General features: G+C 40.9%; 1 protein-coding gene and 2 long non-coding RNA genes across 5 annotated transcripts in view; 1 reads left to right on the top strand and 2 right to left on the bottom strand.

Annotated features, from left to right (window-relative positions):
• The window catches only part of ARNT2 (aryl hydrocarbon receptor nuclear translocator 2), a 97,492-nt gene extending 91,390 nt beyond the window's left edge, over window positions 1-6,102 (bottom strand). For all 3 annotated transcript variants that reach the window (XM_017805159.1, XM_017805160.1, XM_017805162.1), the window contains exon 1: window positions 5,986-6,102. In XM_017805159.1, the coding sequence (XP_017660648.1) occupies window positions 5,986-6,016 (31 nt within the window). In that variant the 5' untranslated portion in view covers window positions 6,017-6,102. The remainder of the gene's footprint in view (window positions 1-5,985) is intronic.
• A 9,488-nt stretch (window positions 6,103-15,590) lies between these two features.
• LOC108492538 lies at window positions 15,591-18,969 on the bottom strand. The gene is made up of 3 exons (XR_001873139.1): window positions 18,860-18,969; window positions 17,154-17,243; window positions 15,591-15,694 (listed from the first exon to the last, which is right to left on the bottom strand). It is a non-coding gene; the product is annotated as an uncharacterized LOC108492538 (long non-coding RNA).
• A 15,217-nt stretch (window positions 18,970-34,186) lies between these two features.
• On the top strand, window positions 34,187-69,168 carry LOC108492515. Its single transcript, XR_001873130.1, has 3 exons — window positions 34,187-34,673; window positions 61,068-61,243; window positions 65,742-69,168. It is a non-coding gene; the product is annotated as an uncharacterized LOC108492515 (long non-coding RNA).
• The last annotated feature ends 2,921 nt before the right edge of the window (window positions 69,169-72,089 follow it).

Genomic DNA, 72,089 nt, shown 5'->3' with positions numbered 1-72,089 from the left:
TCTTGAAAACAGCTTCTAATTCACTGCTGATCGCATGACTACAGACATTAATCCATGTAAACAATAAAACCGAGATCCATTTGAAATTCTGACTACCCAAACTAAAGTTTGAACCAGCCCTCATTAAAAAATTCTGTTTCTCCTTGCAGTTTCAAACCACGTAATTTCTGCACTTTAAAGGCCAGATTTTGCTGGAGTCCTGTAACATTTTGTGACAAAGTAGTTCTTTCTGGAGCAGCCAAAAAGTGGATATTTGGTCCACGTGGCTTTATTCAATCCATTAATTTTCACATGTATTTTTTTTTAAACAATGGAAGGCAAAGAATTTTTTTTAAGTTTTTGCTTTGCTAACAATGTGCATCTATCTTATTCGGATTATAATCAGAAGGTAACTTAAATGTACAAAGGCAGCTTCACAAAATTTTTCTTTTCCTCACTTGACAGAATGATTGATACACATGGGGTGACAGGAAATGCTTTACAGCTGAACAAAGAAAATACTGTTAGCAAGAAGTAAACTGTACCAATGGTTTGTACAGCAGGTGCCCACCCACAATTTCTGGAATGTCAAATTTTTTGCCTGTATCGTCCAGCAAATCTAAGTTTTTGCACAGATTATGTTGCAGAATAGTAAAGTAGCACCTCTGTCTTTGGAGATTTCTTTCCCACACAACCTCTACCGAGAACACTCTCACAGTCAGAAAAGACTGTAGCTTGTGTTGGTGGGTGCACACTTCTGCATCCAAGGCAGCATCTCCGCACTCCACAGAGCTGGCCAGACAGAACAGCTCATCCTGAGCTGATTCATCCATCTCTAGACACTGCTGGCCAGCCAAAGACACTTTGCTATAGATAGACTGGAAAATCTGCCACAGATCTACAAGACCCAAGAACTAAATTCCCATTTCTTAAACTCAAAGACCTCTCTTTCCCTTTTCTACTGCATATTTTAATAACATTGTGATTTCTGCAGGTAGCACTGAATTAACGCATTTTCCATTCTTGCTTGTCAGTTATGAAGCAGTAAGCCCCCCAAAATTACTCTAAACGACACACGTATCTGATCTTCACAACCATTTAAGCATAATCTCTGAATACATCTTCATAATGACAGCCCCATTTCTGTCCTCTTAATAACAATAATCACTACATCAACAGAGTTATTTTGCCTGCTTTGAAAAGCCTATTTTTTTTCCCTTTGCTACCTAATCTCTGTTGCAATTTTCCTTACTGGTAAGAAAAATCAGCAACACCATATGGTATTACAGAAATCAGCAATCTCTCTTTTATTTTGTGTTTTTATTAGAGGCATGGGGAAACATTATTCTACTTGGAAAAAACATTTGGAACTAACCACAAGCTACTTATGCAAATTTTAAATAACTATTCTGTGATAGAAGAGATATCCCATAATGAAATCTTTTGTTATACCTATATATTAGAATTATTAAAAAAAAAAAAGAGATTTCATCAGTGCCAGTTTATATTCAGTACACAGTCCTAAAGGATAAAACATTATCACAGAACAAATCAAGAGGCACTAGCACCTCATAGTTTGACTGAATTATGGACCAACTCTGCAGGAAAAAAACCTATGAAAACAAGAGAACAAAAAGATCTGCAATGTAAACCTCCCATTAGCTAATGAGTGTTCTATTTTTGAGACCTTTTTTTTCAGCTTTATCTTAGAATGAAGACTACTTTTTTGCATTCCAGAAACATTAGAACTCATTAAAACCTCCATCACTAGAACACTCCATTTACTTCCCAGGATGCTGTGAGATTGATTTCTGGTTTACTGGATCGGCTGCATTGGAATGAAGGGCAGAACTGCAACAATAAAACACAACAACTTTTGGGCTATGAGTTGAACAGACAATTCAAAATCTAATACACTGAAGTAGATCCTTTTTTTTTTAATGATCACTTTCAAAGCTGTGTGAAAGCTGGAGAATGGCCAGATTGTCAGCTTTAGAAAGCCAGTTCCTTATGGGAATATGGAATGGGCAGCATCAAGAAAATTCATCCACAGCACTTAATATCTCAGTAACTTGAGTGCAAATGTAAAACTGGGTAACAAATTATTTGGTTCTCAGAATGTCTGGCTGAAACAGGAGAATGATTTATCTCCACTAAACTCCCAAGTTGAACAAACAAAAACAAACCAAAACCAACTCCCAGAACCCAGTGCACTTGCCTAGAACAAGAGCTCAGATGCAGGGCTGAGTTACAAGCTTTCACTGATATGACATAAAATTACAAACTGGAAGCAAAGAGAGCTTATTTAATCATCTTTCTTCAAGTTACAACCCCAATTTTTTCACATCTTGAATTAGCCATTGGCTAAAGTACCCCTCGTGAGCTGCTGTGGTTGTAATGATTATACTTAAGCCCCAGCAACTCTTTTTTCTCATGTCCCACCACCTCAAGACAATCTCAAGTAGACGCCCTTTTGAGGACATGCTGTTCTCCATACCCTTTGGATTTTGGGCTCTCTGCTTAAAAAGAAAATGTTAAAAGGAGCTTTAGGGATTACATGAACAACCCAGGCTTGGGATTTCTTTTCAATTAAATATAAGGATATACCCCTAAGGATTCACAAAATCTTAAAACACAGCCAAAAATGCATCCTAAGGGATCTTCCCTCTAAGGTAACTATAGATCAACTCAAAAATCTCATGATTTCTCCTAACTTGACTTTTAAATTTGTGGCATTCTGGCAATCCATAGGGATACCTCACCAGGAGGAACTGAAAGGATACAAACAGTTCATTTCACATCACCTGACCACAGCAGAAAGCTGCTGCTCACACACTGGACTGAGCCAGACTGGAACTCATTACCCAAGACCAAGCAATGTCTCAGGGAAAAAAAAAATCCTACATTCATTAAGAGTTTTATGTTTTCAATCCAACTTAGCTAATACACAAACCACCACATCACGTACTGCACACAAGTTAACCAAAGTTTGACCTCAAAGTAGCAACAGTTATGGACAAAGTTTGCATTCCAAAAATACACACATTTAAAACAGACATGGCACTAAGTTACTTTGCTGCAAGCAATAATTTATGAAATGCTTGTTACACCTCCACAATTTTTTTGTTCTTAAATCCCATTTAATATGCCAATCTTATTTCAGGAGGAAATAAATTAACTCTGATGCTTTGTGCCAATGCAGATGAGCTTCCCACACACCTGTATTGTGTTTCACACTCCAGTTAGTCATCCAGATTACGACAAACGAACAAAGTACTTCTAACCAGATCTGTTCCCAAAGCTAAGCATGCAGGAAGAGGAAGAAGCCTGTCTCGCAGAGCCCCCACTTTTGTCAGTGCAATGTCCAGCTGCAGCTATGGACAAACACCTTCACCAAAAAGAACTATAAGTTTAGATCTAACACAGCCCAGGAAGCCCAGAGAGGTGGTGTGACCTCCACCACACTTCAGTCCCTGACACTGCAGTTCCCATGAGCCCCAGCCTGGAGAGGCTGCCAACTGCCCCCACTCCCATGAACTTCTCCAACTCAAACTCACCATTGAAAAAAGAACAGGGGGAAAATGGATAAATCTGCATCTAATGCAAGAGAGAAGATGCTACTGCAGAGCAGTGCATGGTTCTGAACCAAGAGATCCCACACTGAAAGACGTTCCAGAGCTACAGAACACCCAGCTTTTCTGTCTTGCCTAATCCCCATTCCACTGCCTAGAATATGACTAAAATCACATGTATTTGTATTGTGGTAGCTGCAAGTTAATGTCCTGCCTAAATTATCAACTGTTATTAGAACCCCAGACAATTGCTTAATAAAAATTTAATCATATTGTAATTTCTAATCATCATTAAAGATGCTTAACAAGTTAATCTCTCTATTGTGCTCCCCTAACACTGCGGATCAGAAAGTCAACTGGCACAAGGCAGCACAGCTTCGCTACCACTAACAGGGCTACCTTCATGGTCCTTCAGCTGAGGATCTGTCCCCAAGAGAAAACAGCAGGATTAAAATAATTTTGCTACAGATTTTGACTGTTTCTCTGCACCACTTCACAGTTAAGGCAAAAAAAAGCGGAAGCAACAAATTATGGACTTTAAAAAACCACAGCACAAATCAAGGTATTTCACACAGCTCTGTCTTCTGCTGTCCGTGGTAGAGCAAATGCAGCACTATGCTACAGATCAAAGGTCTCCTCTCCTCACAGCCCAAAAACCCCTCATTTTGACTTTGTCCATGCACAGCTGCCTCTGACAGTGCTTATGCACAGAAAAGGTGGGAGGATCATTAACAGCCAGCGAGTTTGTCTTTCAGCTCAGATCTATTCCAACTGCACAGACGAGGAGTGAAATGATGCTCTGTAACCTCAGCCTTGCAGAAGATGTTGGTTCACTTCAGGAAACCAACACATTTCCTCAACCTTCCGGCAGACCATCAATCTGTGCTTCAGAGAGTTTGAGGACCACACTGCAAGTCAACTTTCACCATATCAGATACACAGAAATGCACACAGACAACACACTTGGCTCTTCTTTCCCTCTTTTTTTTTTTTAGGTTTCTTCCATAATCCCATAACGCTCTCTCATTTCCCAAAGTGGTCACAGGGGAACAATGGTAAAGCCCTACTCCGAGGCTAAGCAATCCATGCACACTGTACCTCCTGCAACCACATCTTTCTGTGGCTTCAGCTGCAGGCATGTAGAAACAGAGGAAAGGGCTGGTGCAAAAGGGGCACCAGGCTCTGCTGTAATTCAGCAGTTTCAGCACTGACCTCTAAGCAGTCAGGGCTGTTCCTTCAGTGTGCAGCTCGGAGGAGCAGATGGGAGAATGGCAAACCAAACCCATGTCAGAAAAGGCTATTTGTATCCTCCTCTGTCTGCAACACCACTCACTGAATTGTAGCTGTGAGTGCACACTGTGAAACTCTCCGTTATCATGTGCAACATGGTATCCTGGAAACTAAATAATATTAATTTAATAACCTTCCATTAAATATTGATTTTTATTTAATATGTAGAATTCTGACATTAAAACTTAATCTGATTGACAAATATCAGTTCCTGCTTAATTTATTGGCACTTACTGAACCAAATTAATTGTTTATATCACAATATTTACTTTCAGCATGACAGCTACACTACCAACTACAGAAGGATTTAATCTAATGAACAGGCTTTACACATTAGTTGGCATTTACTCAAGCAAGCCCTTAATTGTCAGAACTGAACCTGGCTCTCCAAAAAGTGACACAATGCAAGCACATACTAAAAAAAGTAAACCAGGAATCGACCTTTGATAACAACACTTTTCATTAGTATTGAGCTCAGTGCAAGATCCCTTGTCTCACTTATTTTTAGTGTCAGACACCTGTTGATTCACACTAAGTTGACCCAAGTACATCTCCAAAATATGTCGTTTCATCCAAATATGTCATTTCATCCAAACTCACTTTATTTCATCAAGTACCCAACAAAATTGATGTTGCGTCTCACAGACACATAACGAAACGTCGGGGAATGTCTTCCCTCACGCAAAAATTCAACGGGAAAATTTTTTGCAAGTTTCTTCTCTTAGTAACTGTAGCACTAACACAAAATATTTACTGCATCCTTTGGGAAACAAATAAACACATGGCACACGCCGAGGTGCCCTTGGTCAGTTTCAACACCCTCTTTTGGCTTCGCACGCCCGACAATAAACCTGCCCCTCGTACCGGGGCACGCACAGGTCTGCGCGGTGCCCCGCTGCCCGACCCCGCTCCTCTCCTGCCCTGTGCCCGCGATGCTTATGCGAAACTGTTCGTTCCCGAGGAACCCGCCCAGGGCTCCCGGCTCTGGGGGGCTCCTGGCCCGGCTCTCCCGCGGCGGGGGCGGCGGGAGGAGCGGCGGGGACCGCCCGGCCCGAGGGCTGCGGGGCCGCGCCGAGCCGGGCGGGTGCGAGCCTGCGGCGGGGGCGTGTTGTGCCACTTGGGGGGCGAGGCGGCAGCTACTCACCGGGAGGGTTTACCGCCGCCGGCGTTGCCATCTTGTCTCTGAGAAGAATTAACACAAATGCAAGAGGGGCGGAGGGATGCTCTGAGCAGCCCGGGGGGGAGGCGCGGGAGGGGGGAGGCGGCGGGGCGGGCGGGCCGGGCGGCGCGGGGGCGGCGGCTGCTCCTCCCGCCCCGGGTCCCGCTCCGCGCTCCGAGCGGGGCGGCCCAAGATGTCCGATGGCCCCGCGCCGCCTCTGCTCATGCGCCGCGCTCAGTGAGCATGTGCCGGGCGGCCGCACATGTGCGCTGGGCCCGCGGGCCGCGGGTGCCCGCCCGGGACCCCCCGCAAGAACCGGCCAGAGCGCCCCGCGACACGGCCCCGCAACGGCCCCGGCTCCGGCGGGGCTCGAACCCGCGACCCCCGGGGCGCGAACTCCCCCGAGGGAGGGGCCGCCCGTGGCGGCGGTGAGGGCGCGGGGCGGGGGGAACTGCCCACCACCCAAAATTAGGGGAAGGGCGGGGGGCTGCGCAACACCCCCGAAACCAGGGGCAGCTGTGGAGCGCTGTCTGTCACCTCTGAAACCGAGGGGAAAGGTTGGTGTGCTCTCCATCACCTCCGAAACTCAGGGTGAAAGTCGGGGTACTGCCCACAACCCCTAAAACCAAGGAGGGTGCTTGGAGTGCTGTCCATCACCTCTGACACTGAAGGGGAAGGCTGGGGTGCTGCCCACCACCCCGAAACCAAGGCAAGCTGTGGGTACTGTCCATTACCATGTAAGTGGAGGTGGAAGGTTGGGGTCCTGCCCGCTGCACCCAAAACCAAGGGGAAGTGTTTGAGGGGCTGTCCATCACCTCCAAAACTGAGGGGAAATGTTGAGGTGCTGCCTGCTGCCCTCAAAACCAAGGCAAGCTGTGAGGTGCTGTCCATCACCCTCTAAACGAGTGGAAGGTAGGGGTGCTGTCCACCGCCCCCCAAAGCAAGGGGGAATCTTGGGCCGCGCCTGCTGTCCCCAAAACTGAGGGGTAGTGATTGTGGTAGAGCTTACCCACTTAAGTGGTGAAAAAGGGAAGCTGTTGGACAATGTCCCTGCCGCCCCTGTTGTCCCCAGACAATGACATCCCTTCACCCCTGAGGTGGCGAAGTCCTCTGGGAGGTGGAAGGGGAACAGAGCCCTGTGAGTCCAAACACCTCCAACACTTTCTCCACTTGGGTTTCAGGAGAACCATTTCTGTGGTTCCTCAGGATCACACGTGCTGACATGGTGTGCAGCTTGGTCAAGCGCTAGATAAAGATCTTTTGGGGGAAAAGAGTAGCTGTGGTGTTATCTGCATGTTACAGTACCTCTGACTTTGAGGTGGAGGACTTGGTGCTTCAAATGGACAGTGTTGTACAGAAACATCTTAGTTCTTTGTTAATAATACTAATTTCCTGGAATTACAGAGGAAAGTGTAATAACTCTTGGAGTTCTTTAAAAAAATATCCAGGAGTTCAGAGACCTTCTATGCCCCTCCAGGTGGAGCATATGAATTGTATCATATTCCTCTAAAAACCTTATTTTGCCTCACACTGCACTCACATTCACGCTAAGTAGCACAACTGAACAACTGAGCCTTTGTAACTCAGCTCACATTTCAAGCCTTTCCATTGCAAACACAAGGACAAAAAATACACTTTCAATGGAATTGGAGATTTTTCTCATAATCTCATAACTCAGGTCTTTAAGGGAAAAAAAAATCAGTATCACAGATTTAAACCACAAGATTTCTGAAAAGCCACTGGTGTAATAACTGTAGCAGTCATGTGCAGCATGTGTGTAATACTGGAAAAAAATTAATGAATTTTGATGGCTTTGTCATCTCTCCAGAATGCCACAAAGGCCTGTTAATCTTTAAATGCCTGCCCATGGCTGTGCTCAGTTGCCCTGAACAGCCCTGCAGTAGTTGATGGGAGCACTCAAAATGAAAAGTTGCAAATCAATCCCTTGCTTTGCTGAATGAGTAACCTGAACCAGTTTATCCATTAAGATGCAAATTGGCAGAAAAATGGGGAAAGCATGGAGGCTGTGTTTACTGATTTCCTATAGAGGAGTTTAATCAGAACAGCCTTAAACGCTCCTGGTTATCTAGAAAGTTTAGTTTATCTTTGATTTATTGTGCTTTTGTCTATCAGATGTGGAGCTGTTTTTCTGAGCAACTTACTGCTTTAGTGCCTCCCGATGCTGTAGAGTTTTGGATGCTCAGCAGGCAATCTTAATTCTTATCTTGAGGCATTTACCGTGCTAATACTGGAAGACTGTGTTAATATCAGCAATTTTGTAAATACAGCTATTTCCATTCAGATAAAACGTTGTGATTTGAACAAAGCAACATTTGGAGTGACTTACCCTGGTGCAGGGTCAGAGCTCAATTCCTTTAGGTTCCTATCAAATCTGGTGTTCAGATTGCATGGCTAGTGCTGCTCATGAAAGCTTTTCAATGAGCCTCCATTATGTCAAGTTACATACATGCATAAAGGTTAAAGGATCAAACCCCTAACACTATAATGATAGTAAAAGGCCTTATAAAACCATAACTTAGAGCATTAGGCAGTTCTGAAGTGTCCTCTGAAGGCATTTACAAGTATTTAGGGGTTAAACCTTATCTCTCTCTTGCCAGAAAAGCACTAATATTTCTTATTTCATTTCTATTTTAGAGATAAGGAAGCCACCCCGCCCCCAAAAAAACCCCCAGATCTGACAGTGTGCTATCATAGCTTTCAACAAACATATGGCATAAGTCCTACAATGACTGAATATAAACCAACAAAACCATTCAACTGCCTGTGCTGTCCCCATGCGTGATATCCCATGAGATATTAGATTAGCCCAGAAAGAGCACATTACAGCCAGGGTATTTGATGTTGTGCTCCGCCTAAACAAGACCTTAGGGCTTAGCATGGAACAGGTTCTGTCAAATCTACTGTGGTTCAGACATAATTATGCAAAAATAAAGCTTCTTTTCTTTTTTGTTTGCTGTGAGCTTTGTTGACTCTCTCTGTTCAGTTTCACTCGCAATTCTTTGTTCACTTAAATAGATTAAGAAGCAAATTGATTTTTTTCTCCTCCCCATCTTCTCTATCTTAATGGGCAGTATTAGCAGAGTCTTTCAGAATCCCTGAAACAATCCATAAATGTAATGGAATTATTCTCTGTTTATCTGTAATAAACTACTTCCTTGTTATCTCGTCCTGAGCCTTTCCATACCTCTGGTAAGATCTGTAACGTTGGTCACTGGAGAGAGAAACCATCACTGCTCTTAAAATCATGTTCTAGTCATGGTGGAAATGCATGCTCTGTGTTTTACTTTCACTGTAATGCAAAGAACATGTACAGAGTAAAGCAAGAAATCAATTTAGTTGATGAATTCATGTTTCTCCAAGTTCATGCCAAGCTATGTACGTTGAAAGCCTAATTCCTGTGGAATGGGGCTCCTCACAACAAAAGCAGGGACAGTGCTGGACTTTACCTTTGCGCTTGCAGAGAGATTGAACAGTGTTGTATCAATACCAAGCACAAAATAGGATGGATATGCAAGACAGCAATATGCAAACTTTACACTGTTCCTGCCTCACAACAGGGGGTGCGTCACCATTTTAATATAATTACAAACAAGTGTTGACATGATGTGTAGCAACAGGAAAGTAAACGAATTAAGAAAAGTGATTTTTACCTCAATCTTGTTATTATGTACCGGAGAATGTCTGTTAGATGTCTTTACAATGATTGTTTCCAATTTAGAGGGCTATTACCACTGATAGCAGTGCTCAGCATACATGTGTATTCTGCGTGTTGGCTTCAGAAGCAGAAATAGATCAGCTGAGCACTGCAGCTCACTGAAAATGCTCTCCATTAACACCTTTCCTTTGAAAGCTCAGCACTGCCCTGCCAGTTGGAATACTTAGACGTGGTACTTTTCCATGCCATGAACGAATAATTTCTAATATTTTTAAACAGAGGATGTGTAGAAAAGGGGTTATTACTTCCTTTGAAAAACTGAAGTCTTTCCAAGATGGATGTGAATGAGTAAAGTCCAGAAACAAAAATCACAAAAGAAAAAGGCAATAAATTGAAGCAAATGAGATCATATCTTCAGTGTCAAAAATGGTTTAAAAAAGATCTTTAGTGGTTTTTACCAGTACAAGTCCTGTCTAATAGCAACATTGAAAAACAAGGTCTGAAACCTTGAACCTACAGTTCCCTAGTGGAATTTTCTTTTCTGGGGACATGAAATGAAATTTCAGACAATTTAATACAGTATAATCAAAACCAGTGACATTTTAATAAAGTCTCATACTTTAATAAGACCTCCCAGCTACATTCTTTGATCTGTGTTTCCATTGTAATTGAGTTAATATATTGCATTCAATTCATCCAAAAGTCTTTGATATTTTGGAAGAGTATGATATATGTATATTAAGCAACCCCATCCACCCAAGTACTTGGAACTGGAACATTATGTGCCCTTTTTAATTTGTTTCGTCACATATGGGTGACCACACTTGCCTAAATAAGCTATAGAGAAAATGATAAAATTTAAAATGTGAACTATCATAGGAAGGTCTTAAAAGCATTTGTTAAGGAAATTACAACCTTGTTCTTTAAACTATCCCATATAATGTGAGAGAAAATTGTATTCTTCCTATAAAATGCAATAAAAGACCTTGATAGGAATGTGTAAGTTATATTAATGTCTATTCAGTCCTGGAGGTATAGAAATGTAATTTCTATGATGTTCTCTATAGCTATTGCTGTTAAATTCTGTAGTGGTTTTCCTGTAGGGAAAATGACATTGAGTATTACAGAAACCCTTCTAAAGGTGAAATGTCTGTGGCAGATGTCTGTTACCTAAAAAATGTAACCGAGATCAGACAAGTGTTCCTATGCTAGTAGAAGTCTGGACTGGGAGCCCGATACCTTTTATCTCTTAACTTCAGCTCTAACATTTCAAGCTGCTTCAAAGTTTGTATAAGTTTAACCACGTATTAACAACCAAAATTTAAACACTGAAACTTGATTATAAAGCCTAAGAGAGGAATAGCTGGTGCAAGCACATAGACACATAACCTGTTTTCTTCACAATGTTTACTAAGCAGATTTTATTTTATTTCCTGATACTAACCTCGCTCTCTGACAGAAGTACTGCCAACAATAGACATCATTAAGCTGATAGAGGCTGTTGGTGGTTACCTCAGGTAGAACTGACCACAGGGCATCTGGGAATATAGTTTCCACAGTGCATACCTAATTATATCCCTGAAATCATTCTGTGAAGCAAATGGGTAAAAACCCAAAACCATATAAACAATACTGGTCTACTTACATAAACCCAAGACATGAACAAAAAGACAGATCCCAGAAATAGCACTTGGGCCTGAATCAGCAAACTGACACCAAGAACTATGCAAGTCAAGTATTTTTTTCCAAAATGCAATATATCTTATATTGAACCAAGAGCTTTTTCTTTTGAAGGGATGTGTTTGTGATCTATTTTGGTTGGGATATTATTATTTAAAGCATGAAGCAAATGAGACCTGTTGGGTTGAAGAAATAGGAATGGAGTTCCAAGTCAGTAGAGAGTCCTGAACATATTTATCCCTTTCCACTTTCAGAAATAAGGTCCTGAGCTAAATTCTGCTGAAACAAACATGCACATCACAAGTAGCTCCAGGAAGGTGAAGACTTTTTGTTAAAATCTTGCCACTGTGTGGCATCCCCCCAACTCACTAGTCCTATAATAGTAGCTGGAGTAAAAGATTAGTCAGTTTAGTAAAAATGAGCAGTAAAACCAGAGCTGGTCTTTTGCAGGGAAAAGGGCCTTTTTCACTCACTGCTCAGCGTGAGACCAAATGCCTATTTCCCAGATTCCTGCTGCCCCATCTGCTCTATTACAAAGTCTATGAATGTAATAAAATATAAAGATTCAAGTAATACAACCTCCACACCACACATCTTGACAAAAGTATTTAATTTCTCGGTTCATGATTTCTAGTTTTACAATATTTCTAGAATTGATCTATTCGTAATCAACAAAAGATTGATGTGCTTGGGCGTACAATAAAACATACAATAGGACCAGGACACGTTTACATTTATGGCAACGCAGTTTGAAAAGCATACTTTAAGAACATGGCATATTATAAAAATACTGCTGCCAACTTGAGGGAGGCCTTTGCCTTGTTTGCAGTGAGAATTTACGAAGGGTACTTTGATAAGTTTCATAAACAACATTCTATCCCCTTTACAGAGTTTTCTTTATCTCATCAGAGAGATTTACTGGTATCATAAGCTACAGAGACTAAAATGGCAGAAAATCTCTCACAGTTAATTGCAACAAAACCATCTGAATCCCATGAGACATAGGAGGCAATCTGTGTCCTAAGGAAAATAAGAAATTATGAGGAATTTGAAATATGCTGTGCTATTTCAGTTGAGCATGAGCACAGGACAGCTAGAAAAAACAAATATGTGAAGGAAGTGACTGTCTGATATTTGCCCTCTGTTCTAATGCTAATTCTATTCTAATTCTTCTCTGCTTTCTTTAGCCTCTCTTTCTCCAGCTATGCAAGATAACAATTTCCAAGAACCATAAAAGAGAACAGAAACACATGCATTTAATTGTCTTATAAATTGAATTATGATTTATGACACATTTTACGTTTCATGAGTAAGATTTTATGCAAATTCTCAGCAGACCCTTTTATTTAAAGAGCTTGCACAAAATATTCCTACTTGATTTTATTTCTGAAATAGACAAACTGAACACATGTACCCATGTCTCAAAGACCAGGCAGTACATGCTTAATTATGTTCAGAAATCTAATCCCTGAATTATGGAATGCATCATAATTTATTTCTACATTAGCAAAAGTGTGCTTTAAAAGTGATGGACCATCCCTTACCATATGCTTTATGGTTCTCACATTTGTATTAACAAAGAAGGAACAACCATCTTGAACAGATGAATATACAGCCATAGATAATTTTTCTTTCTTATCCATTCTTCCAGATCACCTCAAATATAATAAAATTCTTTTACCATATCTGCTAACATATAACAAAGTGTAGTAGTATACCTATATTAAAAACAGTTGCCAACACATAACAACTAATCAGTCCAAAGATCCACCTCTGGCTGAGCATTTTGTGTCTGACAATGTCCACTAACTCTGCAATGATTGAGGAAGGAAGGTAAAGACAAGGCAAATGCTGAGTTATACTTCCCTCTGGTGTACTCTTGCAGCTTCCAGCAAACTGCTGCTGGGGGAATTCATGCGGTAGAACGTTTCATCTGCATCATTAAAACCACTCTTAGCATTAGCCCAGTGTTGTGAATTAATTGTAAAATGTCACATCAATTAATTTCTATCCATCCAGGCCAGATCATGTATTGATCCCCTCAAACAGAAGGCTGAGTGTCAGGATTTTAAACAGTGGAGTGATGGAGTTGGCACCCAGATTCCTGTTTGGTGGTTGCATCTTTTGGGGTAGGAGATAATGGTACAGTGGAAATAGCACTGCAAGGCAGCTGAGATGAATGCTTATAAAGAAAAGACTGTGGAATAGCAATGCCTACGGTGTATGGTAGTATGAAAACATTGTGTCAATATTTTTTCCATGAAAAATACTGCGAGAAAAGATGCATTTTGCGGCTGCTACTTTTTGGGACACATTCCTACTATTCACTCACCTGTGCTTAGGGGTAAGGCAGCAAGAAGCAAAACAAATACCTTCTTTGGACTGGACAAAATCATGAAGAAATTTGTCACAAAATATCCTGGATATCCAGAGACTGAAATGCATTTTTACTCTGCTCATCTTATCTCAATTCACTGTGTCTGAGTGTTTTACACGCACAGAGTTTTGTTGAAGATAAGACTCCCAGGCAATATTAGGCAAATGAATTGTGGGGGTTTGGAAGCTGGAAAACCACCATCTTCCTTTTCCCGCTCATCTTTGTCTAAGAAAACATGAACAAAAAGTAGTTAGCTGTTTCACCTTTGTCACCATATTGCAAAATGGAATGTGATGAGGGCTGGGATGATATGTTGGGCTTCTCCTGTTTGTCTTGTGCACCAGTTCACACCTCTGGAAGAGCCACTTACTGGCTGCCACTCCAGAGCATCGTTTCTTCCTGAGTCCATGGAATTCACTACAGGACAACATGCTCACAGCTAACTTGGAAAGGAAATACCTTAAAAGATTTGTTGGTGGGGTGTAAGCAGGACTCTGTCTTTTCATACTGCCTCCTTCGTGCTGTATTTTATTCTGTCCGTTGGTGTGAGGCAGAAAGACAGACAAAGCCAGAGAGACCAAAAGGAGAAATGTGGGTTGGTAACTGATTCTTCAGAGCCTGAGTTACCTTTTTGTAATGTGATGTTTACAGGTTTTGTCAGGTATTTCCCATTCTGAGCACGTTGTGCTTCACCTCAAAGTTACCATCTATCAATTAGAGTATTGAACGGTGATGGAAGGCAAAATCTGAGAACAGGATTTTCGAGAAATGCCCTTGGTGCACTGAAGCTATAGAGGACCACAGAGATTATGCTGATTCCCAACCCCAAGGAGGGAGGATGTCAAGGCTGTGCAGTTGTATCTGTCTGGACAAGGCTACACGTTTTCCCCCATGTTACAATTACGTCCCAACTGTCTATGGAAATGACTGTGCATGATGGAGACAGACCAGAGCACTGAGCAAGTGCAAGCAGGAGCTGCATGAAATGTGGTTAAGTCAGAGCATAAGTAACAATATGGGATCACAGGAAAGTACTTCCAGCAGCGCTTCCTGCAGTGGTGCTGGACACAGCTGATCCTTGTCTAAATTTGCCTTTAATCATGCTCAGCATCAGTCTAATGTTTCCTCTGCTGCTCCTGTTGCCTGAAACAGATGATTTCCATAGAGAACAGCAAGTTTTCCTCGTCATGATCCAGCTGCCTGAAAGCTGGATCATGTGGGTGGAGTCACCTCTGGAACGGTCACGGTCTGGAAATGAGAAATGTGTACACAGTTTTGACACTGTCCAGTGCCAAAATGTGGATTGGGTAAGTTCTGCATCCCCCTATTTACCCTCAGCCACCCCACTAAATTTAGGATCTTTAAAAGGCCTGAGCAAACCAGGCCTTTGAGAATCTCATCTTGAAAGGACGAATAGTCATGAAAAATAGGATTGAGTATTCTGTACTTTCCCAAGTTAGAACAGTTTATTATTCTTATTCCCATTGAACACATTCTTTAGTATGTGTTTGAGGAATTTGTTTTGCTTCTTGCTGCCTTACCCCTAAGCACAGGTGAGTGAATAGTAGGAATGTGTCCCAAAGAGTAGCAGCTGCAAAATGCATCTTTTCTCGCAGTATTTTTCGTGGAAAAAATATTGACACAATGTTTTCATACTACCATGACTAATATCAAGTGCTGTTCTTGGACATTATTCGAATAGTATAAAATAAAAAAACATATAAAAAAAGGTGAATTCTATTAATACCATATGGAGTCAGATTAGCCCCTGCTGCTCAAGTATTCACAAAGAAGGCAAATCCTTCTATCTTCTCCTACCCAAAGCAATAGCAAAATAGACATAAGCTGTGTGATTACCAGTCTGAGGGTGATGGAATTCAAGGTCATGTTGAATTACTAATCATCTAACCATCACTTGGAACACACAGCCACACATGCCAGGCCAACTCTGCTGAATTGTGCTATGACAGCATAGTGGTAATAGGGAAGAAAAAGAATTTCTTAAAATACCAATGATTTTTCTGGTGCTCATGCTATATTTACCCCATATTTTTATGTACAGATTAACTCTAAATTTTCTGCTTTTCTGTATTGTATCTTCAAAACCAAAACTCTGCCGCAGTCAAATGGAGGTTTAAGTACCCACAGTTAAATGGTGTGATTCAGTGTTTTTAAATTCTCAAGTGTGATGCTGCGGGGCAAGTCTCAGGATTTAAATAGAGGAGAAGAACTCAGCCGTAACTGCTCATTTATTCCTGTCTTCACTGCCAGGAAGAAGAAATTATACTCAATAAATTCATGTCTTTGCCTCATCACGGGATCACATGGGGCTGGAGATTCACTCCCAGATCACCTGACATCCATTGCATAGCTCATCAGCATCATCATTTTTGTTCAGAGGAGCACAGGAACATGTCCTCTACCCACCTGGGCTTTCTGCTAATGCTCAGGGCTGTTAAAGTCTAAGATAAATGAACTCTGACTTTCTGTTCTACCAGGATTTGGACATTAGACATGAGCCTCTTGCTAATGAGGTGTAACAATTTATAGCAACGGTTTTAAGGGATTCCTGTAGCATCCAGTCCTGCTTAGAGCTGCCCTGGGTTCATCACTTTTCATGCTCACAAAAAAGAGTAAGAATTTGAGTTCCAATTAACAGCTAATATCAAGTACTTGGCCTGATGCCACAGACTTCCTACAGTGTTACAATTCTAATGTTTTCCAAAATGAAGTTCCCTTTTAAAAATGTATCGCTTGTCCTTCTTGATTGCAAGTGTTAGCTTTGTGTGCATTAAATTGCCTGAATGAGCCCCAAGACAGAGGTTGATGATGTTTCTTGAACGAAACAACTTTTTCCAGAATCTGCAGTTTCATCAGAGTTTGGAACGTGGGGTTTGGGGGGGTTTTTTTGTTTGTTTGTTTTTGTTTTCTTTTTCCCAAAAAAAGATTTTACTTACAAATTTTCTTTCGGGCATATCAAAATCACTAATTTCAACCAGAAAAAAAAATTGAGTTTTGTCAACCATCCTCATGTATCTGTTATTATAATAACACTTTAGTACAGAAATCAAAATAGGATCAATTGCAAAAGTCAGAATCAAATACTTCTGTCCTATTAAATGAAGCAAGTAATCACAGCTTTCTGGGCTTGAATGCATTGTTGCCACACCAGCCCTCCACCTAAAAGTTAGGGGTTTTAAACTCATACTGAAGAAAGTCCTAGAGATACTAGAATTCCCTAAGAAGCTGCAAATTTATTTTATGACCAGCTTTTTAAAAATAATATTTTTGCTGTATTTCCAAATACCCATACTTTTCATTGAAAATGCTATTGAATTGTTGACAATATTGACATTTTTAATTAGTGTCACTAGGTTTCAGAGTAAACAATAAAATTGCTGATATTTTCAACAAGTCTACCTGGCTGCTCTGCTTATCCAATGGTCCCAAGTGCCTCCAAACTCTGTCAAATTGCAGAAAAACAACAGCCAAAGGGTGTGCTGTGAAAACCTGCAAGATAATGAAATACTGAGATTGTGACTACAGCATTAAAAGATTAAAAAAGCAAAATGAAAGTAAATACAAGTGCAGTATTTACATATTACATCATTCATCTGCATTCAGAGAGATTGTCAGTTTTAAATATATATTAAGCTGCTGCACAATTTCCTTTTTACCAGACCAGATTGTGAAAGAACATCTAAATTCTTCCACAAAAATTTATGTTTCATTCTGCTGCAGAGCACAAAGTGCTTTAATGCAGAGCACACAAATTGTCATGTTCTTGTCTGGGGAACAGTCTTGAAATCATTAGTCAGTTTGCCAGCATAAGGAACATAACACAGAATCTGTGAGATGCATATGGTAACAACTTAGAGTCTTATGACCAATCTGTTTTTTGTAACAGTTTGTGAATATCTTTAAAATAAATTAGATCTATTAATCTATCTGATTTTGAAAGGGGTTTTTGTCTCATGTCAATTGTTTCTTTGCAGATTTGGATGTTTTCCATTTTAAACGTATGTGCTGTGATTAGAATACCAGAGTGATAGGGATCATTAAAATAACATTTTTCATCTTAAACTGTTATTGTTGGGTTTGGAACGTATCTGGTTATTTTAATGTGTCCTCCTTAAAGAGAAATAAATTACTTCATTTTCCTGGGAAAGTCCAGTCGGTTTTTGAGAAAGCCTTGTTTTAAGGCTGCCTATACTGTCTGCTTGGTTCTCATAATGCTTTTCATTCTTGTGTTTTGGTCTGACAATGTCCAACTCCAGGAAGCCAATTTTGCCTGTGGAAGAAAACTGATGTGTGGCACAGTGCAGGGAAATGTGCACCTTGTCAGAAAGGCTGAGTCCCGCAAGAAAAATTGTTTGTTTAAAAGTGTGTGGCCAGCTTTCCTTTGCTCTAATTAAAGCATAAATGTCATTGTTCTAAGGTTCTTTAAATTAGGTTTATTAAGGTCTATGCCACATTTTTGAATGCAATTAATGTGTGCCTAAGCTTTCCATTCCCTTTAATGTCACAGGAGATGTACTTGATATAATGTTGTTTAATATTTTAACAGAAGCTACAGAAACTGAGATTAGGCAAGTTTGTTATAAATTAAAAGCTAAATAGAACTCAGTGAATCAATCTCTTTTCTGGCAAGAGTAATTTCTTCTGCATTTTATATTCCTTCTGAATATAACTCACATTTCAGAATCCTACTCCCTGGCATCAAGGATTTATACACAGTTCACCCAGTTTATGGGCAAGATAATTTTTGTCAGTAATTACATGAACACTAGCATTCACACAAGGGTCGTGGGAGGTTATTTAAATTATACAGATGTCACACAGATGTAGATGAATGCCCAGATTCTGCTTTCATGGTGTGGGTTGGACTGTCAGCCGAGCACTGGACTCAAGGTATTACTCTGAATACGAGGTGTAAGTGCTGAAGTAGAAGAAATGGAATGCAGAAAATTGCTTAGACTTCATAGACCAGTTTTAAAGCAGGTTAATGCAAGTGCTTGCAGGATCACATGCCCTGAAATATTTTAATTAAAAATAAAATGTAAGGACGAAATGCCAAGCTGCAGCATGACAGGCTGGGATATGGCTCTTCCAAAGTTCACACTCACCTGTGGACAGCAGCAGGATGGAAATGGAGTTCCTAGAAGCACTAGCCTCCAAGTCCCTCAGTCATGTGAACAAGTAGGTCTGCAGGATCAGTTGCTTTGGACCTCCAGGAGTTCTGAGAGAACCAAATTGTCCCACAGATACCTATGACATCAGTTTTTCACTGTCAACATGGTGCTTGAGTACTTGCAAAGCTTTAAGTCAAGAGGAAGCAATGAACAGGCATGATATGGAACTGATGCACCATGTAAAAAACCTTGCCATTTAAGATTACTTTTATTAAAAAAGTTTTACAACTATGAGGATCTCACATTGCACATCTTAAAGCATCTTCTCTACCTCATGTTAGTATTGAATGGAATTCTGCAGTTCTTGCATAATGAGCAAGTGCTCATTAGTGCGAGAGGTGTAAAGAAGTGTGCAGATGTGAGACCTTCTCATTGCAAGGAATGAGTATTAATGAGCAGTAAAATGAGAGGTACTGAATATCATTTAAATCACCAAGAAAGCAACTATAGATAGTGCACAAGACTTGTGCTGAATGAGCCCCAGAAAAAGCACCAAAACTGAAAAAAAAACCCCAAACATTTAAAAAAGTATAATGTAACTTAACTATTAAGCTTATTTGCTTCAATAATTTTGCATCTCTGTTCCAACACCATTAACACCCACAGTATATTTGGCTGCTAAATGTGCTGTATTGAAGTATTCTGCCTATCAAGACTTGCATTTTGCATTCTTCATTTCCATTAAAGACACTGCTTGCAGCTAGGAAGACATTTGGGCTTCAAAGTCTGACTGATACAAGTAACCTTTAGCTTCACAGAGTCCAGGCCACAGAGGCAGAGCAGCAGAGGGGGATGGAGTTGCCCCTCTTACCTCTGAGTTAATGAAGGAAGACCGTGTCTGTCACCGTAGTTGCAGAGCTTAGGACAATGTAATTAATTTTCCTCGGAGTCTGCTCCATTTATGAGTATGTAAGAAATAAGATCTCGATTAGTTTATTGTCAATAATAATTTTTCAGTAGCTGCAGTCCATGAATCCAGTTTCCCTGCAGAGAAAGAATTATTTAATACCATCTAGACAAATAAGAATCTTAACTTTGGATATACAGAACATCTCAAAACCAATTCATATGAGGGAAACCATCATTTGGATGGAAATAGGAAATCTGAGAAGTAGATGAACCCCCTAAGATGCAAAGGTAAATACAGTAATAAAGATTTCTGACTAATCACCGATCATATTTGTAATGAAAAAGAGTTTAAGATCCACAAAAGTGAATCCTGGCAATGGTTATCTCACCTCTGATATGTTTCTTAGAGACAACTAATAGCATGTTAGTAAGAGCTTGCTGAACCAGTGATCCCTAAATATGAGGAATGCAGAGACAGTGGTATTGTTGTATCACTGTCTTATCTGGCAAAAGTAAGAAATAATATCTACCCAGACATGAATTTGGCTGTGACACAGAACAGCACAAAGTCAAAAAATATTTTCTTTAGTTCAGTGGAATTACATTTGACCAGAATTACATTTGACCAGAAATGCCTTCTAAAAATCCCCTAATAAACTCAGTGGGTTATGAAGTAATGTTGAATAGCAGACACAGAACAGTGAGAGGTAATAACATACATTGTTGGATTTATTTATTTATGACACAAGATTACTGGAATACGTGCTGGAAGAAGAAAATGCAAGGACAGAGACAGAGACACTGCATTTGTATCCTATGGATCACATTAGAACAATTTGGGGATAAAACAGGGAGCCAGATTGTCAAAATGGTTTAAGTGGATGAAAATTATTTCTTTCTATGAGTACCTTCTTTGAGAATGGCTGTCAGAAGACAGAGCCAATACAATTTTACCCTGATGTTCAGTGAGTGTGAGTGGTATTGGATAGCTGTGTAAAAAGATATTTTAGAATTTTATTGGAGCTAGGACAACCTTCCCTCTATCCCGCAGTAAAATTATAGATCAAAATGAAGACATTTTTGTTTCATACATATCAAGGTGCTATGTTCAGTGAGGTACTGTGAAAGAAACACCCCGATCCTACTCAGGTACTGTCTCCTGGTAATAGACAATATTGTTCCTCTTGTCAAAATTTGAAATTACATTTACAAGTGGATTGAGAGTCTTAAATACTTTCAGCAAGCTGTTATGAAGTTCCTGATAACTCATCCTACCTATTTAAGCATATTAATATTGATTTATCTATTTAGATATTTATTTAACCCTTATCTCTGTCTCCCATGTTCTATGTCACTTTTAAACAAGGGACAGATTTAAAAAAAAAATGTGTATTTAACCATTATGCATAACTTCCTGTCCTTTATCCAGCTATAACTGATATCAGTGTCAATGGGAAGACTCCAAATGACATCAGTCAGAGATGCTGAGGACTTTTGATAATTAAAAATGTTTCTTTCTTTATTTGTAATCCCTTTTTTCCAAGGGAGAAGGTGGTGAGTTCAAACAATTTGTTACATTTGAAAACCAAGCACAATGCTTGCTCCTGTTATGCTGTATAAGAGTAGAAAAAAAGCAAGAGAATTCATGGGAAACGGTTAAGAGCTGTAGATGGAGACAAAGCAAAATTGCAACAGAAAACCTGAAAATAACTATTCATAGAACACAGTGAACTTCCCTGAAACCAGACATGCTGATCCCAGTTCTCACACCCCTGAACTGACATCCACTGGTGCTGCAAAAGACATTGTTCCCATGTCTGCAGCCCCTACACAAATGTCTTTATTTGTGAGGAAAAGTCACTGAGGTTTATGGCTGGTTCAGGGCATTTGAATATCAAAATATCACACTCATGAGCGACTCCCAGCCCTACCCACTCACTGACCACACTGGGCAGGGTGTCAGAGTAGGCTCTCTCTGAGTACTGTGCAGAGCCAGAACCACTAATACCATCTTTTTTTTAAGTTACCCTTCAAGACTCACTTTTTCCAAGTCCACATGTTTCTTCCAGCAAGGATCCTGGTGAGTAACAAATCAAAGCTGTAAATCTGTGACGATTTAAGACCTGGCCTTCCCATGGGTTTCAGGAGGCTGTCAGTGCCTCCATTGTGATGGCAGTTTCTTGGGAGCAGTCCTGAGCCTTCCTTTTCCCTGCCCTGGGCTGAGAACATGGTTGGCCTTTAGCCAAGATGCAGAGAGTTGCTCAGGTGGATGTTAATTTTGAGGAGGCAGATGAACAAGGATAATACATCACTCTGAAAACTCTGTGGCACAGTATTTCTGATAGACTTTATAATCCCCTGCTGCCCTGAGCAGCACAGCTTTATCTTCAATGGGTACATTAAGCTAGTTCTCTGCAGAGATGGAAAAACCCAAGCTCCTGCATTGCTCAGTGCTCCGTGCTAACATTAGTCCGTGGGTGGACCTGGACATTGAGCCCACATTGGCACAAACTGGGCCAGATGTGTGCCTGTAGCACAACATCCATTTTATTGAGGAGAGAGGGAATGGACCCAGCTACACCATAAGATCTGTAGCCTACTGCACAGCAAACTGGATAGAAGCATATTTAGGGTTTTGTTTTCCAACTGCACATATTCCAACATGGAAGTCACTATCTAATGGTCCCTGTTCTGCTGTGGGCTATGGCTCTGGTACTGCAGAGGGATTTCCTCTCAGAAAAAGTAGTATTTTCCTGAAGATATGAACAAGAAATTCCAAATGCAAAAGCAATAATTCAGTACTTAGGTGAATGCCACTTGGATGAGCTGTTGTTATTGTTTTATAGCAAATATTTCTGTAGCATGTGGTGGCCAGCTCACTGAAACATGAAGATAATGACAATCCTTGCTCCATGGAGCCTTCAGCTGACGAGCCATAGCAGATAGACAACACAGATCTGTGGGATGGGGTGGGAGGCAGGCACAATGAGATTTCAAAAAAATCTCAAACAAACCCCAGCCAGAGAAACAGCTTCCAAAATATTTATTAAGGTTTTCAAGGCTTCAAAGAGAAAAGAGTCATTCCAAACATAAACTCTCATCCCACATAGACAGTGCTTGTACTTACATGCTGTTGTCTCAACAAGCTTCTGTTTTCAGTATAAAACCTTCCTGGTTTTGAATATAATTGCCAGGAGATGAGTTTGGAGATGTGATGTTGACTGCAGAGAAGTGCTGCATGTGGATGATCACAATTTACCAAAGGGCTGAGTATGGCTTGTCTTAGCCTGCATGGCTCAGGAGCAGTGTTAGAGGAAAGAAAGAAAGAAAAAGAGATAAAAATGGAAGGGAAAGCAAAGCATGTCACAATCATGTTCAAACAAAATGTGTTTTTCAGGAAAGTTCAACCTAAAAACACTTACTTACCAGACAGTTTGAATGAAATATATTATTTCATTTAGAATTTAAGCATATCTTGAAGACTTTTCTTTTTCCACCAGCCAATAATGGACAGAAACACCAGCTATTACTGCAGCTGGTAAGCACGTGGTAGCTTGATGAACACTTCTTGCTGAACAAAGACATTAGCACTCTACAGATCCTTTTCAGTAGAACTGACAAGAAATTTCTCCACTGTGTAAAAAGTACAGTCTGGCTAATGCAGGGAAATATTAGCACAGAAAAAGGTGAATTCCAAACTGTAAGGGAATATCAGCTCCAAAATGCAGTTTTAGTTTGCCCTCTTCCTCGTCCACTGAAAACCAAAGTCTATCAAAAGACTGACTATCAGTGCAAATCCTTATGGTAATCAGATATTTCTAGTTACAATATGCCCAGGTGCACCAGGACTTACTTCCACCTACTGCTGAAATAAGCCCTGTGCAGGGGTGAGTTTCAGCCCACATTTTCCCAGTCTGTTCAGTTATCTCCATCTTTGGGCTCGGCTGCATTCCCTTCCTTTTTCAGAGTCTTCCTCTCATCCCCAGGCAGTTGCTCACAGCCCACTCCCTCCTTTCCAGTTCCAACGCAGTCCTTTTAAGATTCATATTCTTTTTGATCTCCAGGCTCTCAGACTTGGCAAGCCAGCTGTGTAACTGCCCGGGGCCTGCAAAATAGCATTTTCCTGACTGATTATTGAGTTATTATTATTTTAACTCCCTTGAAGTTGTTTACCCCAGGTATCATGTCTTGATCACTGTTCTGTTGACCATTGGTTTCCATCTTCTCCCAGACTAAACAATTTTCCTGGACTTAACTCTATAAATAATCTTCACATGCACAGGCTGAAGCATATAAACTCTTCATGAAAGAAGTGCACTTAATTCCCCTGGTTCTCCAAACCACAGGAGTTAAGATCAGTTATCTAGAACATTATACAAACAATTCCCAGATTTATGGGTTAGATCAGTGGTGGTAAAGGCTTCTGTGCCACAGAAGAGCTGTGTCCAGCTCTCGAATTTGCTTTCCTTCATAGGTCTTCTCAGCTATTCATATGAATAGGGAGGTGAGGGAGTAGGTGAGTTGTCCTGAGGTATTGGATAAACAAGCATCTTCCTTCCAAAAATTCCTAGCAGCCAGAGCTTTCATACCTGGTATATTCACTTGCTAAAATTGTCCCTTTGTTTAATATTTTCTAGTTATCTTTCTTTTCTTGTCCCCTCCAACTCATATTTTCATACCATTTCTTTTTATAAACCATTTTGTACTAAGAATATTTTTCCACTATAGCCCGAGGTTTCTTACTTTTTTTGATTCCTTTTAAAAAATGGTGGGAACTGAATAAAAGAGAACCCTTCTAGCAGAAAATGGAAAAATATTTTTCAAGACTTCCTAAAATATACTATTTGTGGGTAGAGCAATGCACTGAAAACAGAAAACACTGCATCTTACTTCTTTGCCTAATTCCACACTTCTGATGCATACAGTTAAAATGACATACACTGAAAACCTAAGAAAATAAGCATGAGTACCTGGAAGAGGAAAAATAACTTACAAATGCATTTCCAGTTTTCTGGGAAAATTTAGCTTTTATCAGTGTGCATGACAGATTTAGCAGCTGTCATGTACCAACAGCAAAGCTGGATGTTGAACACTTAGGACACAATGCTACAGAAAGCTGCAGTGGGAACAAAAGAGGAGATAGGGCTGCAACAGCTGCCACCAATTCTATTCTATTCAGGCCCACATAACACTCTATTAAAATCTTTTATGTCTTTTGCAACCTTGAATATGCCTGTGTCCCCAGTCACTGCTAACAAGGTGAAACATTAAGAGAAGGCCTTCCTAAAGTAGCCTGGATCCATCTGGAGTCAACTTCCACTAAACTCTGGGGCTCTCCTCATACTTGGTGCAAGGGCAACAGTTTTCTTCTGATTTAGCATTGAGGTGGAATTGCAACAGCAGGAGGTTTTGTGGTACTTTGCAAGAAACTTTTGGAGCCACTGCGAAATCCACCCAGACAAAACATCCAACTGCTGGATAAAATGCAGTATCCCAGAATTAGGAAATGTTCCTTTGCAATGCAGGATAACCATTCAACATGCTGGTATTTATAAACGGCCACACATTGCAGTCATGAGCTTCTGGAGAACACATTCTTTCCAAGAAGAATGTCATTGTTAATCCACTGAAGAGTGAGTGGGTGAGTGCGAGAGACGGTGTGAACGTGTGAGCACAGCGGCAGTAGGAGGAATGAAGTGTGGCTGTCCTGTGGCAGAAGGAATGAAACGTGGCTCTCTTGATGCAAAAGATGTGGATGAGAACTACAGCACTTACAGAGCTTCAGGACCATATCTGTGCACTGATGCTATGGCAGGGAAAAGTCTTCTTCCAGCCTTTGAAGGCTTTCCCTTGAGCAACATTTGGCATAGGATGTGGCAATGGATTTTGGGATACCCTTGAGGAAAACTCAGTCCTATGTCTTCGGATTATCCCAGACAGTGGGACTCATTGAGAGGAATTAATTCTCTTTTCCCCTGGTAGATGATGAAAAAAATCCATCAGTGTGGAATGAGTAGCAGAAAGAAAGAAAAGTTGTTATTACTGGTGTGAAAGGCTCTTCAGAAAATGTCAGAATGAACTCTGATTCCCTTTTTAGCTGAATAGTGAATGAGAAAGTCTCCAAAGGGATTTCCATGAAAATTTCCATCAGTTGGGTTGGCTACACTCTCACACTCAACTGAGATAGGGCTCATTTTTTCCCCTGTATTTTATTTATACTGAAATATTTAACAGTACTAAATAAGTAACAAATGTTGATTATATTTTCAAATGTCAAAAGAAGTTGCAGGTCACTCAAAAACCAAAAACTCAAAACCCTAGAAGACATTGTGTTACAATAACAAGGCTGAGATCTAGAAGGATTGTTTTCTGGTCTTTCAATTTGTGGCAGAGATCTAAAATCTATTTTAGTAAAGGACAGACAATCCTAATATGAGCAAAAATTAAAAGAAATTTGTTCAGTACTGAGCCATTCACAGACACTTGGTAATAAAACAGCAAACAACTCGTCATTCTTAATGTTATTCTTCTCTAGGGAACTGAGCTTTTTGTTTGCTGTAATGAACTGTTATAATTGAGCTCAGTTTTACTGAAGTAGAGCTTTTTGCCTTAACAGCTGAGAAACAGAGATTTATTTTGATTAAAAAAGATGCTTGCAGCAGAATAAATGTACAGGCTTTGTAACCAGGACCTTCCGTGTATGTAAAACCCCCCTACATTCAGTTACTTCCACCTTCTATTTTATTTTTCAAGGAAAGGCATTTAATTTTCATTGCTGATACATGCTGGGCATAGAAGATCAGCTGGCAGATATTATAATGAAGTGTTCTTTGTTTACAGAAAAAAAATTGTGTTCATGATTTTTTAATAATGTTTGACAGTCTCATCAGAAAGAAATGGAGGTCTCAACTGGAATTGTTGTTCGTCATATGCCCGAGGCCTGAGGTTGATTTATTTTGTCACCAAGCTGAGCTGATTGTATTTGAACTAGTAACTGAAAGTTTTCTTGCATCGTTTGCTATGACAGTGCAATGAGTGAAGTCCTAAAGCATGAGCTGCATCTCTCAGAAAACTCATTATCTTAATGCAGCTTTTCCCTACACTGCCTGGTAATTTTTAAGGCCATAATGTTTTATAAGAAGATACATGTAGTAGATAAATCAAGATCTAGGGGTAACTTTGCTCTTCCCTCTACGTCTGGAGCTCTAATCAGAGCTGATCATCTGTGCCAAATCAAGCACTGACTTATAGAACAGACTAATATATAACAGGTACAAGAGTGAAATAAAAATCCTACTCATGCAGCTTCATCTCAGGCTCACAGTGAGGTCTGTGGTGTGGCTGGATAATAAGCCCACAGGTGCAATTTAACTACCATCTTACCAAGCACATCAACTAGAAAACCTCAGAGATAATAGTTCTTGTCTAAATTGAGCTTGGCATACTGTTTTACAGCACCCCTTGGAAATCACAGAGGGTAAGCCTGGAAAATTATTTTGTCTAATGAAAAAAATTCTAAGCAGGCAAGAGCTGCCTTTCATAGGGTCAAAATATGCTCTACAGAAGGAACAGGACTATGACAGCAAAACAGACATGTCCCACCCAAGGCCCTTCACCTCTCAGCTCACTAACTCAAGGCCAGTTCCTGGCTTCATTGCCCCTCCAGAAAGGGCAATTCCAAAACAACCAGTCAGTTTGGGGGTTATGATTTCTCCATTTGGATCCTAGGTGTGCTTTTTACATCAGCAAAGGAAATCTGGGGTCTTGAGGACTGGTTATCATTTATATAGTGTTTGCTCCTAAACATCAATCAAAACCTCAGGAGGGGACTGTGTGCAGGCGAGAATTTCTTCTCCCTTGTGATGAAGACCAGGTGTGTAAAAAACATGAACACAAATCTTTTTCGAAGGTAATTTTGAATGGAGACAGAAGAACATTTTCCAATAGACATCAATTTATATGACTAATGTCACAGTCTCACCACTTCTTAAGGAATGTTATCTATGTACAAAAGGGAATCGTAACATCTCTCAGACGTTTTCAATCTTTTCTTAATCCACACCCTAGCAAATAATTCTTTTCTTCCTCACTTCATGCTGAGATAAAGGGAGCAACAGTCTGACTTTTAGGGATTTTTTTGAGATGTTTTCAGACTATTTCTCAACTCAACATGCCTATATATATTCCCTTTGGCAATAGGACATACTGGAAGGTTTATGTTCTTTGAAGATATTTTCCCTGCAGCTCTCTGAGCTGCAGCAAGATGCCTATTTCCTGCACAGAAACCCCAAAGCATCCACAGCAGGAATGCATGACTTGCTCTCTAACAAAAAAAAAACCAAAACCAAAACAAAACCAAAAAAAATTACTTTAATTTGGCATGATGAACCATTTTTTGTTCCAAGTCCATATTTTCATTTTGGTTCTCCCAGTCATAAATGTCTTGTGATGCTGAGTAACAACAACATAATCTGAAAATTACACCCAACTGAATGAGATCGTTCATAGCTGTTATTCCTCATCTATGACTTACACATTCCAGATATGATGCATATTTTACCTGCATGCTGTTCCAAGGGATACATGCCATGCACAATGGCAAACACTTGAAGGGAGCCTGCTGTAATGTATGATCCTATTACCCACAGTCTTATGATCCATCCTTTAATAACCTATTTTTGGTTGGAGAGTGTTCCCATCTCTTAAGAAGGCCTAACTTGCTGTAATTATTTTTTGATTTAGTTTTGTTCCCTAGACATCTTACTTCACAAGTTTTAAGTTGTTGCTTAATACAAAGCATTAAGACCAGATTCACGCCCAACTATTAACCACTTGATGTATCCAGACATTAGCTAATAAGCTAAAATTCATGTGTTGAAAGAAATTCTAATAGTCTGGGTCTGCCCTGAGACATCATCTGAAATGACAGACGAGTCCTTTCCATCACTGTAACTTTGCGTAAGTCCCAGGTCACCAAACTCCAAGAGTAGGATCCACAATCATTTTGACTCACTTCCACTGAGAGGCTGAGCACAGTTTCTGAAAAGTAACAAGATTTCCCTGCTGTCAGGAGGGCTTGTTAACTCTGTGCTCAGCACTCCCAGCCCCATCACAGGCAAACCGTAAAGACAGGGACCAATCCATTTTTTTCCTGAAGCAACTCTGTGCTACAGAAATAACTCACAGGTGCCACTTCTATATATTTCTTAGTAGATTCTTTAAAGCATTACTTGCACAAGAACCACAGCTACCCATGTCAGACAGCCTTGGAGAGCATTATGGACCCACAGAGCCAAATTCCTTTCTCATCCCAGCTCCCGACTAAATTAAGTCAGGAGAACAGTAATGGGCACAGCACTCGCCTTTCTCTTTGTAGAAACTGGCTGTGTAAAAGACCCATTTTGCTAAATCCTTCATTTTCAACCAGATTGCTTTCTCCACTACTGCAATTCTTTTGACCCAGCCTTTTGAGTGTTTGACTTTAGCCCTGAAGAGAATAAGAATAAAGATGCACAGATAAGGAGTTCGTCAGATCACACCTTTCCCCAAAGACACAGGAGAAAGAGAAAAAAATATTTCTCAGAAGATCTCGTTCAACTTTCATTCTCTTGGAGGCTTTTGGGAACTGGCTACATAAAAATAATTTGTTTTATTCCTCTACATTTTCAATACCAAAGGAGGTTTGATGGGTAGAATTAACAATGTTCAAATGAGAAAGGAACTTCATTATCTCTCACTGCTGCTCAATAAATAACCATCAAGAAGAGCAGTAAGAGACCAGTCGCCTGTCCTGGCTTTATCTCATAACCTATATCAGAGCTGTGAATTCCCAGCCTCTCTCCTGGTACAGTCTGGGATAGCTGGGACTGGGATTTGTTCGTAGTCTCCATGTCTCACTTTCCTCTTTCTTCAGTACGTGCAAGAGGCAGCTAAACCACTGTCTTCCCACATCCCTCTCCTCAGCTGCTGTTCAGGGCTCTCAGTAGTTCCAGTCTCTTGCCACAACCACCTCAAGTTCTCACCCCTGTGTTGTCAAAGTCAAAACTGCACCACATAAACTACCCTTCAGCCTATGATTATCTCTTTTCAAGTCAAAACCACCTCCAAAATGAACACAAAAGCCAGAATTTAATATCAGTCGGTTGCCCAAAAGTTTCATTGGCAAGATCCAAATGCAAAATGTGTTTGGAGAAAAGACATTCTCTGATCTCATGGACAGTCGGAGCTGTCTGCATGCCTTTCCATTCACATCATCTGCTTTCCTCAGGAACACTTTGCTCTGTTTCCCCTCATCCTGAAATACAAAACTGTAGCTTCCCACATCCCCTCAGAGCACAAGCCTTTGCCAAACTCAAGGGGTTTTTTAGGGTTGGGCTTGCCTTCTCATCAACTCTGAAGGGTCTAATGCATTTTTGGGCACAGGGACTACAGTTTTTGTAAATTGATCTTAAATATTCTGTTAGACCAAGTTCAAATTCACTTTCAGTTTTAAACTGGGGACATACCTGGATTTTCCCCTGTGACAGGAGGATTTCCTCTCATTCTTGATCTGAGACATAACAACCATTTGGAAAGGGTAAGGAAAGTAAAGTTGGACTTATGAAATGGAAAACATTATGGATGAAAAGTTGTGAATTAAATAACAAATTTTATTTGTAGCATGTCAATAAGAGTAAGAGCACCGAGAGAAACTCAAGAAGAAAAGCTGAAACAGATTATAGAAGACTATGCAATCTGCTAATTTAAGAGAAAAATATTAGCTAATTAAAATATTGATCCCCACAGTTAAGTGTCCCATTAAATTAGAAAGCACATCTCTAATTCAAGTGAGATGCTTTGCTGACTAAATACTCAGTTCCTTTTTCTCCTCGTCTTCACAAACTGTAATATCTCAAATGGAATAGAATGAAATCAGTTTAAGAAAGATTTGAGAATGTCCTCCTAGAGGAGACAACATTATTCCCATGCATCCACTTTTGTCTGACTACATAAGCATATTCAGGAAAATTCGTCTGAAATAAGTAAAGACATGTTTAAAGCAGAGTTCTAAATGATTTGTTCATAGTTATATGCTTATGTTGAAAATTAAGGCATTTGTCATTCACCTTAGGTCAAATTATTCTGGAATAACAGCATGCAGATCATTAGTGGTATCGCTATGAATTGGTGTCCATCTCACATATTAAACACAGTTCAACCGTGACAAGTTTAATTCAGTGTGTATGCAAATCTGATCTTACACATCAAACAAACTATTATTGTCCTAACTCAATGTGCAAATGTCTATTTTCTATAGTTATTTTCCTCTAATTGCCACCACAAGATGATGTGCAGCAAGGAAGTCCTTCTTCTAGTCCTTGATTTCTATAAGTTGCAGTGAGCAGCTGACCACAGAGTCAGCTGAAAGATGACGAAGCAAGAGAATAATTCAAATTTGAATTACATAATTTATTTAAATAAGTAAGGAAAAAGGATGATCTTTTGCCTAACTTTGGAAGGAGGCACAAAGCACTCTTGGCTTGTAACCTGAAGTTGTACTCTCTGAGTCCTCTGATGACTCAAGTGACATGATAAGCGTTTGCTCAGTGTCTTTCTCCCCATTTTTCTCTTCCCTGTCTGAAAGAGAAGTGACAACGTGATCTTCCTGCAGACATTGGCCTCCAGCTCAGCTTCCCACTGTGCAGGCCATGCTCTTCATCTTCCTGTACACAAGTTATCCCAGGCTATTTCTAGGAATATTAAATGCAACCACAATTAACCTGTAACACTAACTCAGTAAAGGCATACCCAGGGTACTCCCAAATTCTTTTAAGTGTATGTAATCTGTTCTTGACACAGATACATTGTTACTATGTAAATCTTTATGTATTCATGACAAATAAATAAATACATTTACAATAAACATAAATTCATACATGAACTAGTTTACTTTTCTCACAGGCAAGCACTCTGCACTATATGGCTCTCCTCAATATTACACCTCCAGAATCAATTATAAATCCTTTATATTTCTCTAACAGGAAGGTTAAAATTCAATTCTCCTTTATTGTAGTTTGCAAATACAATATACTCTGTGGCTGGCTTGGAAAATCTCCTCAGTTAAATCATCTTGTGCAATACTATTTCTTAGTCACTGTTACCTCCCCGCACGACAACAAACCGACAGCCTCACACTCCCAGGCTATTTAATGGTCTGTTCCTTAAAAGTGACAGTTATTTTACAATATGTTTATTTTTTATTGAAATGACCACATAGACAGTTTGGGGTTTCTTTTGTTCTTGTGGGGGTTTTGGGTGGGGGCACAACTGTGCTCTTAAATGATAAATGTCTCCTAGAGGCTTTGAGTCAATGTTGTTGTCCTTTGTGCCTTGTCCCCAGTAAATCAGTTGCTTGGTTCTTTGTTTTCAGGGTTTAAAATACTGTTAACCAGCAGAAAGTAAAGTGATGTGTTAGCATAGCAGACTTTCTGTGTTATTGAACTGAGGCAAGGAGCCCAGAAAACCAGAGGAAAATGATCCATTGCAACCTATAATCCTTCCCTCACCACAGCTCCAGAACATGAGATTATTATGCTTGTTAGAATGACTACTTATCTGCCCATGGCCAGGGCTGGTGTCTCCTGGAATGTTAAAAAGGTCCACACCTAATTACACTGCTGACTTGATTATTTTTGTCCAACTCATACTTCAAAGAAATCCATTATAACTTGTCCCCCAACCAAGGAAAGTAAATGGACTTAAGAGAAGGATCAATATACTCCAAAAGGGTGAGGGAGGAATAAAGAGAAGAATTGGAGCTCCTTTCTACAGGGTCTTATAAAAGCTGAGATCCTTCAGTGTGCGTTAATTGTTTCTGCTACCAGTGCTGTGGCTCCCAAATCCATCCAGGTTTTCCTGCTTTGCTTGCAGCAAGGCTGTCCCCTGGCAATCCTGGTTGTTACATGTCTGCATCATTTTGCCTGACTTCATTGGGTACTCCTTGGGACAGGGACTGTGCCTTGTCTGCATTTTAAAAGTTAAGATGCACACATAATACATAATTACTGTATAAAACAAACTTAAAATTCAAGGCAGCATTGTTGGTTCTTACTTTCTATGACTCAACAAATTTGTTACCTTGAGGTGCTAAACACTGTTGTGAGCACAAGGGTGAGAAAAAAAGGTCAGTTTTTCTACTACGGGAATGTCTTCACAAATCATAGGAACCCATGGGCACTGACACCAATATGTGCTGGTTTCCCCTCTCTTCTGAGGTGTTATTTTTGGGAAAGTGCAAAGCAGCACCTTTCCAGTAACATCTGTCAGGCAGGAAGACTGAGTATCTTTGGCATTTTCACAGGGAGAAGTTACGGCACAGTAAACACTAGGTACAGGACCAACGATGCTGAGGGGTATTGTAGAAAGCTGCATTTGTACAGAAATTCCAGATAATAAAACACTTTCCAAAGGAAAAAAGACACGATGGCCTCTTTCTAGATGTCTGTCCTTGACTGCCCTTTTTCTAAAGGATCCAATTAATAGACCTGCAAAATTTATTATCCACACTGTTTTGGTGGCTGGGATTTCCCTGTGCTATCTGAAAGGATAATCAGCCCCCGGAGATGCTCAAAGCCATTGCTAAAGGGGTCAAAACCTTCTCTCACCAACTCAAAGCTGCTGCTGTTCTCATGATATCTTAATGCTCCCTCCAGTGGCAGAGAAAATTTCCCCTGCCCAAGAGCCTAGGGGCCCTAATCGACACCTTACACAGCACCTAAATGTTTAGTAATGACTGCTGTGTTACCTATTGGGGGTGCTAAGTGGAGAAAGTACCTCACTTTTGCCCCAGGACTGCAATGTATTTGTTTTCACAGGTTTGCCATGCATGGTTAGGCACAATTAGCATTAGCAGGCCTGGGTAACAGGTAAGCACAGCCCCAGAATGGGGTTTTTCTCCTGTGAGTCCCTTTGAAGGTCAGGGTGGTAGAGGGCAGCAGTTCAGCTTCAGAAATCCGCCCGTCCTACACCTCACTCCAGCCGGTTACAGGGAAAGCAAGTGCAATTCCCCCACTGCTTCCCAAAGGCACAGAGTCAAACACCTCCATGCAGGGAAAGATTAGGATCCCTAATGAGAAATTATTCACTGTGACTCTTCCTCATTCTGCCTCCTTATTATTGCTGCTCATTATTTCTACTTTGTCTGCATGCAGGACCCCCCATACAGTGTCAGACACTCTGCAGACAACCGACAAGGGTGACAGTCCCTCCTTCAAGACTGGAGCAACGCTTTGAGCCTGTTAAATCTGGGATGTTAAAATCTTTGAAGTTTTAGGCTACTACTTTTTGACCGTATCCAGCAGGGCTGGTACAGTTCGTTTCAGAGCTAGGAAACCCCTCCCCTTCACTTGTACTTCTGAAAAACAGAAGATTTAGTTCATTTGAAACAGTGTTCCTCAGCATTTAAAAAATGCATTGGCTTGAATTTGTAATGCTAACTTGAGCTCTTTCTGAAACAAAAAAATTAGGGTTCAGCTGCGAATTCGACTGTAAGTTACAGAATACAACAACTTGCTCGATAAAGAACTGTAAAGCAAGATGAAGCATCCCCAGCCCCTTTGCCTTTAAAATGCCATGGAAGCACAGAGGCTCTCGGCAGAACACCTTATCTGCTCTCGAAAGCTGTGACTCTTCATCCTTTCGTTATGAAGACCCAGGGGATTGCTTACTTAGCATACACCAGAGGCAATGGATAGGGTGAGCAGCCACTGCAGCCAGAAACCCCCAGCACAGAGCACAGACAATTCCCCTCCACATGCAGAGACTTTGGAGCTGAATTGTGCTGAATAGAGAACCCTCCGGCTGAGCGAGCCATGTGTGCCCGGGAAGAGCAGCCACTTTCGCTCCGCTGAAAAGCAATGCAGTAAGTGACTGGGATATTGCAGCAGGCACCGGTTCCCTGAGCTAATCAGGAGCTGAAACCTTGCAGCTTTTGCTGGGAGAGAGATAACCTCCAGTCCGGGAGCAGTGTCAGGGCTGCATGATTTTTTTGTTGTTGTTGTTTTTAAATGAAGTGAAGGGATTGAGTCAATATGCAGTGACAGGGACTGTATGGTTTGCTTTGTGTGCATGTGTGGGTGTTGCAGGGGAGCACTTGCTTGTGTGTCCTGTGCTGAACTAATACTGCTCTCTTTGTAGGTTTTTTCTATAGTCATGTTTGACAGTGTTTGTTCAGAGATGGTGCTTAATAACTTAATGTCAGCGGACATTTGTGTTCTGAATCATGCAGCATGCTTCCTGTGCTTGGGTGCAAACTATTTTCTGTACTGGTACTCTAATGCTGGATTTACAGGGGCTGTGCCTTTGGATAATGATAAATTGTACATTGAAACTATGTGAACGAGTGCCTCAGTGATGGATAATACTTTTATTTCACTTCAGCACATATGGCTAATTTCTAGTCTGTGGTAAATTGTTCACTGTGGTCTGAAATTGCAGATGCTTTTTTAGTAGAGAAATGTTTGTAAGCAGTACTTTATCATAGCATAGCTGTGGCTTTCTTCAGATTCAGATGTTCTGTTTCTGTACTCTGCAGCAGCAGCTTTCTGTTTGTACTGAGTAGGAGAGGGAAAGCATGATTTAAAGTTTGGTTTATATGAAGAGGGATTTTTACATAGTTTGAAAGTGTTTGCAAAATTAGCATTTGAGCAGTAATTGAAGGCCTTTGGAAGAAACTGCAGCATTTAAAGCAAATTTAACCATGCAGTTTTTGTTCTGTTATTTAGGGACTAATACCAAGCTTCACTCCTCTGGTTTCCTGATACAGCTTTCTCAGTGACTTATGAGGCTCTGGCTTTAGGATAACTGCCTGCCTTGAGCCTCACTGCCATTTTGGGCTTCAGGCATGTTTAACTCTTTAAGGCAATGTATGCCAAATTTTTAAGAGAGAAGAACATCCAACTGCCAAAAGTTAGGGATCTTTTTCTTGCTGTTCAGTCAAATGTCAATATTAAATAGTATCAGTCTCCTGTAAAGGAGCACTAATGAAAGCAGTCTTTCATTTTCCAACTTAATTTTTGTTTTAAAGTTAGCGTTTATTGAGCTATTGTAAACTATTGTGAAACTTATAGGAAGTCTTAACATAATGAAAAAAATTCCTCTGATATATCTGTCATTTTAGCTTTGAGCAAAATTTGTAATTTCACTATATTTGAAGGGGTAATTCTCAGCAATTAGACAAGTAAAGTTCAGTTTCTGCTGGAAGAGTTTTTGCAGACATGCTGCTGAAGATGTGTGTAATGTTGGGTCCCAGGCACGGATAATGACACCAAGAAACACCCTGGAAGTTCTGGCACCTTTTCACTCCTGTGCAACATGCATGTCTTGGAGTCTTTTCTCCTCGGGACTGATGCTCAGGTGCTGCTAAGAGCTATTTCCTCTGATGCTGCAGTCAAGAGAATTTTCTTCTTTTTGCCTAAGAGAAGCCTTGTGACATGTAGTGCTATTGAGTTGCAATTGTTAAGCTAATGAGCAATTAATAAGCGATAATTATTCTTCATTAGCTGTACAACTTTGAAGATGGACAAATCTACAAGGAGGGAGAATCACATCTCAATCTAATCTGCTCCCCTCTTCCTTTTCTCTCCAATCCCAACTTCTCCCTGACTGTTTATGGTCATTTAGTAGGTGTTATAGTTGCTCTCCTTCAAGGACCTGAACCTAGGATTAGTGCAGTTTTTCCAGTCACAGGTTCACAATCTGTGTGTGTCTCATCTGTTCCTGTTTTCTCCATCTAGATATCCAGCAAAGCCAGTAAAGAATTTGGAACATAGGAGGATTTATTATAAGATATCTCTGACTGAGCATTATTAACCTAGTGTTGGTTTATCTGTCATGAGGAAAGAACGGGGATTTTACCTGTAACTAGAATATGCTCAGAGCACACAGCTTTGATGACATTATCATCAGATATTTTCAGGTAAACTAATTCCAGTAATTTGACAAGCTACTGTTTTCAAATTATTTTCTCTGAGGAAAAAAAGCGGGGGAGGAAAAGAAATGCAAATAAGAGTTGGATGTTGGAAAAACACTGGATTTATAATGAGAATCACCAGACAAAAAGAAAGATTATGGCTGGTTTTATGCCTTCATGCAATTCTGAGTCTCTAATCAAAATGTGTTTCCTGAAGTGGAACCTCAGAATTATTTCCTAAATATTATTGTTCATGTCAAATGTAAAATGGAGCACATTAAGAATAAAATCTAATTTCCCAGTCTAGAGTAAGTATATTGGTAAACAAACGTTTTCACTTCTTCATCTTGTCTGTAAGTAACACTGGCAGGAGCTTTTCCTTGGAAGTCAAGTTCATTTTATTACATTGCAGCCTCGGAGAGATACACACAAAGGGAAGTTTACTAATTTTATCCTATATTGCCAGTAATGAGTAGCAAGTCAATTTAATCAATGAAGAGCAGTTGCTTAACATTTGTAGTCACCTCAACTACTTTAATTTGCATCACTGTATTTCTACCAGTTTTTGCCGTGCAGAAGCACTGATAACATTCCCTGACAGTATGAAATACGACTGCACCATCGTGTCATTCAAGTACAAGAGACACAACTTCCCGTACAAAACTGCATAAAAGAATATACGGTGGGTGGATAAACATGCTGCATAATTTCAAAGCACAGTGAAAACGTGTGTCATAGTTGCACCAGGAACCAACGGCGCAGACGATGTTACATTAAAAGATACGACACTCGGCACATTCTCAAAGAGATGAGTTTGGCTGCGTTTGTGCAAGAGCGGGGAATATTTGTACCATCCTTAGTAGAGCTGTCATGTTTGTAAAGAAATATATCTTACAGCTAGTGACGTCCAAAATGTGCCACATACATAGTCAAGGCTTTCTTTCTGACTACAAAAGGACATTTTCTTCCTTTCTTGTTGTTCAAGGGTAGACTTTCTGATGGCGTCAACTACTTAGATATGCTGCATAGTAATTATTTTATTCATATGTATGAAAGCAGATATCTTAGAATCTTCATTATACTTATCTGCTGTGAGCATCAAGATTGACTTTAATTGAGATTTTCAGATATATGGTTAGACAGTCCATTTTTAACAACAAAATGAATATGCTATTATTTTCTACTATCACTTCTTACCAAGGGCAATTGCTTAATACTCTGTAATAGCTACAATTCAGGATATTTCTTTTGCCACAATGACTCACTTCACTTTCCACACCCACACAAACCCCAGAACCCACTATGAGTAAAGCAGCAGTGCAATAGCATTCAAGGAGGATTAAAGGACTAAGATTGAGAACTTCCTAAAGCCTGCTGCCTGAGCTGTTGTTTTAAACAGGAGCAAAAAACAATGTACCTGCCTTTTTCAAGTGTTGTTCAAAAAGTATAGATATGCACCCAAAAACCATGCAGAATTAGAAAGATCACACTCTACGATTTGCAAGGTACCTTCAAAGTGCACCTGGTAAGGCAGTCAACCTCCAGAAGACGCAGAAGAACCACCTCCTATATCAGCTGATTCCACCACCTCCTATCTCTGTTTCTTAAAGTTGTAGGCAAGAATTCTGGCATCTGGCTTTTTGAAGAATAATTCAATACGTTGAACTTTAAAATAAGGCTATGAAAACATGTATTCTGACAAACTTGATCATCAGTAACAAACTACAAATCAGATATCTGATTTTCACTGAAACATCCAGAAGAAACTCCAAATGCCATTTGCTCAGCTCTGAATCTTCAGGAGTTATTTCATGGAACATTTATTAATGTTTTCATTCATTTTGAATGCAAATACAAAGGAAACAGCATGTGAACTAAACAAGAGTGTACTTAAACAATGGCTGCAGAGACACACACCTTTTCTCAGCATTATTTTGGCATTTGAGTTTCAAATCTATTTTGTCCAGCTCTGGGGAGACAAAACCTCTGGGGGTCCTATCCATGGATGCTCTGAATTCATAGTAGTCAGCCAGAGAGATTCCTGGACAGGAAGGACATCATATCCCCATTGTCAGTTGATATTTTGTTCAGAGGGAAAGATGAAGAAATGAGACAGAAAGTTGTTGAAAACACAGATGCTCACATTTCTTCTGCTAGAAACACAGAATTACGTATTTCTTTTTATCATAAATCACAGGTTTTCCTTCAAAGCTTTACTTTAGACTTTCAACCAGTGCTGATGACTGTAAAGAACCCCACGCTCAAGCAAATTTAAATTATCTGGTGGAAAAGCCTCCCATTTCTCTCCCTGCCCTGTCTGATTGATTTCATGATTACTGGAGAATGTGCTGCATCACAAATTCAGTTTGTATTACAAACCAGTCTAAAGTAACTGATGTCACTATATTTTGTTTCCATATTCAAATTCAAGCTCCCACTCCCTTTGTCAGCATCACCAATATATCTATGACTTCTTACCAAATAACCATAACACACCATATGTTGCAGAATTTTTCTGGATTTTCACCAGTTTAGTTTAGAATTCACCCTCAGTCTGAACATTGCTCAGCTAGGAGGAAATCCATCCTAGAATCACAGAACGATTTGGGATGAAAGGGGCCTCAATCCCCCTTCCTGCCACATGCAGGGTCACCTTCCACTAGATGAGGTTGCTCAAAGCTCCATCCAACCTGTCTTTGAACACTTCCAGGGAAGTGATTTTTGAAAATCCTGGTGAGAACCAGAAGCCACAGAGACTTCAAAAAACAGTGGCACTGAAAAGAAGAGGAAATCTTAGCTGTCAACACAGAAGGAGCCAATTTTTGTCAACAAGATTTGTCAGGAAAGCATCTCCCATTATTAGAAGTCCGAATAATGACAAATCATAACTACTCAAAGTCATGAAACTCAAACCAAATCAAAAAGACTGAACTGTGAAAAAAATAAACCTTGCATTCATTTTTTCTTCTATTTTGGGGGATTCTTTAGGATTTATGCTTCAAAAATTTCATCTAGAAGCATATGAGAGCATTTTGTAAAAAGGAATTTTATATCCTTGCACAGTAACTTCAGCAGAGCTTCAAAAGCATCACTGCATATGAAAATCACACATGGCTAAAAGTTAGATAACCCCTATATATAGAATCACAATTTTACAAAACGTTGCTTTCTTTTTTGCTGTTTGTTTACAATTTTACATGCCCATCTTTCTGTCTTACAGCCAGTGGAAATGTTTCCTAGGAAGACAAATTGAGAGATTTTCTACTGTCTGCATCAGCAAACCACCAGAAAATAGTGTTTTCTGGATTATATTCTGCCTCTGAGTTCACGATATCATCACTGCAGTTTTGCAAGTTGCAAGCAAAAGACAGCCAGAAAGAAAATACACAAATAAAGCTGATCCAATCCTTGTTCAGCTGCAAAAGTATTCAGAAAGATTTCCCCTTGCTCTTTTCATGTGCTGTATTTGGTCAGCACACTGAAGATGACTAGCATTTTATTCTCTCCCATTCAGGTTCTGTCACACCATTACAGCATTTACAGTTCTCATCTCCATGTTCACCATGGGTATTTTCTGGGAAGAAGCAGATTCTCCTGTTTGAAAACACCTGCTTTCGCTTCCTGCCAGATCTTAGTAATGAACTCTTTTAAGAATTGCCTGGAGAATGGGGAACAGGTTGCTAATAGGAAGTTAAAAAAAAACCAAACAAAAAAAAGAACCCATAATTGCATCTGTAAAGGAGTTTTTCCCCAGCTGCCTTCTGCTTTGGGTGTTGATCCCAAATCTGTGGAAGGCAATGAGGAGACTCCCACTGACTGCATCAGAACCTAAGAGACTTCTATGGAAGGTATGTTGACAGTATTTTTGGTAATCTACAGCCACTTGGCATTTGCAAAAGTTCTGCTGCTTGTGGTGCAGGAAAAAAGAAGTGCAGGAGACCGTGACCTTGCAAACCCTGGCCATGGTGAGCAGCCCCTGCTGTGCAAACACCCAGCTCTCCTCAGGGCCTTTATTTGCTCAAGTCCTTGTACATACATTAAAGATTCATAATGGGACTGTTGTAGACAATTAATTTATGTACCATCCTGTTGTTTCCTAATAGTGTTTTGATTTAAATTGTGTGTAGAACAAAGGAAATAATATGTTAGAAGATGAATGAAAGCATAATACAGGCACAAATAAAATTTGGTTACAGATGGAATTTAAGTAGATGGAATAACTTTTCTTATGAAGAAATACTGTGCCTAGGGAGAGTGTTTTCTATAGTACTCTATAGCCTGGGATTTGATTTAAAAAGCCCTTTAGACATCCTTAGATCTCAAAATGTAGAGAAAAGCAGCAAGGGAATGTATTTTTTTTTTAAGCATTTACTTTATATAATCCCTGTAAACCTGAGATTTTGGTAAGAAATACTAAGTGCATACAAATGAAGCAGGTTCTCTAAAAGAAGCAAAACCCAAAAAAAACCCACCAACCAGTAAGTCACGATTTGGAAGGAAAATGCAAGAAGCATATATCCATTTGAAGTTTCCTGAAACTGTATTTAGTGCTAAAGCGTTTATTGTCTTTAAGAGAAAAAGCAGCATGTCACCTGAATGGGTCCCAGCTGAATACACCTGTCCGTCTTGATGAAGCAGCTGAGCATTTCAGCAGCAGCCACGGGAAGGGGAATGTTCATACACCACTTCATTTCAAGCTTTCTGGACAGACTTGTACAGCAACAAGTCAGGGAATGGCTGATATCAGTATTTGTCTCCAAAACTACCCCATGACACCATGACTGATTCAAAAGGACACTGTCTGGCTGTTAAAAAGCACAATTCATACAGAAACCATCACTGGCTGTAAGAGTAAGGGGTTGAATAAAAGTAAAATACAGAGAGGGCATTTAATATATAGTTGTGCACATGTACACACACACAGATGCAAACATTAGGGTTCATCTTTGGTGTTTCCACCAGCTGCCCACTAAACAGGCAGCTAGGAAGGACTTGAGAGCCACTGGAGCCCACAAACAACACAAACTTTTTGTAGCATTTGTCCGCGTTATAAAAGGAATAGACTAAGTTTCTCATGAAACAAAGAACACTCAGAGCTTTTCTATTCCTCTTTTGTTTTCAATACTCTGAACTTCCCTCCTGGATCTTGTAGACCTGAAGCAATAGTACCTTACGAGCTCTGCTTTCTGCCCTGGCCCGTGGGCAAGGGAAGTACAGATTAAATACAGCAGAGATTGCACCAAAACCTGTCTGACTCAACAGAACAGCTGTCTTCTGCTTCCCATGCAGCTGGGATCTAGCTTTAAAAGTGATGTTATGTTTTTGGGTGATATTTAATCAAGCAGACACTGTTCTTAAGAAAACACCTCAACTGTCTGTTAGGTTTCTTTTTTTTTTTTTTTCCTTGTGGTTAATGCTGAAGTATCCATGTACTGGGCATGGAACGAATTGTTCTGTGATACTTCCCTGGGTTTCAAACATCTGGACATGCTGTACGTGTGTAGGTGGAACTTATCAGCCTTCCCATCACTTGTAAATACGAAGGATCAGACTCACCATTTATCTACACCACAGGTACCATTGTTACCATAGCAACCTGGCCCCACAGATTCAAAATTAATGTGAGTGTGTAAACATGCCACCCTCAAAATCATTTCTATGTGCTCCAGTGACTTCACTGGGCAGTTTGGCAACAGAGAACCACACTGAATTCTTCTTAGCTAAAATCACAGGAGTTAGTTTAAGACTGAATGTGACAGACTGGCTGTGTAAGGGAACCACAGGTGCAACCAACCTAGGCTGAGCTTTTTTTATGAACTCTGTGATTTAGTGATTTAAACTTATTTGGTTTTCCGAGATGGACTGAGAGCTCATAAGCAGTCTATTACTCTGTCTCAGACGACAAGAAGTAAATTCTAAAGATACATGACCTTGGTTGCTTGCTGTGTTGGCAACATAACCCTACTATATTGGAAGTAATATGCCAATAAAAAGTTCCCTACCCCATCTGCAGTTACGGCCACGTTATGTGTTATGTGATAGCAATAACTGAAACACATCAACATGAACTTTGCTAGAAATAGCTCTAACACAGCTTTGAAAGCCACTTTTTCAGGTGAATGAAGTAAAGAGAAACTTTTTCATCTTCAGGAAACATGAGCCTTTCCAGTGCACTTCAAACTTGGCCAACTGGAAACAAGTGCTGTAGCAAACTGCTGTGGAGTCTGTTTGGAAGCCAACTCCAGAATAGGAGTTGAAATAAATGAATTTGGCATCTAAAAGGAGGTTTTGTGGAGTCAATGCTTTCTAAGCAGAGGACAGAGAGAGATTTGGCAAGGTTGGTGCATACATTATTGACATTTTAATGTCACAAAGGGGTAATCCCAGGTCTAACTGAGCCAGCTGAACTTGTAGTGGTCTTGAAGCCCACCCTTCTCAGGTGTAGGGATTAAGTGACCACCAGTGTGGGTAGGGGAACGTTAGAGGCTGTCAGAAAACACTCACATGCCAAAAAATCCACTCCACCCTTTTTGTACTAAGCTGTGATTTTCTGCGTGCCCTACTACTCACCCCCTAAAGAGAAAGCTTTTATGTGGGTAGTTGTCAGAGAAGGAGCACATGGAAATGTTGAGAAAGGGAATAATTCATGCCTTCTTTTGGTTGTTCAAACGAAAATAGTTTTTTTAAGGAATCATTCCGAAATGAAAATCAATGATGGTTGGCATCATTCTCAGAACATTGCCTTGGGACACTGAAGTACACAAATGCTTTGCTGATATTTTGGACACAGCGCAGAAGAACTTTCCAAGTGATTTTCCATCTCCCAGCAAGGAAAATATTGTATTTTCTTATTTACATGTGGACAACTATTTGTATCTTAAGCAAGTATCTGCAAAACATCCATGCCTGCAGCAGTTTTTTAAAATTAATATCAGGGAAGGAAATAACACTGGCACTTTAGCAGAATTTTATCTGTTGGATTTGGTAAGAATGGGATACTCTGTGTAAAGAAAGTCTTGTTTCCTTATTTGCGTAAGGATCAGAACCGTTGTCTTTAGCTTTCTTTTCTCCTGACAATTTGTTCCTGTAATCTCCTTATGTTCCTACTTAAAAACCTCTGGCTATATTGAGAGGTAGCTTAACTGACAATTTAAGCTATCCATTAGTAAACATAATAGGAGGCAATGGAGCAAGTCACCCTGCAAAGAGAGAAAAAACAATAAACTACGGGAATTTGTGCTGCCTCACCTACTGTTTTTTATCCCTTTAAAAAAAAACCCTGTTACTTTCAACACTTTCTTTCTTCCTCCACTTGCAAGTCACATCTGCTCATACTAGTTTCATGATATGTAAAATAGTTCACACCGTGGTTGGGTCCGTTCTAAGGAGATCCTGGACATTAATCAGTGGCAAGCACGGGAACGACACGTGTGGAGGACACAGAGTCTGTGCATGTCCAGGGTAGTGAAGTGGCCAGATTTGAGATGGGGCAAGTGGCCTTGTTTGGAGGCACATAGAGCTCCTCAAATGGCTCAGCATCAGCTGAAAGCATCTTTTCACCTGCAAGGTAGATGGTGTTGCAGAACCTTAACTGAAAAATCACACGACAGGTAATAACTCCAGGTAACTCCTCAGAAATGGGGAGGAAGAGGCAGAGAAGCCCTGGGAATCTCTCAAAGGACTGCCATCTCTGTTTCTCTGGGAAAAGATCATGGGCAATAACCAAATACAATTGATATGGTATTTCAAATCTGATTTCTGCAAGAAAACCAGGATTGCCTTACTCTGGAGTTAGAGCAGTACCACCAAGGTGTCCTGTTCCTCAGGGAGGAAAGGGTTGTGTTGGAAGGAATTCTTCTAAAGCACCAAACTAGAGTCCCAGCTGCTTGGCCACAACATTTTCCTTGTTCTTTCCCCTCTTCATCATATGATCCAACAAAGTGTCCTATCCATTGAATGTCTGGAAAATGTGATAAGATTGATCAGGAAAAGAAAAATTTCTTCCCCAGCTCTATTAAATTTACTGGGTGTCCTGAGAGAAGAGGATCTTTGGACAGCAGCAGGATATATGACTGCAAGCAGACGTTAATTTTATTACACAACTGCCCAATAGCACTTTTCTGAAATATTTGGAAGTTCTATGACATAGAGAGAGTCAGCATTTTTTAGAGCAGTTTAAGCCATAAAATAGAGTAGTAACCAGCAGGGGGAAATAAGAGCAGCTGTTCCTTCAGCATTTTTGAGTGATTAGATTAATTTTGAACCTTTCCTGTGCATGATCTATTATTTAATCTGCCACCTTACTTCATAGCAGCAAACAACAGCTTTCTATTCTAAACTTTTGTTTTTCCTCCATTATTAAAGCATTTCTGTCTAAAAGAATGGATTTTTGCTCAATGCTGCTGTAAGAGAGATGTGAAAACAGGAGCAGCTGCAAACAAGGCTTCAAATGCCTATGCCAGTCCTCCAGAGTGCATGTCAGTGCCATGTCACTGCTGCTGTTGAGCATACTCTTTACCTTGAAAGCTAAATCAAAGAGAATTTTAAAATATGGAATAATATTAGAAGACCAAACATGAGGAAAGCAAGGTCTGATCCACTACTTAATAACATAAGTGAAATCAGAATTAAGTTTTCTTAACCAGGATCTCCCATATTTGTACTATCATGAAATAAAAAAATCAGTCAATGTTCTAACCACAGTTCATATCAGAGAAAAAAGGAGGAGGACCATCAAGTTTCTAAGTTTCTACACTTTTTTTTTTTTTACTTTTCTCATATAACATGGGCTATTGCTTTTTTTTTTTCATTTAATCTCCTTGTAAGATTGTCTTAAAGAGTTTGCCCCTGATTTGAAGAACTAAGTACGAAGGATGAATTCTAGTTCTAAACAGATTTTCTTGGCAAAAATTTTGATTTCTATTCTTATAGTTTCTTCTGGTTGTACTAGCACTTAACTTTATTTCTCTCCACAGCTCTGGCTAATATAAACTTGTATTTGATTAACATGTCACTTATTGAGCCCATAAACAAATTGGCAAGCAGGGTGTTAAATAACTAGTAAAGGTCTTGTCAAAAAAACATGTTTAGCAGGTGAGAATGTGTTTGAATGAATAACAATCACATCAGAATGGAGAAGATAATTCCATATATCTCTTTTTTTATGTATTTCTAGATCTCAGTAACTTTCTGAGAAGCTATGTTTAAAACACTAGCATGAGCACAGAGCAGAAAACCTGGAGTAATTTTGATCCTTCTCAAAATACGCTGCATTTGCTTGTCCAGCAGAACAACTACAGGGACGCTGAAAGGGTGCTGCGAAAATCACTGCTCCATAAAGTCCTTGCTGGCTGATGTTTAGAAAAGGAAATTGTGAAGGAATAAAAGCACTTTTTCACCAGGTTACAGAAAAGAAGGATGAAGGAACAGTTTCCAGTTGCTGGAACTAAAAAAGGCAAGGAAGTGCAAGTGCATGCAAAGAGGGAAAACCACAATTCTCCTTTGCAAAGAGGAAGGAATTATGAGCAAAAGGCACTCAAGAAAACATTTCTAAGCCAGCCACAGGAAAGATTTGTATATAATCAACTTCTCTTTGCTGCATAGCAGTTGCCGACGTATTTCCATGCAAGCTGATGTTTTCCCTGCTTGAGTGGCATAGCAATAATAAATACATTTATTATTCATCAAATGGTATCAAAGTATTTTAACATGCCTCAGCGGTTCCAAAGTGCTCAAATCGCAGCAGTACAACACCCTGCTCACCTAATTTGCTGCATTAACAGCCAAATATTATAGTTCTGACTTTAAACTTTCTGGACAGAATGGAGAATCACTTAGGTATCCAGAGTCAAACCCTTAAAAATATTTTTCTCTTAAAAACCCCACACCGCCACTCTCTGCCCTCCCCCCCCCCCAAGAAAAGCTGGCGTTATAGAGAGCTCAGTTCTCCCATATTTTAAAAAAAGGATTCATAAAATTCACCAACCTCAGAGGGTGTCAAAAGAGGAAAAGGATGGTTTTAAGGTAGAGGCAGATCAATAGATAGATGCTCTAGTATGTACGTGCGTTGTTTTGTGTGATTTGGTGTGTTTGGGGTTTTTTTTATATACACAAAAATAAAAATAAGAAAGGAAGGAGGAATTGAGATTTCCTCTTGTGTTTTTCTCTGCTTGCTGTTTGGGAGCAAGCCTTCATGTTGCTGACTTAACTGTCTACAGGGTCCCAGTTTACATTTGCATGATGGAGAGCTCTGCATTGCATTTTCCTGAGTGCCACTGCATGCCAAAGCAGATGGAAGGTGATTTATGGACTTTGTTGTTTATGGGGATAAATGAGGACAGAATTATGCCTAGATCACCGTGTCCCAAATAATTCCTTGAGGTTATCAAGTTTGCACAGCACTGTCTTATGTTAAGTTTATGCCAGAAAAAAAAAAAAAAATCAAAATAACAGGAAGGGAACCACTGAAGGAGAATGCATAGGGAATATCCAAAGCACATAGTATTATCTATCTACAGCTGAACCACATCTACCAGGGAGAAGTTTTATTCCCAGCTACTGCTCAGTGCTTCCAGTGAAATACTCCCAGATTGCATTATTGTCACCAAGTCCAGCATTTGGTGAACTATATCTACAATTAGAGTCCTGCAACATTTAGGGTATAAGCAAATGAAACTGAAAGCTAAATAGTTTTTCTTCTTAAAAGATTAGCACTTGAAACATCTAATGGCAGTTATCAATGTTGTGTCCTGTTAAATGCACAGAGAAATCATTCACTGACCTAAGAGCAGCCTGTGATAGAATGAGCAATAAAAGCAGGATACTCTGTTCTTTCAGGAGCCTGGAGATGACTGCCATCCTTGAAAAGGGTTCAGAGACACCATAGACACGATCCTACATGATCAAAACTGGCAGCAACATCTCACCAAGATGCAAAATAAGGCTGAAAATGCATATGCAAGTCCATTGGTATTGATATTATTTATTGCATGTCTCCCAAATAAGAGTATGGAACTCCAGCTTCTGAGGTATGGCAATGAAAGAACTGCCATTCATGAACTTCAGCACATCTCAGGAGCTAAGGCTGGTTTTGTCATTTGCTGACATCACTGGAGTTTGAAACTTAGAACTTGTTGCAACTCTGGCCAAAGGCTTATCCCAGGGCGTTCTCTTTTGGGTACATGAACTCTGGCTTTCATAGTAGTAAGGTCAGAGGCTGACAAACTGGCTCTTGTTTAGGGAAAATGCTACTGAAGGGGTTATATGAGGCTGTGGTCTCGGTAATTGTGGGATAGAATTTACCATTCAGTTCCAAAATGGAAAAGTCCGGTTAAATGCTCTTGAAAAGGTCCTGTGCTAGGAAGAAAAGCCTTCCAAAATAGATTTCTATCTACTTGGTCCAAGTCCACAGTTCTTTAATGTTGCTGTAAGCAGTAATGGTTTTGTCCTGCAAGACAAATACCCATTGATTTGAGTTTCTAATGACTGCTAGGTCAGGCTTGCTATATATTTGCTTAATTAATTCCTCTGACCTTCCTTCCATTTAATAGTCGAGATGACAAACTTCCATTTTACCAGCTGTATGGATGTTAGTCTGAAGCACCTATGATGTCAAAGGCTTTGTATTCATTTACTAAGCAGGTTATTTTAAGCCTTTTTTTTTTTTTGAAAATATGCCTGGTCAGCATAGATTTACGATTTTTTTGTTCAGCTCAATCTCATACAATTTTTCACATGGATTTAGATTAATTCATACACATTGACCTACAGGAAAGAGATGGTCACTGTTTCTTGAGATACGAGGAAATAATCTCAATTCCAAGGAGGATTTCAGATAAACGCATTAATTTTCAAAGTTCCTTCCAGCTTGTAATTAGCAATGCTTCAATTTTCTGCCTTGATATTCAAAAACAGAGGTAGAGAGAGGAGAAGCAACATATCCAGTCCAGAGACTGCAATGAACACTCTGTTCTAGGTGCCACCCAGCAAACCAAGCACATACTTGGGGCATGAATTTAAATCTGACAGTATTAGTTGGACTTAGTTTAAAAGTCAGAGGCATAGGAATAGTTTGGTTCTTGAATCCTTCCTAGGAATCCCTGTTCTTATTCAAGTCTACAAGAATTCAGGAACCTGAATGCAATTATATATCTTGTCCTTAGTGCTTTATTCTCAGGGCCACCCTGAAGAACTATTTAAAGTCAGGCATGTTCTTAAATCCTTATGTGAAAATTGCATTCAGATAAGTGATCTAAAATTAAAATATCACCCCGGCTCTTGTATATTTGCAAATCAAATTTGCTTTGACAACAGGTTAACATAAGATACAGCTGAGACAGAGAGCCTAGAGCTAGATGGGCTGTGTGATTTAAGGCTCTGCAATTAAAAGACAAAACACAGAGATGCTGCCTTTTCAAATGTGGGTGTTCAAGTTCCGCCAGGACTCTGCTGTCTGCGTGAGTGCCAGTGAACTGAAGGGGTTGCCACGCTACTTCATGGAAAATTATTAAGTCAGTGATTTATTTAGTCTGTTTAAAAAGGTGGGATAAAACACTGGGCTGGTATTGCCGTGGTGATTATGCTGTTATTATTTTTTTTTTATTAATACTGAGCAACCTGTACTGCAGCCAACTTCAAGACACTTCAGAAGTGCACTCCTCATTCTCTGGCTGGAGAACAAAAGCCTTCATTCTAGACAAGGGTAGGATAAATAATGTTTTCATTCTAGGACCCTACAGAAAACTACTTTTCCAATATTAGGAGCATCTGTCTGTGTATCTTCCACGCACAGAGAGAAAAAACAGACTTGACTTTCCTATCTCATCTTACAAAGAAAACACCTATTTTTTCCCCATCTCTGAGACACGAAATGTAAGCCCAGAACAGATGGAGTCCCGGGTCTGAAGAGCCCACAGAGGAGAAACTCAGTTCCCATCTCCCCATGCTTCTGTAACTCAATGCACTATTTACCAGGACAGAGCCAGACATGGTTACCCTCACTCTGATGACCTGGGATAAATGATGACCTCTCCATCCAAAACCATCCATCACTCTCCCCTTCCTGGCAGAGCCCCTGCAGTTTGCTGGTGTGGCTGACCCTGTGCTCTCTCAGAGGGTCACTCAAAATGTCTCCCTATGTTACTCCCAGAACTGCTAGGGGTTGCCAAGGGGGAAATTTCTTAATGCTTTTGACTGAGGTGAAGCAACACAGATTTTTATACCAGAGATTTGGCATTGGGGTAGAGGAAAGAAATACAGAGAAGAGCAGCTGGGCACAATACCCCCAGCTCGTCATGTCTAACCACTAACCTCTGCTTCTTTCTAGCAGCTGAACTTTACATTAACCACTGGAAAAGATTCCTCCAGCTCACATGGGAGACAGCAGGATTTTGGTGCTGATATATTGCAATTGCCCCTCAACTGAGGTCAGTGGGGCAAAGGGAGGTGACAGTCAGTACCAAGTGATACTATCTGAGTTGTGGAAAACCATGTTAATTCAAAGCTGCCTGACCCAGAGAAGAGACACTTTGTTCACTGCAAACTCATCCTGGTGCAATGGTATAACACCATGTTGTGTTAAATCCGTAACATAACAGCCTTCAAAAGCTATTTTAGTCAATTAATAGCAGTTGGACTCTTTAGCACATAGTTACCATCATCTACTTATTATGTACTTAAAATGCAATTATAGACAGGAAAATAATGTTCGTTTTCTATTGACCTCGTTTTACTCGAGTGAATTGAGTCTACTTCTCATCTGCATTCACAGTCCCAGCTGCTTCCTGACTGAAACAGATCCTGTAGGCTTTTTATATCCAGTAGCAATGCAGCAACACCATATGTAAGGCCAGAGTGTGAAGGAGCTAGGATGTCTCCTGGCTCCTGAATTGTTAGACTGTTCCAAGTTCCAGTGCGGAATCATTCCCAGGATGGTGATTCATGAGGTAGCAAAGAACTTCCATCCAGTTCCCAGGCTAAGTTTTTAGGGTTAGAAAAGTAATGTTGTTTCTGAAGCTTAAAGAAGAGAGTCCCTGTCTATAACAGAGCACATCTCTGAGACTATTAGTTATCCAACAGACTGGCAGTAAAGTAAAAAGAGTGAATATATAGTGAAGTTTTCCTAAACATACATAAATAGCAAACCATCACACTTTCACTGGAAGAAGCAAAATTTGCAGACAGGACAAGTTATTTTGCTTTGAAACAATGTATGAAGACAGTCCAGTCAGGTGCATTTCAACAATCAACAAACTGCATCTGAAATTCAGGGCAGTGCACAAGAACTCCCAAACCCATAAATGCTCATCTTCCCTGAATGTCATTGATGCAAGTCACTTGCTACCATAATTAGCTCTGTCAGAAGACCTGAAATGGAAGGGAATGGAGGGGAGTCCCTGCAGCATAAACTGGCAGGTCCATGTACCAGAGTGGTGTGTAGGAAGGATGCCCCCAATTTCTCAAAAGCAGATCTGCATTTATTCCTAACCATGGCACTTACAGTGTCATTTGATGGTCAGATATGCATAGGCTGGCTACATTTCACCGTCAGATTGCTGATACAGTTTCAAGGTTATATTTTTAAGAAACCTGGCAAACTCTTTGGTTGGTATCCACTGCAGTAGGTCACCAAGAAAAAATACAAACAAACCCACCCCAGTGCAGCATTCAGAAAACTGCTTCATAAGCTTAAGAGAAGTTTTGAGCTGGGACAAGACAGCCTATCAGTACTTAAGACTACTGGAAGACTTACTTCAAATTATACCTAGAGAAGATGCCAAAGGAATAATTTGGACACCATTCTTTGTGGTCAAATGTAAGTTTTTATGCTGCTACTGTAATATTTAAACACTTTCTATTTAATATTGCATATCAAATAGAAATGGCCATATCAAACATCAGGTAATTGCTGGCACTTATTTTTCAAAGTCAAAACTCTGCTTGGACTTCCCTTTGAGAAAATTAGGGTTTTATTAGCTGGCAGAGAAGGGGAGGTGATACCAAGGGCAATTTGGCTTGGGAATGCAGTGTTCTCATCAGAGCATCTTTTCTGGCAGTAAGGTTTTCCTCAGAGAGAAAGTTCAGCAGGATTTCCTGAGACTGCTTATCTCTCAGACCTGATTTTATGGAGGCCTTGGAAGACTTTGAGGTGATGCCTTCAGACATAGGGACCCATCCCAGCAATGCACAAACTCTGCTGTCTTTCTCGCTGCATAGTCAGAAGTGAGTCAGTGTGTGGGATAAAAAAAGTTGAGGGGGAGGAGGGTTAAAGTTTGTGCTTGTCATATCACTGCACAATATGGGAAATGCCAAGTGTAGGCTGCCAGCCTATACAGCCCACTGATTTCATATAGATGTCTTGGAAGCACAAACCTTACTCACTCTGAGTATCACATTGGATCTCCCTCTTCTCAGCCCTGACCCACCAGATGTCCATGTGAATAATAAAGCTGCCCTTGATTTTCCTGCTCATGGGGGACATTTGCCACAGAGATGATGACATTTGTGTTTTGGTTAGCCCCAAAACACTGGGTTAAGGTGAAGCAATCAGAAAATTCTAGCTGCCCACAGTCTGCCTGGTTGCAGTCAATGCAATTTTTATGAGGCATTTTATTATTAAAAGAATTTCTCTAGTAGTCAACCCACCCACTGCCAGTCCCACATTTACAAAACTAATTTAGTTCAAGGGTGCTCGCAGTCAAGTCAATACAAGCCAGCCATTATTCTCTGCTAGAGAAAAGTCATTCAAAGAGAGGTACCCAGCCATGTGCAGACCATATTTTAGCATGCCAATAAAGTGCTATTTTCTAGCTTGGTGCTGTACATCTCACTGCTTTCCAATGGTTTGCAGTTGCAATGTTCATTCAACCCAGGAATGGTGCCTTAGGCAGATCTGCCACACAAGCCCAATTATTCACTCTGGGTATCACCACAGGTTGCTGACCTTGGTAACATGACATGCATCAGGCTGTTTGTGAGCAGGCTCTCCAGCCTCCTTCCTACACTCCATCTTCATTAGCCACCAGCAATTACACGTCTTTCCTACTCTGAGGCTTGGCATATTTACAAGAACTAAATTTTATAGCAGTCTCAGGCTACTTTCCATATCTGACCCCCACCCTCAGAGCTGCGGGTGCAGTCACTGTACATGGATAGAGATCTTGATGAAATCTCCATTTGCAAACTTCAGTTTGCAGAGCAGACAAAGAGAAGGCACAGCACTGTCAGGCACAGACTTGAATTACAGTGGCAGGGTGGAGGTTTCTGCTAGTAAAGGAGCTTCCTTGTATCTTTTCTTAATATATTACTCTTAGGTAATGCTTAGTTTCACCTTATTCAGAATAATAGGTCACATGATTTTATTTGCTTTCCTTTGGAAATGTTAACTCTTCAACTCATCTAAAATTGAGGTCTGTGCTTCCCTGTTACAAGTGACTTGAACAATCCTGCTCTAAATAGCCAACTTGAAGCAAAACATGACTCCTTGCCTTGTCCTGTCATAGAGAATCCCTGTGACATTTGTTAGCTCCCACTGCACAAAACCTGCTCAGGTTGCATATCACTGCATCCCAGGCTGTACCTACACAGAGATTTCAACCCAAAAGAAAAATGCTGGTTTTTTTTAGAGGGAATCATTTCCCCCCCACCACTGCAACCAATAACAGGGGAGAAAATCAGAGTTTTTGTTATTTCTGTGAATCAGAAACACTGCAGAACTAGTGAAAACTGGTTGCCCTTTTTTGCCTTCTAAAAGAAGGCCTATGCTGAACTACAGTGGAATTACAAATCTCTTTCTGCCACTTCATTATCCCTGTCCTCCATCAAAACCCTGTTTTAAGCAGTCTGACTGTTGCTGGCACACGAGCAGGAGCAACTTCTGAGCACAGCAATGATGGAACAGCACCAGGCAGAACTGCAGCTGAGCAACAGAAAAGCAAATTCTGCTTTTGAGCTGAGTGTCCTGTCCTTCCAGATGCTCCAGGCTCAGCTGCAGCACATTGAACCTGTGGGAGATCTGGAGTCACTCTGTACCATGAAGCTCAGCACTGGGATCATCAAGAAGACCTTGCAGAGAAAACAGTTCAAGGGGAAAGAAAGAGTACTTAGTAAAAAAAAAAAAGATTTCATATCTGCATTTGTGCATATATGAAAATTTGCCTTAGAAAAGGCTAGTTCTGTGTTGAGGTATGACTGCAATCCTTTAGTTCCTATCCCAATATAAATCTTAACACAGATGTACACCAAAGGAGGTAGGAAAATTTAGTTAATCCTGATGGTATCATCGTATCTTGCTCCCTGCGTAGTTTTATAGATCATTGGCTGGATGATCTGTACTGAGTTACATGTCTGGAGAGATGGGGCTCAAAGGTAATTCTCTCTCTTTCAGCACACACATATTTGGGGATGTAATTTTTATCTCTTAGATGTGTACTTGCTTCTGGCCCAAAGTCAAGAGTGCTGCAAGACAACTCTCCATTGCCTGCATTTGCAATTAACTAAACCTCCAAGAGCATGGACATAAAATGAGCCTGTGACAATAAAGGAATACAAGTCAGGGGACAAGCAGAGACCCAATGGGACACATCTCTCCTTATTATTCATAGGACTGAGCTGTTTGAGTTTAGTTTCCTTTCATGCATGAAAAAGCTTTTGAGGAATCTCATTACTGTACTGAATATAAATATATTTGATAATAAAAAGACAGAGTTAAACTAGAAGCAAAGATCAGTGCCTGGTTTTAAAAGTATTAGAGCTATATTACTTACAGATACAAATAGAGATTGAAGCTGAAATTGGAGTAGACCTTAAATATCTTCTCTTTTCTTAAGGGGAGTTACCAGGAGGTAGCTGGAAAGCAGTAGCAATCCAAGAAATAAGAACCTAAGAAATCTGTTGCTGGGTCAGACCAGTGGTCTGTCCAGCTCAGCACTGCCAAGAGGAGATGCTCTCTGGGAGCACTGTGTAAGCCTGGCCACTTCTGGCAGCCCATCCTCTGACACCCACAACTGCTGTATCAGAGGGAAGACCTCTGTTTAGTGCTTTCAGGGTCTATGGACCTGTCATCCATAACTCATCCAACTCAAAAAGCCACCTTTTTTCCAAACTCAAGAGTCCCATCCTCTTCAAACACTTACAAAGCAACTAATCATCCCTTTGACCAATTCAGTTATTCTAAAGAGAACTCCCTAATGTCAGGTATCTATTCCTCAGCACACTGACCTGCTTTAAAACCCCAGTGAACCCAGTCCACCAGAAACCAAAATAATAAGAGTGGCTACAAGGGGGTGAAGAAGTCAGTGTGATCTCTGCAAGGGAGAAAAGACCTTCCAAACTGCTGAGTCAGTCCAGGTAAGCCCTCGTCACTCCCTGTACATTAGGTTCACTTAAAAATGTTCCTTGTGGCTAATGGCGCATTAATAAAGTATTGGCTGTCTGGGACTGTTGGGTGCTGTGCCAAAAACAGTCTTTTGTAAATTGAACATGTACAAAGGTTCTGGCAGTCTGATTCCCAATGACCCACTGACAAGCTACTGATCCAGCTGAAGATGTGGAGATGGAATGTAATTGCACACAATCTTTTTAATCAAGGACTACACTTCCAATAATCTGCTGCAGTGACAGAGAAAACAACATCAGGCTGTAATACATGTCTGGAATCAAAGCTCTTTTCAGTACAGTCTTAATTAAAGAGTGTCTCTGACTACAAGTTTTATAGAAAAGTCAATGAGCTTCCAGCTGAGGAAAGGACCTTTCTTGATGTGATGAAAAGGTTGCACATGTAGTTAGAGCATGATCAGAAAAAAAACCCATGTAGAAACACAGGTAACACTCAGGCCGTGGTTATGTTTGGTACTATCATTAATACAGACTGGGTTTTGAGGGAAGGAGGGAATGAAAAGGCATTCATCACCCCCAAAATCCCAAGCACAGAAAAAGCTGCAGCCAAAGTCATCACTAGCACCAATCAGAGCTGCTGCAGGGATGCTACATCACAGCCTGGCCTGCAGCAGTCCCCCAGGGCACGAGTGCCTGAGGATTTCACCTAAAGGTGATCCAGGGAACATGACCCAGAAACAGGAATGACAACCAGGGCAAGAGTCATCAGGTGGCTTTTCACTTCTTGGACAGTCTTCAACGTCAGGCTGTGCTGGTGGTCATTAAATCAGTATTCTCCCCACCTCAGGCCACTAAATCCCAGTCAGAAAGTGGTCTGTTGCTTCACCATTCTCAGAGATAATTTTTGACTGTTCTCTGCCTTTGATTAAACATAAACTGCATTTTACACCCCTCCATCTGGCACTTCTCATAAATACATTCTGCAACTAAAAGATATTCAGAGTTTGCAAGTTTAATTTGCCATCCCTCCATATAACCAAATTATAACATAACAACCTGTCACAGAGGTCAAGCTTAACAGTATTCTGTAGAATCACAGAATGGTTTGAGTTGGAAGGGACTTTAAAGGTCATCTAGTTCCAACCCCCCTGCAGTGAGTTGGGACTTTAACTAAATCAAGTTCCCCAGAGCCCCATCAACCTGATTTTGAATGTTTCCAGGGATGGGGCATCCACCACCTCTCCGTAGCGTTTCATCTGTGCCAGTGTTTCACCACCTTCATTGTAAAAATTTTCTTCCTTATATCTAATCCAAATAATCCCTGGTTTCTTTTAAATCAAAAGTTTAAAACCATTACCCTTTGTCTTATCACAACGGACCCTGATAAAAAGTTTGTCCCCATTTGCGTGTACTGCTCTTTACCAGCCAGTCTTGATGCCAAAAAGTAGTCTTGGACACATTTGATTTACTACAACAGATATTGCCCACACGTCCTGGGAAGGACAAGAGGCAGAGACAGTGAACAGCTGGGACTCAGACTCAGGATCCTGACTGATCCTCACTCGTCTGAGCAATGGGCCATTTATCCTTTCCCCCGGCCTCGCTCAGTGACACGCCAAATTTGGAGGCTGCTATATTTGTTACCTACCTACAGAGATATAGACTAGAGTTCAATTATCCTTAAATTCTTATCAGGATCCTTCACTCCAGCCAGCGCTGTCATGGAAAATGTAATGCATGTCCTGACTCAAGGTTTTGGTTCATTTGTAATAAAAATCATCTGGCCTCCCTCTGAAGGAAGATGCAATCCATCCCTGCTGGGAGACAGTGGAAAATATAGTTTATGTGGGTGCCAACTGGATCTTCATCAGAAAGAAGCTTTTGTGCTGTATTCACGTGCAGAGCTGAGGATGGGGGGAGGGGTCTGAAAATGGGAAGATTTTCTGTGATGTTGAGCTGTTTGGCTGCTTGCACTGGTTCCAGATGGTGCTGGAGGCACTCAGTGTCTCTGAAAACAGGCCAATTTTCATTCTCCCAGTTCTTTTAGTAACAAGAGAAAAACTGTTCTCTTGAGGAAAGAAAACAGGGAATAACTAGTAATGATATTTCTACTTCCCTTGTTGGCAAATTAGAACCAAAATTAGCTAACATGCTGCAACAGTTCTGGCTTTCCAGCTGGAGAGGGAAGCTGCAGTGAGCTTCTCTGGGTGTCTCACGTAGCACAAAGCATTGCTCCCTGAAACAGCCCTAATCCAAACTCACTCAGATCACCTGGGCCCCTTAACTCTTTTCAGATCTTCAATTATTTTTTCTTCCAATTCCTCATAACAGTGAGGAGAGCAATCTGTTTAAGTAGGGCTGTTTTTGCTAATGTTTTCTAAGGGTTTCTCATCCTTACCCAACAATATTTCTGGCCTCTGGGGCTGTTCCTTCTGTGGGTCAATTTTTGCCCAGTGACCTGGCAACAGATGCTGACAGTGTTTAACACCATGTCCTGCTTTGCAGTCAAGTCCATACTCCTACTACACCTCAGAGCTTATTAATTCAGTCTTTAAGACTCCTTTGCAAGATTTTTTTCAGTTTAAGATAGGATGTTCAGCTGGCATCACACCTCCAACTGGATCACCACAAAGAATCAGAGCAGTGGCACAGTAAGTTACAAGCGTGAGCACAGGTTACAAACATCCATCCTCACCCTCCTCTTCAGATTAAACCAGTTCAGAAAAGGAACAGACATGAGCAGTGCCTTCTATGGGGGCCCTGTGTGAAAACCTGGGGGTCAAAACACACTCTGGACTTTGAGCTTTATTTTTTGCTTCTGTTTAATTGATCAAATCCCTCTCACCATGAATTTCTAAAAATCTGAGTAAAATTTGTATTCAAAAAAGTGTATGAATTAGTTACCAGTATGGATTGATGAGTACTTGCATACACAAAATCTACACCTATTACAATAGCAAAACTACTTGTCACTTTTTTTTTCCTGTTTTGCCTCAGACTTACTAATTTAACACCTTCTTGACTAGGAGCTTTCTTCATTAGTGAGAATTTAACTTTTAATGTCAAAACAGTGATTTGGCAATGAAACAGTACTATGTGATTTCTTCATGCCAACATTTGTGGCAGTTTGACAGGTGTAACCTAGTTATTTTAGTGAGATTTCATCCACAATACTTTTCCTGTAATGTCAAAATGTTCATACAGCCTCAATCTGATCCAGGCATATATAAAGATGAAAGGGCAAAAGATGTGTTTCTGAGAAGTATCCTGCAAGTCAGAGAACACTGGACAACACCACCAGAAGGTAGATATATTAACGTAAAAAGGAGTTGCTGATCTACCTTTTGTTTTTATAAGGTAAAATAATTAAATTTTCAGAGCTGTAGTGAGAAAAAATGTTTTTCTTTTTTCCTCCCTGTCAGCTTTGCTGCAGTGAAAAATTTTTCCATTGCTTTGCTGAAAGTTCTCTTGGCTAACAGCCATGGTTTAATTTATAAAATAACTGATAGGACCAACAGGCATGTTTCTCTCCTTTCAGAGGATTTAAGCAGCAGAGAGTTTAAAAAGCAGATACTCCATTAAAATGAGTTTATATCATATCTATTCAGAGCTCACAAGCCATGGCTTAAAAGCCAAATCCATTTGTTTCTCTAAGACTCCTTTACTTTTGTCACTCTCCATGATGAAAGGGGATGCACACACTGTGCGTCGCAGCAGTGATAAGGAAAGCAGCTTCAGCCCCCTTATCAAAACAAGCACTGAATGAAGGGTGGTCCTGCTGCAGACAGATGTTCCTTTTCAAGCTCATCTAAACTTTGCATACCACGGGTATTGCTTTGTGTTTTCCTGACATTATCTGTTAAAGGATGAAACAACGTTCCCCACAGCCCCTGGGGGAAGCCAGTGCCGCAAGGAGGATGGGTTGGCTGAACCACCTTACAAAATCCCTGCAGCTCTCACACGACAGCACAAACATACAGGGAACTTAAGAAATGTCCCTGCAGCACACACAGGAGACACAGGGCTCCTTCCTCAAGGGATGAACTGGGCTATTGGCTCGCCCATTGCTCAGATCCTGGCCAGCCAAGGACAGCACAGGAGATGTAGCAAAACCCCTGAGCTGGGGTCTGAGGAAACATTGGATGGCCTTTCTTCTCCTGCTCCCCTATGGATCGCAAAGAAACCAATACAAAGACAACATCATAACCCCTTCCTCGCTTACCTGCCCTTTTTTAATTAATATATGTTACTTAATTGCAAGCACTTCCCACTACTGGGTCCAACAATCACCAACTCATAAAGTCCATCACAGATCCTTACTTCACTTTTCTACCACTTCCAATCTCTGAGAAAGATTCCTAGATGTTCTCAGGCTCTCACTTCAGCAAAGTTTATTCAAGGACTATCCACACAAGTTGAGCTTTAGGAGACTGGAGGCGCTTTTCACTCCAGATCCCAACTGTCCATCAGTTCACTCAATAGCTCTACACGGCGACTTGCTGCCAAGCACAACCACCTCTTTTTTTATCTTTTGTTAACAAGTAATTCCACATACTCCTTAAGTGTGAGAGAAACGATTATTTGATTTCGGATGCTCTCAAATTATAAGCAGTCCACAGTTATTTTAAGTGTATGCTGCATTTTTTCTCAATAAAGATTAATATTATTCTTGCCATGGGGCTGTGTAAGAAGGAAACACGTTGCTGTGCAACAGCAATTTTTAAAACTTTCTCCCGACTGATTTATGTATTTATTCATTTTGAACTTTTTGGGCACTCGTAAATGATGTCTTCAGTCTTCTGAGGGAATACTGACATCCAGTGATTTACAACTGGCTAAAAGCAAGTTTGTGGGAGAGAGATTATTTTTCTCTTGCTTATAACTGAGAGGGCTAGATTCAATAAAGGAGTTTGCATAAATTAAGCTGAGCATAAAGATTTAAAATCAATATGTAGAGCAAGGAAAAAAAAAACCAACAACCGAAACAAAACACCAAACAGTGGGTTAAAAACAAAGATTAAACCTGCCTGTGTACTACAGGTACACAGGAGAATTCATGCTCACAGGAAGACAGAGTTACTGAAATGAAGTATTGATTTTCTGCTGAGAGAATTGTAAGTATGAAAGGACAATTAGTTTTTAGACTAAGCTAACGGTCATATTATTGCTCTCTGGATATAGCAAGAAGCTCATCTGTCTGTATCTATCTACAGCATTTGACTCCTGTGCTCAGAGGCAGTGAGTTTTTAATCGAAACTAGATTGTTAAGAATATTAGAGTATGATTAAGTGTCCAGGCTATTCCTTTATAGATTTGAACTTCAAATTGAAGGTGACTTCTTTTGACAAACACACATAACACAGACCTGAAGCAGCACTTCACCTTCCTTCCTGGTCATTCACCTCTGCTCCCTTGCCCAAGCAGCACTCTGTTCAGCTGAGTCCCCTCACAAGGGATTTGGGGTCATTTGTGGCTTGTTCTTCTCAGAGTTCCCATCCTACATCTTAGAACTCCTTTTCACACCAATATGGAAAAAAACCAGGTTTGTCATCCAGCAAGTTTTAAGAGTTTTTCTGATTGAATTTATTTTGTATGTTTTTAAGTCTTGGTGTATCAGTTCAGATAAATCAAGTAGTTTTGTTTAAACAACTGAATTTTCCCCTTAAATTCCTGCCATTTTTTAAAGAAATAGGTTAAAAAATCCAATCCCTAACTAATTATGCAGACTCTCGAGCGGTATCAATTCAAACCTGGTCGATTTTTCACTATGAATTAAAAACAGGTTATTTTTGCTTGTTTGAGAAGAAATATTGATATGACTTCGGGCTTGAACAACACTCTTTGTATCACGAATGTTGTCCTAGGGAATGTCTGACAAACAAATCCATCCTGTGTATGACTGTATCCGATTGCCTCAGGCTGTCGCTGGAGCGATTCCCAACTGCTTAACGAACCCGTCACGCCCACATCCTGCGTGATGAGCAATTGTCAATTATTATCTTCTGTTTTCAGAGCACACCGGTGAGAACTGCTTCCAGGTCTGGGTGGAGGTGAACCTGAGCGGAGCCTGAACGCCGTTAAAGCCCCACTGACTAACAAAAACTTTTAAAATATGACTACAGTGAGGATTTTATCTCCACAATGCTGCTATGCCGGGATGTGACAGGCTTCCTACCCAGGTCTGGAAGGTAGGGATCGGCTTGCATACATGCAATCACATCATTCCCCTTCCTTCCCCTCCCTGTACATATGTCGTTTTGGGAAAGGAGTATAGAAGAAAAAAAAAGTGGTTTTTTTGTATATCCTATGGGTTGAGATGAGCTGGAACATGATTAACCAGCATAGGAACCAGCTCTCTGCAATGTATGTGGTACATTATTACTTGATATTTAAAGTGACAGTGCCAAGATTGTCAGGTCTGGAAAAAAAAAAATAAACCATTTCTTTTAAAGTATGTTGCACAGGGAAGACTGATTGAAAAATTTAGGCACACTGATGAGCACAAGCATTACAGAAAGTCTGTAACAGAGCTGGTACACTAAAAAGGATGACAACATCTGCCTGCTTGTGTACATAAGGTCATAAAAATGAAACATATCCTCTCTTCTGTGGCAATCCTCCTTGAAAAGAGCACTGGAAAGCAAAGGCCAAATGCTCAGGATGGTACCTTCACTGAGGTACCAAAGTTCTTGATCCCCAGGCCATATCCCTGACCCAGGCTGCAGAATCTCCTGACTGCAAGAATGGTCAGACAAACGCAAGCCAGGGGAACCAGGGCATCCAAACTAGGTGATGTCAACCCTTCTGAGGAGACACAACTGCTTCCTGGTCCTGGCCCTCTGCAACCCACAAGGAGCCAAGTCCACAGAGTAATTTTTGGTGCTGAGTTACATGACCACCACAAGCCAGCCCAGCTCCATCCCTGGGTGAGCCTGCCTGTGTCACCCATCTATTCTCAGAAGAGTTAGAGGGGAAGAGATTGCAGTGAAAAACTGGGGGATTTATAGCAGAACATACACTCAGCACTGCTAAACTGCCTGATGGTTTGAACCAGAGATTGTCCTCCTTCATCTTTTGGCTTTGTTTAGACCAAATTACATTTTCAACAAATCTGAGGAAATTTAAAAAAAAATACAATTCTAAAGCTTGGTGCTGTCAAGCTGGAAAAAAGTAATTTTCTACAATTCGGCTATTCATAGAAAGCTTGATCATTCAAGTGTGAAACTTTATAACTGTTTCTGCTGATCTCTTCTTTTTTTCCACACACACAATGCTGTCAACAACAGCCGTGCTAGTAAACAAGAGCAAAACATCCAGTCAACCAGTCTGTAGCTGGAGTGAGAATTAATTTCAGTAGCACTGACGGATTTCACAAGCAAGACTGAGAAAAACTGACTGCAAAACGATTGTGCTCACCTCCACAGCACATCCCCTAGGGCTGAGACAAATGGTAGGATGTGCAGGCAGAGCCTCCTCCAGCATGGACCAACCTGTCAGACACTTCCACGTCCCACTCCAAGCCTGGCCATACCACTGGGTATCAGAGAGATGAGAAGTTGAAGGAAATGAAAATTAAGCAGGACAAGTTATACAGCTGTTACAGAGATGGAAGACCACAAGTACTGGGAGACAGGAGGGAGCAGGACATAGCATGTCCATGGTAATACTTGGAAGCTGGACTTTCTCAAGAGGAACCAGTCTGGGTGAACACATGCAAATAGCTCCTTTTACGTTTGGGGACTGTCTCTTGCTGGTTCCAACGTGTCTGATCTAGAACAGTGATATGTTACAGCCATAATAAATTAACCTGGAGACAACTGCCTTGGAAATAGCCCTTTTCCAGCATCCAGATCTGTTTAGCACCAATAAGTCTCTGCACTGCCAAGCCCACTGGAATGCAATTGCAGTAACCTATGCCATGGAACACCAAATGCCTCCTGGCACCCAACCCACCTGCGACTTGGATGAGCATGGGTGTTATGTGCAGCTCTGACAAGGTGAGGAGTCTTTCCCCTCTGACAGAGCTGGTACACAGACAGATTCAGGTGAGCAGCCAAGCTGTGAGCAAGAAGAGTGAATTTAGAAAGCCAGACACTTCTGCCCAGTCCCAAAATATATGTTCTCCACCAGTAGTGACTTAATGCATAATAGTAGTTCCACACCAAAGCATTATCTGGTTTATGGGGAGAGCAGAAGGAAGGAAGACGTGATTTATACAGCTTCAAGAATATAGCTTTTTGGAAAAAATATTTCTATTCCCACCGAAAATGCCTACTTTTCACCAAAAGGGATCAATATAAACATAAAACCACTAGGTTCAAGCTGCCCTTGTAATGTCCTGTGCAAAATACAACTCAGATGCCTTACACTTTCATTCTGCTCTTTGGGTAAAGGTTTCTGCCTGGCCTATCCTTTCCATAACATGCTTTTCCCTTCCAGCAGGAAAGGGGCTGCATGACAGTTTTCCTGGTAAACATCCTCCAGCCACAGTCCTGGGGCAGAGGGAAGCAGAGGGATGCAGCACTTAAACCAGACTCCTGTGAGATTTTGTGATGTCATTGTGAAGAGAAAAATCTCCAAGGGATGGAACTCCACTTGAAACCTCTGATCATTTTCCAAGTAAATGATTCATCATTTCAAAGAAAGTACATTTGATTGAAAATGCAGTTTTCCCTCAAAGATCGGTACTGATGGAAATTACCAGGTAGTTCTGATATTCTGCAGGAGGTAACTTAGTGTGAAATAACCTCACATGGTACAATAGCCAGAATGTCAGAAGACAAAAATCAAATCCATCCTTGTTGGACCTTCACAAGTCCTTTCCCACAGTAAAGGACTGGGCTGCATTAGTAGTTTTGATAACAATTTTGTGTTCATAAAGTATTCATACTTAATACTCAGCCTTGCTGACGAACCCTTTTTTCATCACATGAAGTTATAAACTGCAATGTAAGATCTCTTGGCTGGTGAAATAGAGCAGTAGCAGAGTCTTCTGGGAATATTAGACCTCTGATCAGCCAGGTGAGCATTACAGGCCTGACCCCACTCCTCAGTGATTTCTTCGTGAGCTCCTAAGGATGTGACTGGTAAATCCATGAGATGATGGGATGTCTGCTTGGTTTCATTCACTTTGTGTTATCAGCTTCTTTCATCTCCCTGCTGCAGGACTGGCTGTCACAGTAATTTCTGTGTTTTCAGGAAATTAAAAAAATCTGACATCCTTGTGCTTAAAATAGACTCGAGAGCCCAGCTGATTTATACTTGCCTTGTGGGATCCAAGAGGTTGTGAGGCTGGAAAACAACTTGAAAAAGAAGTAAATTATGAGACGGGGAAGGAACTGTGAATTTTTGTTCTAAAAGGTCTCCAGTTCACCCTGAGGAAGATTTGCAGGGCACGGGAGTTCAGGAATCACTGGGACACCCACTGGCAGCTGGCACAGCATGATGCTGCAGGAACACAATGCTCCAGCCAGATGTGAACCACTACTGCAATAGCCCTGCCAGCAGCATCAGCTCACTGGAAACATAACCAGGCAAACTTGGCTGTGCAGATAAAACCTGTACCTGGAATTTCCTCACTGCATAAATGCAGTGATAGAGAGCAGCTGGGCCATTTGATACCCCAGTTTCACCCAATCCTCCCTATGGCTCAATATCTTCTCATTCCCACCTATCGACTCCAAATGAAGCAGGAACTAGTTTTCAGATTGAGTATTGCATTTGATATGAATGACTTTGTTGTTTTGTTTGCTTTAAATAGGCATTCCCTATTCCTGATCTTCATCGTAACCCTCAACACTTCTACCCCCCATCGTGGCCAAAGGTGAATGTCAGAAAAAGTTTCCCCCATCCCTGGGCAGTGACTCAATTCCCTAAGTCAGGTCAGTTCCTCTCCTTCAGCATCATCACACAAAGCAATTTGTGTTACCAGCTGATGAACTATGCAGAAGAAAACTTGCAGAGGCAGAAAGGTCTCAATCACTGCTGAGGCCATTTTGGTTATGGATTCACACAAGGAGGCCAGAAGAGACCTTCAGCTATGCAGACATCTGCATTGGATAAGATAATCCTTGTTCTAATCACACAATCACCTGTACCTCTCTGGGTGATAAAATACCCACTTAAAAATGATATTGCTCCTAAAAAAAAAAAAAATCTTCTACTGCCTGGAGAACCTATGAGTACTGGAAATTAAAAGATTATGGAAAATAAGTACGCATAATTTTCACTTTGCTTTGTGCCAGTAAGAGACAGAGAATGTTTGGACAGAGAGGAAAATTGGGATAGAAACAGTCTGCTGTGCCATTTGTCTGATCTTTCACACTAGTAGAGGAATGGAAATATTTTTATGATTAGGAAATGCTGAGACAAGAACAGTGTCTGTGCCTCTTTTAAGAGATGATATTTCAAGTGGATAGTTTTCATTCATTACTGCTTCTCTTTCTTTTGTTAACATCTCATTCTAGTGTCTAATATTTTAGCAAGAAGTATTTGTGGGCTAAATTAACATGGAGATGAGGTTTCTTCTGCTCACAGCTCTCAGTTACCTGAGCTGTGACATTTCCAGTGGGTTTATTTCCCTGCAACAATATATCACAGAGGTTTTCTGTTTCCAGTTCTACCCCCAAGTTTCCCCATACCCAGGAGCAGCAATCACTTGTGCCTGACAGCATGTTTGTTTTGCAGGTGGTTGATGATGTTAGGAGTAAATATAAACCCAGATGAAGAGCGGCATGAGCAATGGAGGGACCAACCCCAGAGCCTGTGTACGTTGACGTGGACAAGGGACTGACATTAGCATGTTTTGTTTTCCTCTGCCTCTTCCTGATTGTGATGATTATTCGCTGCGCAAAAGTCATCATGGACCCTTACAGTGCCATCCCAACGTCCACATGGGAGGAGCAGCATCTAGATGACTGAAAGGACTTTACCAGACAGAGCCATAAAATGCTGTTGTCCAGGAGGCCTTTTCCCACTGGGAAGGCTCACACACAAACGACCATTTTCAGATATGCAGGACAACAGCAATATCTCTAAGAGCACACAGTGTAAATGATTTTTGCTCAACAGGTCAAGATATCAGCAAGCCATTCTGGCAGCACAGTTTACTACTATGCAGCAACCCTTATTTTACAGTTATCATTGTAACTCAAGTAGCACAAGATTCTCCAGACTTTTACTAATGTAACTGTTGGTTTAGCACAGTTTGTCCCACCCTCAGTATCACCCACAAATCCTGGGTAACCATCAATACCATGAACAAGCAACAAGAATATCCTGTCTTTCCTGGAAATAGATTGCTTCAAATATTTCCCTCAGTCACTATAGTAGCATTTCAGAAAAGGCCCAGAATTTACTGTTTTGTGTGCCAGAGCATCTCTAAGCAGAAGTGCTGAAGGACCCCTGGTTAAGTAGGGTTAAATGAGTAGACTTACTCTTGACTCACTTGGTTCTGCACAGACTCCCTACCCCACTGCAGCCGTATTTCCAGTGATCAGGATGCAGAAGCACTCAGAATAAGGGGGTACTGGACTAATGTTGACCCCGTAGCACCACCTTGCTCTATCCTACTCATACAAAAACTAGGCATATCCTCTGCCATGGGTCCATGGATTAGTCAAACTAATGAGCTCGGTAGCCATGAGAAGTCCACGGAGCAGAGCTTGGACACTGCTGGTGTCAACCCCATAGAACTTGCTGTGATTTTCAAAGAGTGATTCCATGTGCAACTTCATCCATCTTTTGTTTCAGGTGTATTTCAGTGGGATGAGACAGGACTAGAATGACCAGGACAATAAGCAGAGACATTGTTCCTGGCTTTGTCATTCAGACTCCTCAGCCTAACATTTGCAGTAACACACAATAATACGCATTCTACCTCTGAGAGATTCAGCACCTTCAATGGAAGATTTTTCCCACAAATTTGTAAGGTACATTTCCTTCTCTTCTTTCATTAAGACAGCCATTATGCAAGAAGTCATAAGTGAACATAGGAGCTCTGGAAATTTATTATTTACCTTTGAGGAGTGGGGACTGCAAGATTCTCATGTCCTCTGTTCCTCAAATTCTAAAGTTTCCTCACAGCTGCCTTTTTTTAGTGACTACATGTTCAGCTCATGGGAGTGAAAGGATGCAATACAGGGCAGGTACTGCAACCACTGCAAGCATCATGAACACACAAGACTTGAAAGCACAAAACTGCAAGAAGGGCATTTCACTATTTCTCCTCTTCCTTACCATCCTACCTGACCTCTAGTTCTTGCCATAAGAGGAAGGAAGGAATTGTGGCAAGGAACTGGGACATAGACTTTGTAAGTTACTGCTCTAGCTCTAACAGATTTGTTTGATGATCACACAAGTCACTTTGTGTGCCTCAGTGCACAATATTATCTTGTCTCCCATCGTTTTGTCTATCTCAGTACCAGAAAGTACTTGGAGAGCCTTAGACAGAGACATGCGAATTAAGGTTCTTATTTACAATTCTTCCTGATGAAACTAATAGGGAAGGTCTGGATCGTAGCATGGGAAGTTCTCCCCAGGCAAAGGATTTGTCCAGACACCCATTTACTCTCTTATTTTGATTGCAGGATTTTGAACCATGCCAAATGGCACCTGGCTTTGCTACGTATCCCACTGATTTCTGAGGATGTGAGGTGCTCAGCACTGTGATTACAGAGACCCCAAAATAGCAGGCTATAAGGCACATAAAGAGTTTTGCATAGATCTTTTGAACTGCACAATTTTTGCTGATCTCTGTTGTAGGAGATCCCATTCAGGAGGCAGAAGATTTGCAGATTGGCTTTAATTCTGATGTCCTCTAGCAAGAGTCCTCCACTGCTTCCATTACCCACTGCAGACTGCTCATCAGGCTGTTATTTAGCCTCAGTTTCTGCTAGCAGAGGACTTTTCCAGGTGTGAATGTTAATGTTCGTCATACTTGCAGCAAACACACTGTTCTCTCTTATTCGTGAGCGGGTCCATGTGTACCATAGGAATGGATGCCCCACATCAAAGAGCAACACTTCTGTTCCCAGAAGCTAAGAAGCCATTTTTTGTCATTAAGTCTTGTATCCCACTCTGATACTAGTGGGGCTACTTACAAAAAAACCAAATCAACCTAATTTCCAACCTAGGAAACTTTCAGTTTGCAGGTCACCTGCCTGCACACACAGCTGACCCAGAGCAAGGACAGAGCTTGTCCTCACACCTCCCAGTGCCAATACTCCACTCAGTGTTTATCTGCATGCAGAACCCTTTGGCACTGTCACATGTCACTGATAAGCTCCTGTTCAGCTAAGGACTTACGCAGGTGCTTAAGTTTAAGCCCCTGAGCAGGCTGTTCAACTACAGAGGGCAGGGTCAGTCATGTGCCTGTCCTTGGCAGGGCAGGGACAGCAATACACAGTCCTTGCATGAGCAAAGTCTGTGTAAGAACAAAGGGTTACAAATGCTGGGGAAGCAAATTGACAAATTTTATCCGCAAGAATGTTTGCCACTTTTTTCTCTCTTTGTCCAGCTGAGCAAACCATTTTATGGATTTTTCTGAAAATCCTAATGGAAAGACCCCTCTGTGTAGCCCTATTTTCTAATAAAAATGCTCTTGTCCTCCTGGCATAGCCTGTCAAGTCCATCCTTCAGTTGACAAAAAAGTTCTTCAACAACCCCTACACATATCACAGTGTAAAAGTCAATGTGATTGTTTTTATAGAGATAATGTAAATGCATTCTAACTTCTGCCTTTCCCCACTGGTTCCAGTCACACAACCTCACTACTCTTTAACCAAAAGCAATACTAAACATCATGCCTAAAGCAGACGTATTATCCTCCCTGCCCTGGGAGTCAGGACCCTCCCACCCAAGGTGCATCACTGCAGCTCCAGCCGGTGCCGACCCCACCGGCAAATCCGCACTCACAGCCAGTGGAAGGTCTGTTTTAGCAGGGGCTGCATCACTGGGCTTGGTAGTAATTTCAGCTGCATGCAACAAGTGCCTCTGCTAGTTTTAGTTCTTTTTTACTCATTGTGCCATACTACCAGCAATTGCACTCAGAGGAAATAACTCAAACTTGTTGCAAATGTATTTATCTAACGTAATAAACAGCTTCAACATGGAAAACCTCCTTGCTGTCTCTCTTGTGGTTCTCTTCTAGTTGCCAGGACATCATAAAACACATTCACAACACAACATGATTTTCAAGAAGGACGTACATTCCTGACAGCCCTCCTTGTAGTGTGAGAGTGAAGAACTGTTCTCTGTGTAGCTACACCACTGCAGACTCTCAGGAGCTCAGGACAGACCTGATGGATCTCCAGGTGTTCCTGTGGCTCTGCAGGTCAACCCCTCCAAAGAGGCTATTTCAGGTTACTCCCTCAGTCAGGAAGAGCACTGAGCTGAGCTTCAGCTCAGTGGGGGACTGCAGCATCTGTATTTCAGCAATTCATTATCAGTAACAAATTGCATACCAAAAGAAACGGGGCCAGTGAAACCCGAATCCCTCCTGCTAGCAACCGAAAATGAAGAGCACGGAGCATCTGTGGGGTCTCTTTGAAGAAGCCACAGAGTGCAAGATATGCAGGGTAAAAAGCACCCAGGGAACTCCTCCTCTTGAAAAAGTTGAAAAAATTGCTAATTCTTTCATCTTGCAAAAAGACTCTGTTGCCTGAAAGCTGGGTGCTTTATAGATCTGCTTGTCCCTGAAGCGAGTCCTGTGGCAGAAGGATCTTTGTGCCTGGAACCCAGTTTGCCACAAAGACTAAATTCCACTGATAAATCCTTAGCTGTGTCCTAGTCAGAAGCAGGAGCTGGAGTCGTTATGCTGTTTTCAGAGCAGCTACTATGGCTAATATACGAACAGACCTGAACTGAGACCAGCAGCAGTTGAATTTGTGCAGACACCCTACAGAACTATGAGCATAGATCTTTTTCTGAAATAAGCAGGGGCTGATGCTAGACGTAGAACCACATGAGTGATGCTGCTGCAGCCTGTGCTGTCCAAAGGTGTCCCCAGCTCGCTGGGTCATTACAGGTCTCAGCAGGCAGCTTCAACCCACACTGCTACAGCTCAGAAGTCAGTACAGGACTCAGATGGGGAAAACTGTGCTCAGACTCCAGCAACCTCCATGGCACACACACAGGGAGGGTGGCAAGAACAGCAGATCTCAGGTGTTTAACTGGTTCACTTTAGAATCTGTTGATCCAGAAAATAGGAAATGTATGAGAAATGAAGGCAAGAAGTTTTCAAGACAGCCCCAAATTAAACTTTCATGGAGCAAGACTGATTTTGGTCCCCTGGGCTACCTGCAGCTCACATGCAGTCCAGCACTAACGCCCAGTGATAACTGAGCCTAAAAGGCCTTGAGATTCCCCACCCAAAGAGACCCAAGGACAGCAGTGACACCATGTGGACTGGCCATTGCTGCTGGGGTACACCAGCATCCCAAAGGAGCAGCCAGACCTGCAGTTTTGCATCTCTGAGTTCAACATGGCAACGCATGGAGTGATAGCCATGCACAGCTCCCCAGTTCACACCCAGCTCAGCCCTGGTCTGTGCTGATCTGCACAACCATCAGCACAGCAGCACCATTGCAATGACTTTATTGAGATGCCCTCGGTGCCAAAATTCTGCTAAAAGCAGGATGGAAAGTTTAAATTCATCTTCTCTGCTTCCTTACCCTCCCCCTGTCTCTGACCTTGTCTGAATCTGAACCCAGGCTTCAAACCACTTATTTCAGCTGTCTCATGGTTATACATCTCAGGTGATTTGATTTAAATACCAGAAATTAAATTCCCAATTTTAACCATGTTTTAATGCTGCAATGGGAATTCTTGATTACAGACCACATTTTTGCATTTGCATTTTTAATTATTTTAGAACTGTTTTCATTAAAAATGGTCAATACCCTTTGGCCACTACTTGCTAAGTAGGAGGAAAACTCTGCTTGCACACACATTTTTAAAGCAATACAGTTTAAAATTCCTGGTTATTTATTCTCAGGGTTCAAGTCAATCCACAACGTCGTAGAGAAATTTTGAGTGATACACTTCTTAGTTACAAAGCTCCATGTTTTGTACTGGAACTCGGCCAGGCAGCCCCCAGAGGAAAATCAGAAATCAATCAAAAACGTATTAAAATTGCATTAAATGTTCTGAAACCATAAGGAAAGCAAAGTTTTTTCAAAACTTATTTTATATTTAAGATTAATTGGATTTCTCAAGAAGCAGCAGCCGTCTCGCCTCTGCAGATCAAAGGAAGTGCCTGGTAGGGGTGAGCAGGCAGCAGATCTGGGCACCCTGCCAGTCCCCAGAGTCCCCCAGGAACAGGGTCCCAGGACTCCACAGCTCCAGTGCTCTTTTAGGGCAGTGGAGGTGCCGGCAGCAGGTCCTGAGCCCTCAAGCACATCTGCCCTGGATCGAGTGCGCAGTGAGGAGGGGGACAAGAGACCCTCCCTGTCCTTGCAGCCCCCAACCAATCCCTCTGTATTCATTGCCAAAGGTGTCAATCCTACAGGCTGAGCCAATGGATGCTCAGCTGCCACCAGGGTCCTCTGCTCCTGCAGCATTTCCCTTGGACATTCATTAACTGTGTTAAACCAGCTCTGTTTCAGCTGCCTATGGAGCAAATAACATGGAGCAAACAGTGTGAAAATTAGAAAGCACAGGTCTGTAATTAAAACTTCGTGGAAAACCAAATACCTGTGCAAGAGAGAAAGAGTTGAGGTGAAGAAGTTCTTGGGAATGAGAGAAGATGAGAAGGAACAGCTCACAGTAGATTTGTATGGAGCAGCATGGTGTCAGTACTTCAGCATGTCCCTCACGTATTTCCAAAGCCTTCAATCAATTTTAAAATCTCAGAAATGATCTCTTTCTTTCTCACTAAGCAGCAACAGTGTGGGCATTCTGAACAGAAGCAGCAAATCAAGTCTGAGAAATGGCCTCCTGCCTTACTGCTCAAAGCCAAGAGCCACAAGAATATCACCTACTGTCTCTGTCCCTCTTCACAAAGTCACTACCTTGATGCTGAACAGCTACTGAAAG

The sequence above is a fragment of the Lepidothrix coronata genome, unplaced genomic scaffold (assembly GCF_001604755.1).
Source record: "Lepidothrix coronata isolate B3197 unplaced genomic scaffold, Lepidothrix_coronata-1.0 Scaffold11, whole genome shotgun sequence".
Classification (NCBI taxonomy): domain Eukaryota; kingdom Metazoa; phylum Chordata; class Aves; order Passeriformes; family Pipridae; genus Lepidothrix; species Lepidothrix coronata.
Note: the sequence above shows the minus strand (reverse complement) of the source record. Positions and strands in the feature narration are given on the sequence as shown.